The 72,089-nt window shown below is 40.4% G+C and overlaps 1 protein-coding gene across 1 annotated transcript; it reads left to right on the top strand.

Annotated features, from left to right (window-relative positions):
• Positions 1-34,722: 34,722 nt before the first annotated feature.
• On the top strand, positions 34,723-66,545 carry RAP1B (RAP1B, member of RAS oncogene family). The gene is made up of 8 exons (XM_075080852.1): positions 34,723-34,952; positions 53,785-53,869; positions 55,273-55,341; positions 58,162-58,218; positions 59,649-59,789; positions 61,813-61,956; positions 63,740-63,855; positions 65,307-66,545. The coding sequence occupies exons 2-7, from the start codon at positions 53,813-53,815 to the stop codon at positions 63,824-63,826; spliced, it is 555 nt and encodes a 184-aa protein (XP_074936953.1). The 5' UTR covers positions 34,723-34,952; positions 53,785-53,812; the 3' UTR covers positions 63,827-63,855; positions 65,307-66,545.
• The last annotated feature ends 5,544 nt before the right edge of the window (positions 66,546-72,089 follow it).

Here is a 72,089-nt window from a genome sequence, read left to right as displayed (position 1 = left end):
GTCTAGGGAAGAACCTGGAAATCCCAGAGAAGGAATTAAGAATGGAGTAAGCTTTTATACTTTCACCCCAGGAATCTCACTGTGGGATCTTATAGTGAAACACCCAAAAGAAGAACTTAAGCAAAACCAGACCAGAGACTGCAAATGTTGAATGAGGAGAAAATAATGCTGAAGTTTTTCCTTGTCCACAAAGCATATTAAAAAGCCACAGAAGCACAGCAGAAATAAGGCATCTAAAGGCAACACTATAAAACTCTACCCTTCGTTTGACCCATGGCTCAGAGTTTAGACAGCCTAGGGCTAGAAGTGCATGGCATTCTTGTCCAAGTTTTAAGTAATCATCATGGTGCATTTGCCATTTTTCCTATGGCTGACCAACAAGATCCAGTTGAAACTGCCCGCATCTTTTTAAAATTGTTTTTCATTCTTTATTCAGTGAAGCCAAGATTTACTCATAGTCCCTTAGCTCAAAACAGGGAAGCAATAGAGGAAGAGCAAAGAAGTATAAGTTTATGATTTATGTAGATGGCTGGTCCTCTATGTATTTCTGAAATCTTCTTTACTTGCCTATTATGCATAGACTGGTTTCTTACTGGCTTCCTAAAAGACATGTTTCAATGAGGAATTTGAGCAAAGGGAACAGTGGCCTTAGTGACTCCTTAAGGCAACAGCTGCAATAATCTTCTCAGAAAAGAAAATATACATACATATAACTTGATTAATATTCTGCAGCATAATGTATTGCTTTTAGAATGACTTCTTACATGAATAACTAAGCATCCTCTAACACTCAAAGTGGTTTTGTGCTAAAAGCAGTGTGCAAGGCACATAGCATGACCTTGTAGAGCACAATGCAGTTACAGGGCATACTGCTGTGAAACACATGCAGCATCAACAGTCACATGAGGAAACCTGTCCCATATGGGTAAAGTTGTATGCCTAAGGCATTTGCTGGGTATAGCCCCATAGCTGCAGCCACTGTGGAAGTTGTTTTATAGCCTGTCTTTCCAACAGAATTATTAAACTTTTCCAGTAATAAAATACTACAAACACTGTGTCTTTGCTATCAGATTTGGGCTAACAAAATAATGCTTCTCTGAGGCATAATGTGAGGATAATTGTGTGCTGGGAGTGCTTTCCTCAAGCACAAAGTCATTATTTCTCCTGATTAGGGGCCCATTCAGAAATGACTCGTTTTCAGTGACTCCAAGAACCAGATAAATGCACCCCTCATACCAGAACATACTCTTCAGGTGTATTTCTTTTTTCCTATGTTCCTCTTCAGGCAAAATGATTTTACAATGGGTAAGCACATCCAGACTAGTGTTAAGCTACTTAGCAAGCATAAAAAAAAGTGGTGGCATAGGCAAGTGACTACTGTATGTGCCCAGGCTGCTTGTGTTCCAGTTGCTAGCCTGTGCTGTCATATCTTTACTGGTGCTGTTACCAGCATGAAGTATATAAAAAATAACACGGGTAGCTCATAGGTATGTCAAATCTGCCTTGAGCAAATATTTATAGTCTGTGTAGACATATCCAGTTCAAAAGCCTAAAAAAGTGGAACAAATGTCTATAAAGACGCACTTTTCCTACTCTTTTTTCTTTTTGTGCATATTAGCAAAATAAGCTTCCTTTGTGGAAGTTCTTATTATAGTCTTACTTAGAATAGACTGGCAAGCGACGGGCTGAGTCATATTTGGTTTGATCTCCCTTATATGGCAGCAAACCAGGAGTCACTCTGCTGAAGTTCATTGGAATAAAACTAGGCTAAGTGGGATCAGGATCCGGCTCACAAACTTGTGCAAGGTTGTTACAGGTGCTGCTGCTGATACTTGTATTTTGGAGTTAACCCTCACCTAATTCATCACCATCACAGTGACAATAACAGTTCTCGGAACTGAACAGGAGTCCAAATCCACACGGAATAGCATACAGCAAAATGATCTACAGCCTGGAAAACAGGTTTTGCTTTAGTATATGATGTATGAGAGTCTCTCAAACACACACTTGATACTTGCATCCCATAATGGTAATGGGACTAAAAGCATAAGTAAGAGTTACAAGATAATCCCTGACATAATTTCACTAATGCCTTACACTCATTTTTTTCCAACCCTCTAGGCTGTCATATAACTAAGTATTAAAAACTACCGGGGGATTCCTTGTGATTTAGCTCTAAAAGCTGGTTCATGAATCTTGTGATCCGACTAGCTGAAAAGGCCAGTCGTTCCCTGACATGTAAGCAACATTGTAACAACAGCAAACAGCAAATCATCTCATCTTCAGACAATTCCTGAGCATTTATTATTGCTCAATTGCTGTAAGTTTCGTTAGTGAAAACTCTACCAACTACTTTCCATGGTGTATTCCTTTCCAACCATTTTTATTGAGGTCCCTGCTGTTCTTCATTATTTTTATCCTCTATGGGCCATGCACCACTTTGCTGAATCCAGTGTCTCTTTCTAAAAAGCCAGTTTTCCTTGCTAGATTGTTAATTTTTTTTCTATTGGCTTTGATGTCTTTCTTCAGTTTCCCAGTGCATCTTCAGGACTCCAGTTCATTTCAGGCTTTTATTTCTGTTGCTGCCTGCTCTTTAATTTACTACTACATATACCAGCAATTTACAAGTGTCTGATTCCTTTAATTTGAATTTTTCACAGAATAATAAGTAAGACACTAAGTTGATGTAGCGCTATCAACCCAAGGTGAAAAAAAGAAAATAAAAGGAAACGTACCAAACAACATCTTCAGTTGCTTTATGATTCTAAGTCTTCATGACATTTTTGGTCTTCTACTCTAAAGGTAAGGACAAAGATATGTAAATTGCAAACAACAAAAGTAACTCTGAAGGTCCAGTGTATTTGAAAACATAATTGAGTTTAGCAATGAAGCTAATATACGGATATTGTTTTTTTCAAAAGCTATTCTAAACTTCAAGCCAAAATGCCCAAGGCCATTTGAAACTCGCTTTCAAGAATTGTTTGAAGGTGAACTGCTCTATCAGGGTAAAAACCCCAGCCCAACCATGCAGCGCTTGCACAGAGCCAGTGTTACACCCTTCCTGGGGGTTACAGAATGGGGATAAAGCACAGGGGCGAAGGAGGAGAAAAAAGTAGAAGATGGAGGAAGGAAGAAACAAAGGCTTACAGAATTGTCCTGTGGTTTCTTAGGTGCCCCCAGAATACACTCTACATCCCACCGTGCTGCCTTTAGCTCATTACAGGGCACAAAAGTATAATTTCCGTGTGCTCTGTAGTTCACCTTTAAGCCCTTGCTCTCCTGAAGTTAAACTGTTTGTAAAGCTCTGACATACAGAATCATTCTGCTTGGATCACAAGGAACAGGCTTATATTTTATGTCACTGTAAACTATAAAGGCAGCGTTTTCTGTATGTGGTTAAAACAAAGAATGGAGAATTTAGCATGCCTAAATTCACAAGGAGAAAACCTGAGCATACTTCTAACGGAAAAAAAATGTCGGACACCATTCTTCTTGTCATGTTCACAAAACCAACATTTCTGTGTGATTCCTTTTAAGTTCAAAGCACTGTTTTTTAGTAAATGAGACAAGGGGAAATGGTGAAAACAGTTTCCCTGAAGAAAACTATTCCCCGGTTCTTAAAAATTTTGAGCATATTGAAACCTTAGGGAGACTAAAGCATTTTCCATTACATTTGTGCTTTTCTTGGGTTTTTAAAAATATTTTCACAGAACGTAGCACAATGAGAAAGAAAGAAACAGATCATTCAGATGCATAAACCAGCTCTTGCTTTGGCTGACACCAGTCTCTTCCTTCTCCCAGCATTTTGAAAGGTTTTCCACAATTTTCAGTGCTGTGGCATGGTGCCTCTTGCTCTCCTCACATTGGGCCCTCATTCAGCTGTTTCAGGGCTTTGTAGGTGTTTTGTGCCTGGTGTATTGACTATGGAAGAAACTTCAGCACAAAAAGAAGAGCTAAGAAGAGTAGTTTCAGTTTTGTTCCATGTTTTTTTAAATATAATTCCATCTGAAATACCCTGAAAATCTTTATGTACAGCAATAGACTCACAAACAGCAGGCAGGAAGGGGCCTCGTGAGGTCCTCTGGTCCATCCTGTTACCCACAGTAGGATGGACCATATCTGTGCCTCTTAGAATCATAGAATCATTTAGGTTGGAAAAGACTCCTCAGATCATCACTTGTCACAGATCCTTCTCCAGCTTCCTCTTAAAGATCTCTAGAACTTAAAGATCTGCTTCCTAGGACATATACTCTAGTCCTTCACTCTCCTTACCATTAAAAATCCTCACTAATACTCAAACTGCATGTTGCCCTTGCATTATCCCCCTTAGCACATTTTTTCTGGTCTTATCTGACATGAACACAGAGGTCAGACGATTTCCTGTCCTCTCCCTGGCAGGCCTCAATGTGTCTGAAAAAACATGTTTGAAGGCTGACATCGTGTCACTCCTCTCTCTTCATTTCTCCACAGAAAATAAACTTGGTTCCTCCTGCCTTTCCTCAGACTCTGTGCCCTCACGATTATTTCTTGAGCTCTGATCATTCTTGTTGCTTTTCTCACAAAATTCTGCCACTAGTCACACACACACACACACACACACACCCACCCCCACCCACACACACACACACCCCCTTCTGAAGTGGGATATCCAAAGATGGATTCTGTATGGATGAGAAAAAGATCCCACCCTTGTCAGACCCTGCCTCTGCAACTCAGTATGGAATATCAATATGGAAAACCACCATCAGCCACAGTAGAAACAAACAGTATTTAAGGGTCTGTTAAGCCCAGCTCTCAGGACATTGCCGTTTGGCTTCGTTGTGTCATCTGCAAGCATTAATAGGCATTAAGGCTAGTACCACATACACCAGTATAAGTGAATATGCATCCGGGGGAAGGAAAGTTATAGGTACTGTTGGGTCCAGATGTGGAGTTCCCCTAATTGCAATATAAGGGCCTCCACCACAGCATCCCACTACTAAAGGTCATTTGCCTTCCTCATACATGTAAAAAAGAGGTGCAGCAAATCTGTGATGAGAAGGAGAAAGTGCTGACCTTTGATCAGTGTTGGTACAAATTGATACTTGGATAGCAGGATCATATCTTCATTCTTTCCTTCTTTTACAAAACTCAATCCAGTTCACAATTAGTATGAAGTTTGCTGGAGACTAACTTCCAGAGTTAATCTCCCAAGAGACTGGTCAGTAGTTTTAATAAGAAGAAACCTTCTGCTGTGTAACTGCCCAGGGCTTCTCTCGTGTAGTATTTAGGATTCCATTCAGGAGCAGTTCCCCTTTGTCTGCTGCCTTCATAAATAATGGATACACCTTGCATTAGAGATTAGCAAAGATTGTTAAGCTTCCTTTTTTGCATGTGTAAGATTTGGTAGCTTTTGAAATATTGATATAGTTGTGCAATTTGGTGCACCTATTATATTTTTAAGCAAGAATTTAAAAAAAAAAGCAGAGAAGACGAAAATTATGGCAGATGTAAAAAAGCAGATCTTTGACACAAAAAACATCAGAAAACATAATCCTTCCATTTTTAAGTCTATGGAAAAATAGTTGCATTACTAACTTTTGTAATATTTTTTTAGGAAAACTCTACAGAGATTGCTGTAGGTTTCAAAGCAATTACGGTAGGAGGTCATGAAAAGCCTTCAGGAAATGCTGCCAAGATACTGCACCATCTAAAAGGAAGAACACAGTGCTGGAAACTTTTCAAATCTGACTGAGAATAGACAAAGGAAGACAAATTTTCAAAGTCCTCTTTACTCGTTTCACTGATTTTATTTTTAATGTAATATATTATTTTATCTGAAAACACTTTCATGTTTAGTCTCGGTATTCCTTTCTGGAAAAAACTACAGATAATTCACTGCGTGTTTTGGTAGGAACCAGCTTTATCAAGTCTGGTGACTTCTGTTTTTCCTTTTGTGTGCATGCTACCGAGTTTAACTGTCTAAGCAGTGACATTGTACTTGCTATTGTGGTTCTTTGTATGCAGTGAAGTCCTATTTCCAGCTCTCTGGCCCATCCCTTCCGCATATCCCACAGACAGGACTTAAGTGCAGCTTATTACAGGACGAGTTAACCAGTAATTTCATTGTGCTCCATGGCTAGGATCCTGAAATGCAGGCTGCCTAGCCAAAAAAGAGCAGACAAAAACTGAAAGACTGCATTAAATAACCATAAAAGTTACAGGGTCTGACAATACATACAGTTATGGCAAAATCATTGCTTTTATGCTGTGGCCAACTTGCCATTATCCAGAGCTATGGCAGAGAAGAAGAGGAATAAAGCCCTGAAATAACATAGATAATGGAAAATTGCAGGCAATATGGCACTGAGCAGCTTGGTGCCAAGGCATTTGAATGGTTTGCTGTAAAGTCAGCCAGGATGGCTGGTGCCACATTAGTGCTAATATGCCCTTCTGGAGCATGTCGATTCCTTCAGGACCACACAAGTGTGGCCTTCCGTCCATGCTCCATGTTGCAAGAATGCTCAGAGCTGGCTCAGCAGCACAGTGCAGTTGTAGTCAGGGCGCTGCAGGATTTAGCTCAGGTCCAGCTGGACTTAATACCTAATCTCAGTGCCAGACTTGCTAAACCGAGGCTGGCTTCGTGCAAAGCCACCTTGAACCACGGGGTGCTTGGAAACCCAAGCTACCTCTGTACAGAGCAAGCTTCAGTCTGGTGGGATTAAATAGTTCAGTCTTCAATGTACAAAATTGGCTGAGCTTCCTCAGAGACAACCTTACTGTAGATATGGTATGGCTGTCTATGCAACACTGTTGAAACTACCAAGACAGACTAGATCCAAACTACCTCTGTAATGATAATATAATTCAGCCTGAGACTACAGATCACTGAGAATGGGCTGCTTTAAAGGCAGATCATCTGAGACACATGAAAGATGGGAGATTTACTCAAAGTTTCATTGCATGCCAGTAAGAAGCCCACAGCTGCTGACCATCTCAACCATTTCCTAAACTTTAGGTCTTATTCCGGTCTACTTTGTGAAAACAAGGGGCTGGAGTCCCTATCCTTACCTTCCCCAACCGCAGAGACCAGCAGGTAAGGAACTCCTAACTTGTGATATGGAAAGTGTAAAACTGATAGTTCAGTGGAGAGCAGAAATAACAGGATTGAGTTAACAGGGACTGAAAAATTCAGCTTTCTTGGCCACACAGGGATATCACAAAACAATCAGCAAAAATTATTTTTCTTGACAAAGCTATTTGGAAGCTGGAAAGCAGGGGACAGGTACTCTATACCCAAATGGATTAGCTAAGGCATGACTGACTAGAGTTACATGTGCTTTTTTAAATTACACATTTAGCAGCGCTAGGGATGTGAAGAGAGCAAGAGAGACTGACCACATTGTTTTCTTTTGACTCCGGGGCAGACTGTTTGGACTGGAAGCAGATCAGAACTTGCAACAAGCTCTTCACTATTCTAAGATTCATCAGGTTACACACAATGCATCCAAACGTGGCTTCCAAACATAAATATGTTATGGAAGGAGAGTGAGGAAAATGCATAGAGAATTTACAATATTTGGAGACCTCTATTCACATTCCTGTATGAGTTATCATTTGATTCCTCTCTTCCTCTAACTTCTCCTATGAAGAAATGTGAAATAACTCACAGAAATCTTTAAAAACATAGAAACAGGGGGACCAAGTCAGGGGACATGAGGACAGCCAGTATCCCATCTCTAACAGTGGGCAGCAGTAAATGCCTATAAAAGAATTTAGGGACAGAACAAGTGCATGAAGTTGTTCCTAAAATATCTATTGAGCACACAGCAATTTGTGGTTCAGAGGATTCCTGAACCAGACATGGCGATTTTGCATTTAATAGCCCCAATGGATTCATCTTTCATTAAGTTGTCTAGTCACTCTGGAACCCATGCTAATTTTACTCATCTATAGCATTTTGTGGTGAGGGGAGAAGAGGAGGCTCCAGGGAGACCTTATTGTGGCCTTTCAATATTTAAAGGGGGCTTATAAGAAAGATGGGGACAAACTTTTTTTGGGGGCCTGTTGCGATAGGACAAGGGGTGATGGTTTTAAACTAAAAGATGGTAGATTTAGACTAGATATAAGGAAGAAATTTTTTTATGATGAGGGTGTTGAAACACTGGAACAGATTGCCCAGAGAGGTGATAGATGCCCCATCCCTGGAAACATTCAAGGTCAGGCTGGACAGGGCTCTGAGCAACCTGATCTAGTTGAAGATGTCCCTGCTCACTGCAGGGGGGTTGGGCTAAATGACCTTTAATGGTTCCTTCCAAACCAAACTATTCTATGATTCTATGGTCTTTAGCATTCTGTCCTCCTCCATGTTGTTGCTTAAGGTTCTTGGGTTTGGTATTGAAGGAGATATTTCAGGAAATATCTCAAGAATTTACAAACTAGAGTTGATCTTTGACCTTCAGATTAAGAGAGGAGAGATGTGATTCTACTTCAGAAGATCAGACAAATATACCTCTACCTTTAAACAAACCAAAAACCTATAACTGAGCACAACAGTAGCATATGTCTTTTTCGTATGTGAAAGTACTTGAGTCTGGTTTCAGGTGCAAGCCTGTCGTCATGCACAGCTGAATGTATTAGAAAAGTTCTCAGAAAGTAATCTAAACATGCCTGTAAAGTGGAACTGTGCAGATGTATTGTTTTTTGGTAAGTATTGAACTGAATTTATGCTGCAGTGTGGCTAGACAGACTGACTCCCATGGAGTTTCATAAGCAGTATCTTCTGTTTTCCACCATTCCTTCTTGCCAAAGGAGACAGTTCCCTGTGCAACTCCTCTTAGCGTTCAAAGGAATTCACAACAGAAGCATGAAGTCTATTGTATACTGAGAAAAACCAGATCCTTTGTGCCATAAGGTAGTGGAGCATATCTAAAATAATACAGCACAAGCATTAAACTCAGGAAGAAAAGTTCTGTTCTGTTACCAGCAGCTTATTGACAGAAAATGAAGCTGAAAAATTTGGCCAAGCATATTTCTGTATTTTCTTCACGCCTGGTTGTTGTGTTCAAACAAAGGCCTTCTCTTTTCCACACAATATAAATGCTCCTTGTTCAAATCTAGAGTTCATAACTTAAGAATTCATTCCTAGGGAAATTGTTTTATTGTTGTTACTACTGAGAAGAAGAAGGAAAAAAAATAGCGTTACTAATGCGTTTAGGATTCTGTATTATATTAATACAGACAGAAAGAGGAGAAACACTAAAGCAGTGAGATGGCTTTGGACAGCCTGGTTGGCAATAGCCTCTACACCCTGCTGGTGTGCCCACTTTGACCTGACATCTGCCTTTGCAGTTCAGGGAGGGCAAGAACTGCTTTCTGCTTCCCTCTGCACCAAGGGCCCAGAAACAGTGGGACAGTGAACAGCAGTGGTGTAAGCAGGCTATTGTCCCACAAGCAGGATTTTGCAAAGGAAGGCTAGGCAACTAGACCAACGGGCTGCCATTCAGCTTCTCAGCAAGGCAAGGCATGGTGGGTGCTGCAAGCAGCCATCCGGAGGGCTGTGAAGTCCACGCTGAAAGGAAGAGAGAAAATGCCTTCAATTGCTGCACCCCCAAGCATCCCACCTGGGCTCCTGCACCCTCAGATTGAGTGGATAAAGATTTTGCTCTGAGGAACAGACATGGGTTGTTCTTCAGCCACTACTGTGTTGTGCTGTGCTGTTTGCTGTAAACTTACATTCAAAACAGAGCTGGACTTTTGAACTGGAGGCCCCCAGGGAGGCAGAGCTATGTACCATTACTAAATTTAGACACTTCTAAAGTGGAAAATGGTAAAATGTTTTGGTAAGAGCAAACTTTTCAGGATGCGGTGCACAAGACTTGTTCCACACAGCTTGGCTGCTATGAACAGATGATTGGAAAACGAGCAATCATTAATCTCCTCCTGGAAAGACAAATAGATTCCTGAACTGTTCACAGATGACTTCAGATACATCCAGAATGAAAGGCCTGATTTTTCTTCCTGGCTCCAGTCGTACAGAGTGTTTCACACTGGCACTTCTGCCTAGGAATCACTGTTCCCCAGGGAGGGATTTGAATCCTCTGCAGAAACAGATGAGTCTATGTAAAAGCTGCTGCATTTCCTGACAATATTTGGGAAGGGTGTTTTTACCCTATAGTTGGTTGTTTGGTGTTTTTTTAGAGGCTTTATATGTATCATCAAAATTGATAATCCGCTATATAATTGTGGTATTTATGGCCTTTATCACCTTCAGCTCAGTTCAGAGTATTTAATTATATTTCAGATATAACTCACTTTTCTGTATGATCTTGAAAGTCATTGTTCCAACAGTATCCTAGAGCCACCTCCTTGACTAAGTTATTATTTCTTAATATTGGGATACATAGTGTTAATTAGGATATAGGACACCTTACTACTCTGTGTCTTGCTGTGGCATATTTACAAAGATCTTTAAGAAATCCAGCGTTGGATTTCTTGACCGTTCTGAGAAAGCTCATCCACTGCATTGCATCACAACATCTGCCTCATGTAAGCTCCTTGAAGTTCACCAGGACACAGCATAACAAGTAGCAACTGGATATTAGCTTGACTGGTGGAGGCAAGCAAAGGTTCATCTTCCTCACAAGGGGAGGAGGAGGGGCAGGCGCTGATCTCTCCTCTCTGGTGACCAGTGACAGGACCCGTGGGAATAGCAGGAAGATGGGCCAGGGGAGGTTTAGGTTGGATATTAGGAAAAGGTTCTTCCCCCAGAGGGTGGTGGAGCACTGGAACAGGCTCCCCGGAGAGGCAGTCACGGTGCCAAGCCTGACGATATTCAAGAAGCACCTGGACAACACCCTCAGAGATATGGTGTGAATTTGGGGTTGTCCTGTGCAGGGACAAGAGTTGGACTCGATGATCCTTGTGGTTCCCTTCCAACTCAGGACAATCTATGATTCTATGACGATCTGCAGAAGCTTTCTGATAAGCACCGCAGTCACTACAAGTGATCTATGTATTTCCATGGATATTCAGAACCGTAAGTCCCAAGTGGCTCTCAGGGTCTACAAACTGGAATAGATAAAAAGGAACAGAAAAAGCCTAGAGCTATGCTTCCTCCTTTAGTTTTTATTCATTAACAATAGAGAAGCCAGATGCAGTGAAATAAAATGTGTGTACTTAGGCAAGAATGCTTTACTATTTAGATAACAGAATTACTTAATAACAAGAGGTAAAATCCTATAAAAGCTAGTATTTTGCTTCTCTGATGTGGGAGACATGATGCAGACTGGTGGTTCAGAGTAAAACTAGAATAATGCAGTTGCATGAATTAGGAGACAATATAATTTCAGAGAAAACGTAATTCTGTTGCAACACCATCTCTTGGTTTAAGTTGCACAGCAGGACAAGCGTTTTCCTAAGCCAAATTTGATAACCACCATGGAGGTGCTGGGTTTTTTTTAAGTTGCCTAGTTACAGAATTTGTAAGCATATATTACAAGGTTAGCCCATTTGTGAGGTATCCTACATATGTTAGGCCTGAAAGTATAGCCTTGGCAATGTACCAGAGACCCAAAGGTTTCTTACAGGAGACTCTGATATGCATCAGTTTCTAACAAAACCTACAGATTAAAATGATTTTTGGCATACAGAAAGGTCCAGGCTAGACCCAGATGGACAATAACCCAGTGTTTCTCCATGGGTTAGTCATTAGGCTTCTTTGTGATTCAACCCACTTGATATCTGTAATGTGCAAAACAGAAGTATATTTCCTTCATTTCCATAAAGAATTGTAAGTTATACAAATAAAAGAGTTGTAGAACTGAGCTAAGTACTATTACCCTAATTAACTCCATTGCTTTGTCTTAAACTGATATATCTATATTCTGAGTCATAGATTTGTTCTCTATTTAGTAGTAGTTTATATAGTTTTTGTGTTTTTTAAATTATTGTCAATATTTTCTGCCTTCATGCTTTTGAGTTTGCAAGGATTCACTTTTCTCAGGACTCTGGTCTAGAACCTAAATTGCCATGGTATCTGCTCCTCTCTTGTGTGGTCACAAAGGTAACCTTGAAACTGTGATGGCATCATCAACCAGTGCAGTAATGTCTTCCTGAGGCTGCAAACAGTCTGAGTTTAGCACAATAAATTGCCTGTTCATATTCCAGGTGACCATACATACGCTGTGATTCTGTGGCTAGGGTATAAAATTTGTCTAAGAAAAAACAGGCAGTGCTTTTTTTACAGAAAATATTTCACCTTCTCCAAACTCTTCTCCCCAACATTTTGTTTCCTCTCTTTCTGCCCTACCATAGCCTCTCTGAACCTGCCGTTTTTCAACCCTCTAGGAGCAAATTAATTGGATTAAGCGACTCCTTCAACCATCAGGAAAGGAAGTAGGGTGTTGGAGATCCCTTCTGCAGCTCTTTGGGCAGAAAGCCATGCATGCAAGAGCCAGAACCAGGCAGCTCAAGGATCAGCTGGGAAGGTGGGACCAGCAGAGCCCCAGCACAGAGCTGCTGCAGCCACCTAAAAGTGACCTCTTTCCTTTGTACAAATGGAAGGGAAAGAAGGTGCTGAATAAACAGCTGAGCCAAGACACAAGGAGCAGAGCCTAGCCAAATGGGAGGTGTAATGTAATAAACTCTTCCTCTGATATAACCTTTGTTGAAAAAAACCACCAGTTAGTTTCACTGTCAACTTCAGCAACAGTCAGCTGTCAATTAGCCATCAGTGATTATCCATCCTGCTTTTGGTAACTCCTAAAACAGCTCTGTACAAGCCCAGGTCGGGTCTGGAAACAGTATGGGCCCTTCATGGGGAACTGTACCTGCCTGCTAGGCATAATGCTAGCTCACTGGTTTTTTCTTATTGTATGTCTTTTTAGCTTAATTTAGATGTGGTTTGTATTGCTCATTTTTTTTCTTCAAGCCAAGTGTTCACCTCTCTCTTCCCTGCCTGCATTTTGCTAGATAATTAGCAACTGTGTGAACCATACTTATGGGATGAAGGTGGGCATGGAGAGCTGGGAGCAAAGATTAAGGCCCCATTCTTTCACCTTAGAAACAGCATTTTGTTTCAGAAGAGCCCATGAGTGTTGCCATGGCACTTGGGGATTGTTTCTGTGTGTTGGGTTCCACTGTGTGGTGACTTACATAGAGCTTCTTTTAATTTCCTGACATTTTCAGTGATGGGGCTAAACTATAAATTCTCAGATCCCTGAACTTTGCTCCTATTTTGTGGTTTGAGCTCATTTTATTGGCTGATAATGATTTTATAATAAGAGAATTGTTTCACTCATTAGCAGTGCAGTGACTGCTCGAGGTCTGTGCCCAGTGTAGATTACTTAATCCAAGCTGGCCAGATACTTAAATCAACCATGCATTTTAGCTGTTCCGAATGAAGACTGTTTTCATTGAGCTGGTTTCTATTAATTTTCACTGCCCTCTGACAGCTGCTGCATCGGAATTTCCTTTCTGCAATTAGTTATGGCAAATTTGTATATATGAACAGTTTTTAAATATGAAAGGTAGCTGACACTGGTGCTGTTTGCACTGCCATTTGCCCAGTGGGAAAAATGAGTGTAGCAGGGAGAATATGGCGATCTTACAGAAGTGAACTCCTGCCATATGAAATGTCGTTTGGCGTAGTGAAAGGCCTCAGAGACGCACAGTGATCACACAGTGTGCAACACCCCCTCCAGCCGCATAAAGCCATGGCCCACCACAACCAACCAACACCCCTTGACAGCAGCTCCCTTGCGCTCTTCTGGACCCCTCTGTCACAAAGTTAACTCTGCCACCATGTATTTAGCAGCCCAGATATACCATAGGTTGCAACGAGTAGTTGACATGAAATGCTAGATGGCCATGAGTAAGTGGAGTAGAACAGGGCCATGGAGAAGTGAGGCTGCCAGGCCAGGCTAGCCATCAGACCTCTCTCTATCAAGACACCTTGATAGGACAAGTCATTCACCATCCTCTAGCACAGCAAATGGGCAGTGTTTCCACCCACAGGGATGGTTTAACCAGGTCTCAACACTTCTTTTAGCCACTCATTTCTGCCCCCACAAGACTCTCTCAGTAGGTCAGCAAAACTCTGTGTGGCTGCTCTGTGACCACCACATCAAATGACCAATGTGGACTAACAAGAGATCTCCTGCATTTCCCAACACAATTCACTGTGCCCCTCCAACAACAGCTTCACCAGCACCATAGAACAGTGCAGAGGAGCAAGAAGGCAAGGAGACGAAAAGAGCTGCAATTCAATTAAAGCCATCGTTGACAGCAAAGGAAACATCTGTGTAGCCACTGCATCCACACTGACTGCAGAGTGGCTGAGCCTCCCCTAGTACTTGTCTCCCTGCTAACTACAGAGCCAAGGAGACCTCCTCAGGCTGAACACCTAACTTTGAGATGGTTATAGTCAGGTTAAAAAACCCCAACCAAAACATCTCTGGGTCTTTGGTGTGAAAGCACCACATCCTGATATCTCATTTGCTAACTATTTTTCAGGCTATCAGACACTTAATTTCTGATCATGCATCTATCTTGCTGCCCCCTCACTACCTAATCTTTTTTCCTCCCCGTCCTTCCAAATTGTATTTTGACCTTTTCATTTTCTCTTGCTTCTGTTGTACTTCTTTTCCCCTTTCTTTCATGGTTTTTTTTTGTCTTTTTTTTTTCTCCTCTGTTTCAGCTTTATGTTTCTGTACTTTGTTTTCGGTGTAATGCTGCCTTGTGGGTTGTCACAGTAACACCTTGTACGTAATTAGCTCCTGTGCTCTTTGTGGTACTGTTGGGTAGACATCTAATTGGCCTCTCAGTTCCCCTGCTACAACTCTATGGCCAGGCCAAAGACAGCCGTGGTTGTCCCTTCCCCTTCATGCTGATGTAGCTCCAGAGACAGCCAGCTCCTTGATTTGGTAGCTCATCAAAAATCTGCATTCCTCAAAACCTAATTTGGAGCTGGCAAGTCCGAAGCCGAGCATCAGCAGCCGGGTAAGCATGTGATTTCAGGCTGGTGTCACTGGCTTTGGGGAGTTGCACACGCCAGAACCTCCCTTGGGCCCTTGGCACCAAAACCTCTGAAAGATGGAAATAGAAATAATTCTGAGAACTGAAGCAAAGGGTGGCTGGGAAGGAGGAGGGAGGAGGAACAGACATGCTCCTTGCTGTTTGCCAAGAGACAGCTTGCTGTTCAATCTGGTTTATAACCATTAGCTTATAAAGAGGTACTTCTCAGCTCTGCTGTGCAATAACACCAAAGAGCCAATGCTCTTTAAGTTGTGAAGGGCCCATGCACAGCCTGTTGTAACCAAACAGTGCATTTGATACATTTCCTCCAGGTATTTCCACGCATAAAAAATATCCTGGATTGTTTAGTTCCATTAAAGAAAGCAATTACACTGTCTTCATTCAGCTGGACTGGCAGGCCAGCACCACTGTAAAGGAAATTCATCTCCAGGATCTGCAAATGACAGAGCTGGCTCCCCTGTACAATAAAGCTTACTGCAGCAGCATTAGCTGCAGTACCTTTTGTTACAATCTGCTTACACTGTACAATATTGGGTAACTTGATATTTATCCAAGTGACATTTAAATTTAAGTCCAGAAGAAAGCTGATTGTCATCTTTTGTGAAAACATTACGTGAGAATTTTAGACCCCTGTGTCACTTGATGTAAATCAGCTCTGTATATAAAAAGCTACTAAACTGCCCTCAGACCCTGTAAGGGCTATAATTTTCACATAATTTTGGTGTGATTATTGTTCATCCATTTATGTGTGACTATGATAAACATACGCCCTTAGAATTAGTCCATTTAAAAACACATTTCCATGATCAGTCTGCCCTTCTTAGCCCTTCTTGACCCCCACTTGGTAATTTCTTCTAAGTCGTTTCAATCATGTTTTATCATTAGAAGGTTTCTTAATAGGACAGTCTAGCCTTTCCTTCTCACTGCATGAAATGCTGCTGCTGGAGCTTGATTTGCATGACCTAAATGATTCCTGCAATCACTGCTCTCCAGTTGTTTGTCCTGGAGGGACAGTGAAGGATTATACTGTTTTAAAAGCATTTCTATTTAGCAAATACCTCATTTGCAGTAAGACATCAGCATTTACCACATTCATAATGCAGCTGGTCTTGCTAATAAATTTCATTTCTGCTTCAATTTTCTTGCTTCACAGAAGACCAGAGACAAAGATTGCATAACTGAGATCCACGAGCAGGTAATATTTCCTTACCCATTAGCCCTCCAACTGCAGAGCTGCAAGCTCTTTCAAAACAGTTAATCAGCAGCTTGCACCACCCATCCTATCACAACGACCCCACATGAGGACCTCCACATCCCTCTGCATAAAACGGGAAGAAGACCACTCTGCTGAAGCCTTGAAGTTCTGTTCCTCATGCTGCCATTCCTTTTTGCCTCAGTTTCCCTTCATTTAAAAATAAAAAATAAAATAAAAAAGAGGCTTTTAGCACCAGAGGTACTTGAAAACTAAAGATGACATTTCTCCTATTCGAGGGACTGATCCAATCAATATGAATCTCATTCCAGAGTTAAATGCCCATTTTTGGGGATGGAGAACAGAAAAACTGTGAGGTGAAGTGAAGGGATGGTGTTCAAGCCTTCTCAGCTGCTCTCCCAGATGGGCTATTCTCAGTACCAACAGCTAATGGAGGTAATACTCGCTAGGCCAGGAGCTATTAAGGTCATTTCCTTTGCTGCCACTACACAGGTGCACTGAGGATGAGTTAGGTGAGAGGAGGAAGGGTCTAAAGTGTTCCCATCACACTGCAGCTATGCAATACAAGAGGCACGATTTTCTTCATAACAGTAAGCTAAATGAAAGTTTGAGTTGATTAACGACCACGACAGAAAAAGAACCAATAGCGAAAGCATTTATAAGTCACTGTATGCCTTCCAGTCCAGCAACGGATTCTTAAACGAACTACTTCATGCAGTGGTTGCTGTTAAAGGGAGGCATTCGTCTTGTGTTATTGATTTTGTTTATTCATACAGGTCTTCACTATAACCACCAATGTCATGTCAAAAGCAGCAATAATGGATTTCCACATCTTCTTGAAATAGCCTACGTCTTTCTTAAAGCAGGGTATATCTCTTTGCCACGTTTCTGTAATGCTTAGGACATTGATATTGGACCTGTTAAGACCTCGTCACGGTAGAAGTAGTAATTATTTTATGACCCTTGTGAGAGCAATATAACTTAATAAAATATTTCCTTTTCTCAGCTTCTATATCTACATGATGCAACAGCATCCAGCTCCACAGTTCTTTTCATGAAACAGGTCCGTTTCTGGCAAAGGGAAAGAGCTTCTTTGGGGAAACATCTTTTTTTCCCATCTGTCGTTGAATCCAAAACAGTGTTTCCCTCAAGACCACCAGCAACCCAGAATATTGATGCTTGGAGCAGAGCACACTGTCCTCCACACTGCAGGCCTGCCTTTGTAGTGGATAAAAAAGCGGCTGAGCCAGTGGACACTTGTTGAATTTTGAGCATTCTCCATCACCCACCACGAGCAGTGAGGGCAGCTCGCTGCTGGCTGCAGCAGGAGCCGTACAGAAGACATATTAACAGAATAGACCATAAGGCATTTCATCGGGTTACACAAACGCCCCCACACAAGTACACACACGCACACACAGGGAAACAATAATGGCCCGAGAGAGAGAAGGTATTTCTAAGGTTTCCACCTTGCAGTGGCGCAGCAAGTTAAGAGACGGACAGTTCCCCAAAACGTGGCAAATGGCCATAACTGGAAGTCTCACTATTCGCAGTCTGTTTCTCTGCTAAATTTGGATTAATGGAGGAATCACAAAATCTGTTGCTGAAAAGAGCAGAATCCCCTATAGAGCCAACAGCACTCTCAGAGCAGGTGAGGTTCGCCGTGAATTGTTACAGTCCATGCAACATTAGGCAATATGAGGTGTCATTTACAAAAAACGAATATTTGGCACATAACTTTGGGTCTGTTGGCTGAAGCAGAAAAAGCAATCAATACATGTTGGCAATATTTACCCACTTACAGTACTGCCAAATGTGAATTTGTAGGAACGTAGTGACTGTTTTGAACCAATCTTTGACTTTGTCTCTTCACAGATGAATGTGGACTGAAGCTAGAATAATCCACAATATGGAGAAAGAGATATGGCAGGAACGCACAGGGTCACCCCTATTATTTGCTCTTGCCATAAAAGTTACTGCTGAAAAAATTAGGTCAGATACAATTTCCAAAGGGATTAAGTGAGGTAAATCAGATTGATAACTGAATATGAGTCTGAAAAAAATCGCTATGTCAGACTTGATCACCGTTCTACCTGGAATAAAACCTAGATGTTTTTAAAAATTGGAACAGAAATTTTGGATTTTAAAAGAATGAGCCCACATCTGGTACATTATCTGTTTCCAGCTCTCTCACTCTCCCTTCCTCTCTCCCTTCAGGCAGTGGTGTTCAGACGCACCCCCCTCAGAAAGGCTGAGACACCAATATATGACATGCTGCAAGTGGGCAGTAAAGAAGAACACCTGCAAGATAGAAACACATCCCATGGCAATAAAAACTAGCACAAACATGACTTCTGCTTATTTAATTGGAATTATGTTTGCTATTACAATCCAAGTGCTATGAAAATTTCACTAAAAAAACAATAATCATTTCAATTATCAGGTCCTAATTAAGAGCAGCAGAAATGTCCCACAAAGTCAAACTAATGATCCATCTCATCCAGTATTCTGTTTTCAGTGCAGGCAGTGGAAGATGTTGTTCATGGAGAACATGAGTCTAGACACTTTCTGCGGTCCATTCTTCTCCATCCCCCAACAAGCAGAATTGCTGTTTGAGGGATGTTAGATGATGCGTTGCTGTGTAGTGCTGTTAGCACATTCACAGACTTTTTATCTACAAATTTGCCTCATCTCTTTTTGTCCTGCTGATACCATCTGCCTCCCCAACCTCCCTTATCACTAGTGTAACACAACAAAGCCTTTCCACTCTCCAACCACGTCTTTGCAAGGAAGGCCCAGCTGACTCAGAGAGACAGACCTTGGGCCATGAACACCAACATGTGGGTCCCTTCCCGGAACAACATCTTCCTTCTCATTCTGCAGAGGCCAAGAAATAGTTTGAAACTGAAGCGAGCTGGTTTCTGTGGGAGGGCAAAGGCAGGAGAGGAAAGTTAGCCATTTGCAAGTCACCAGCAGAAACAGGGCTCTCCTATGGTCATACAGAACTTCAAAAAAATTAACCAACAAGCCTGAGACATGGAATAAATCAAAGGAAAAACTAACTATTGTTCTAGGGCTTTTGCTAGCATTTCTAATTGTGGAAAGAAATGAGAAACTGTCAAGTGGAATCTCTTTGATATGACTGCATTAAAGGATAATTTCTATTCCCCGGATGCACGAACTAACTCCTAATGAAAGGTGTGTCCTGAAGGACAGAATTTGGCCTTATATGAATCTCATGAACCCAACATCTTTAGCAGGCTTCTCAAATACTCCTTTGTTCTGCAAAGTGCTCTACTGTACTGTTTACCTGAAAGAAGCTGTACAAAAAAATGAGTCAGATTAAATGCTCTAGGGCCAGATTTCATCTGACCTTCCCATGATACCCTAGTAAAAAATTAAAGGAAGGTCTTGTACAGGGAGTATTTCTTTTTACTGCATGAAGCAGTGGCTCTGCTCCCTCACTGGGAAGGAAACAAGGACTCAGGTCTAACTTGCCTCTGCACTGGAGGTGATACTGAAAAGTTGAGGCCATCTGCATATTTCCCCCACGTAGCAAAGCTAGGGAAGAATAGTGCCCAAGGTGTAGCCATACCTTTCAATAATATCTAGTTTATAAAAGGATGTGGCTTTCCCTAATACCCTGTCTGCAGGGTGGGGCTGCTTGCAGAGTGTGGGGTTGAAAGGCCTATAGGGAAGGTTGATATTAACTGTTCAAAGCTGGAAAAAAAATCAAAATAGAATGAAGTTTTAATTAATCACAAAGCTATACTGTCCCAAGCAGGTGATGAATTCTGAACACTTAAGAGCTTCATTTCTTTAATCTGCAGATGTATTTATTTTTAAAATTTCCTTCAGTTGTACTGATATCACCTTATACTCCAGCTACTTAATGACAAATCTGCTTAGGACCCTGGAGAACTGAGTTCAAGACAAGCAGAACAACAGGCACCAGACCTTGGAGGACCTATAGTTGACATTTGGCACTCTGGAAGAACTGCTGCTGCGTATGAGCTCTGTTCAACAGCAGTGCAAAAGAGGTTGGAAGAATGACAGTAAGACAGAGTTTGGACATGCTGTATGATCCCTGGAGAATGAAAACTATTTTGAAGGTGGTTTTTAATTCATTGGCAGAACTCTCTAAATGTGCATGGTAGAGAAGGAGGTATGTTTTCTGAAGCTCAGTTAACAAATTAAGGTTCTGATTTACGTGAACATTCATTACGAAAAACTGTTAACCTATAGATATGGCCAGACTCTACTTAGTGGCAAACATGATGGGGACTGAAGTTAGAGCTCTGTGCCCCCCACTCATCACAGTCACTAACAGCCAGCTTTAAAGCAGCTTTAAAGCTACTGACTATATCTCAGCAGCAGAGCAGCACAACCGTAGTGCCAGGCAGAAGGACATGCTGTTGCACAGCACACTGTAGCTCCTGGCTCTGATCTGGTTGGGCTACCCAGCTGCCTCATGCCCTTGTGCCTGGCTTTGGGAGCTCAGCCTGGGAAACCTCCTCACTGTGCCTTGCGCTTTCCTGGGCAATGAGGAAGGCAACCAGATGGACCTCCACGGCCTCATGGCCCTCACAGCAATGCCTCTGGACACACACCCTGCACATTGCCCTGGTCCTCCCTGAAGAGGTCCTGGTATGACCTGGCTCTAGCAGGAGGCTCTCACCAGCCTGATCTTGCAGTGAGCACAACTTGTCTACAAGTGAGGGATGGATGTGTGGCACTAAATCCTGAGACCACTTCAGGCACCTGTCTGGGTGCCTTCTCACTTGGCCACTGAGACTTAATAACATTTAAAGGTCAAAAAAAGACTGTAGTGACAGATAGGGATCAGATTACCTCCGAATTTTGGCTTTGCCCCTCCCCATAACTCTGTATCTTGCATAGTGTTTCTATTGACAACCATAACAGAAATGCAGGCACCTATCTCGACTGTCCCATGTATTAGAAGCCACCACTATTTGTTTGAGAACGCTTTCCCACGCCTTTCAGTTGAGAAAACCACGTGAGAAGCCACATATGATACCCAGTTTAAACACGAAGGGTCACAGATTATTTTTTTCTGAGAACTATTTTGAAAAAACTTCGTGAAATAATTGCAGTACAGTGCAAGTAATTAAGATAAAGCTGTTTGTTTACAAGATGGATGTGTGGTATGAAATGAAACATGAGTACAAGATCCAGAAAAGAATAGAAAAGAAATAGTGAAAATCTAATATGCAAAAGACATTCAGGAATCAGAAAGAAAGTGTACAAAGAGGTAGACTGGGAATCTTGCAGGACTCAGACAGCAACAGTAATATGATGAAATGCTACAAATAAGACATGGAACCAAGGAATTTAAAGGGAAAAGATACAGACCAAGAAGCAAGAGAAACTGATTTCTCTGTCTTTTCCTACGACTTGTCTTCATGCTGATAAAACTGCAACTATTTAGTGCATAAGTGACAAACCTTTCAAGTATTTTCAGACATGTAGTCAGATTTCAGCTGAACAACAGTTGAACAACTTCCAACACATGCACAGGCAAGAGGTCCATAAATGAGTATGAAAAGCACCAGGTACCCTCCAACACCCCCAGTAAAACAGCTCTGGATGCTGGGGCTATATGCGAGGAATGCACCACAGAGAGCACCAAACCTGTACAATATCTCCCATCTGTGTCAAAGGCAGAATACAGGACCAGACAGAACGTTGGTCTGACCTCACAGGGCATTTCATATGTGCTTGTGCTCTTAAATCCTGTCAGAAATGTATTAGATGACCGAGTAAACTTCTATTTAAGCTCACAACCCCGCTCTCACTGTTGTAGTGTCCTATGCTATAAATGTACTGAGGGCATTCAGGAAGGCTTCTGGCACACTTGGGCTAAAGATATGCAGGAGGGCCACAACAGGCCACATTGCCAACTTGTCTTCTGGTCCAGAAGAATCCTTTCAGCAGATTGACATCTCAGACTGATCGTAGGGAAAACCTTGTGGGCACAATACAGCACACGTGGACTGGAGAAACCCAGAAGAAATATTACATTACTGTGGCAGGACAGGAGAAAGGGATACAGTTTTCATTACTAGAAATCCAACAGCGAGTTTCTTGCACCCCTTTTGGCCATCCATAGAAATCTGAAAATTCCTGCTCTGTTCAAAAGACCTGCTGGTTAATATATATATGCTGTTTTCATCTAGGGCTTTTCCCTTAGCAGTGCCGACTATCTTTGATACTCACGTTAATACTTTATCAGCCAGTAGGAAAGGAGCGGGCACCATTTTACACTTGGCCCACAGGTTCCAGTGTGAGTAAAAAGTACTCATCGTCTCCTGCTATTGCACCCAGTAATTATCTTCGGGATAATTAGCATATGTATCCTGGAGATCTCCATCAAGACTCTTCTTTCTATTGTGGACTATAACTATTAGGTTGGATCTCTGGCTGGTATGAACTGGCATAGCACCCTTAATTAATATCTTTTCCTCTCCCTCCAAGCTGGGAGGAAGCCTCAGGAATAGATGTTGTTAAGGGATATTCAAGGCAGCTGTGAGCTGAAGATATGAGTCTCTTAAAATCTGATTATGCATTCCTTGTGCACTCAGAGCTCTGAAAGTTTTAGCTTGGTTGTAAATATGAGATCAGACCCTCGATTTGTTTAAATGGAGGAATATGTGTTGCATAGAATGCAAGTATCATTAAACTGCTAAACTTTGCACTGATAGAAACATTTTTTAAAGACCAAACAAATTATTTTCAGACCTTAAAACATCACAGCCAAAATCTATGATGCAAAAGTGTTTGGTTCGCCATCCATCTCATTTTAATCAGTATAATTATAATGGATTACTTTGTATCATTTAAACAAGTTGACATATCGTCATCTTGCAACTAAAATACCAGTGGCACTTCATGGACCTATCTCAGCTTGAGAACAGCTGAGGTCATCATTATTATTCCTCTTTCTCTGTTTGTTGTAGCTATGGCCTGTTTTGCTTTTGCTGCTGAAACATGACTACAGCCTATTGTGGCAGCGGAATCTATGTGCAACCTGGGGAGCCGGCAGTGGGAACAGGGAAGTCGTGTCCCCACATCCTTTCAGTGATAAAAGCCTCAGGATAAAATGTCTGTAAAGCTGAGTGCTTCTGAATGAGCCGTTCAGAGGAGTGGAAGCCAGCTAGGACTGAAGTCTAGCTATTTATCTGTTCCTACAGCAGATTTGTGAGTGTTCGCTCTGGGAAGAGGAGAGGCTTCAGAAGCCATCAATGTTCACAAACCACAACGTTAGAGCAGAAGCATTAACGCCTTTCTGTGGCAACGTGCTGTCTTTGTAAAAAGTACAGTAACTTCTGCCTACAGAAAAATGCTCACAACATGCATCTCTCAACTTGTGGGGAATCTATAAGTAATAACAATGGGGTTTCTGTACCTCGTAACATTTCTCTGGATTAAAGTAAGGTATGAATTTGAATTATAATGACAATTCCAGGGCAGCTACTCTCAGGCACATGTAATCCACTACAGTTATTTTGGTTAATTTTCTCTCTGCAAATAAGTACCACTAGTAACAACTAGCGTGTTGTTACAATCCTCTTACAAACTTTCTCATCACATACATTTATACACAACTGTAATTATTATTACATAGCCCTATAGAATAATTATATATGCTATAGGTATGTGTAAGTGTATGTATTATGTCATTAAAATAATGTGTGTGGTATAAGTAAATGGCAAATATTAGTATACGTGTATGTGCTTTGATACATATATGCACAAGGGAGTGATGGATACTGTGACATAGGGTATGATATTTTGAGACACATATGCATAACGATTTGAGAAATATAAAAAAGGAGCTATGTTAGTTCAAATGACATTCCCTGGAGACAAAACAAGACCAAAGATCTAAATAAAAACAGTGTATAAAACATAGCCTAGACATAGATTCTGATGGCGAGTCAGTGCTATGGATACTCTATCAATATCCAGATTGTTAGTGATTAAGTATTTTTGATGACATCTTAACTTAAAACTACCCAAAAAGAAAAAGAAAGTAAAAATCAAACTATATTTTCTTCTTTTTCCCTCATAGAATGACTTTGATTTTGACTGTGTTCAAATAGATCCCAACATCCAGGAACTGCCATCAGGCCATTTGTTATTCATGGGGAAATATAACAGAATTTGTCTTTCATTAAATGAAACAGGGACATCTGATATTGCCAGTATAATATCAGCACCTTCTATTTCATTTGGATGCAATTAATCTGGAAATACAGTAAGGTCCCAGGAAACCAATCTTTCCCTAGTTTTACGTAGGAGAAATAGATATCATTTACTTCAATAGTGGCCTCCCTTATGTGGGATAGACCTTCCAGTTGGAGTTTCCAAGCACCCCAACACATCTACTTTGCCAAGCTTCCTGTAGGGGTTATATATACATTTTCTGTGCTAACAGTTACGTGAGCTATGAACTCCAGGCACAGAGACACTGGGTGCACAGCCTCTGAACTTGAGCAAGGGGAAAATTACAGGATGTTTATATGAAGATTTGGGTGACACAGGCAGGAGGACAAAATGGTGGATGTGTAAAAAGTAGCAAACACACACTGAAAATGTGAAGCTGAGAGACAAAAAGGGTCATGTTCAAAACATGCCTTGTCAACAACACACAGAGAGGACAACCGCGAGGTCTCCTGCTCCAGTGGATTTATTGGCCACTTTTGAATCCATGTCGTGCCCCTGTGAGGCTTAGAAGCTCCTCACTCGCTAGATCTGCTCTCTGTCACGACTGCATGCACAATGATGGTGGCTTGTTTCAAAATGCTGCTTAATCAGGGAGTGAAGATACCTACTAGGATGCCTCTGTTGAGCGCTGCATCTTCCCAGTGCCACTCTCAGCTGCTGGCAGCTATTGCTGGCACTGGCCAACACCCAGGCATAACTAAATGTCCTTTACTGTTTGGGGATGAGGTATTCAAACACACACAAAAAAAGGCAGGTAACCCCTAGCCTATAAAACCACTATGAATATATTGACATTTAACTATTGTGACTTAATCAAGATTTGTAAATACGTTAGAATGAGTAAGTGATACACTCAGTGTCTATTAAAACAAGAGGGTGACGCAGCACTGAGTTGGTACTAGCCAAGGATACTTCCTGATGATCTGAAAACTGCACCTAGCTACTGCTGATGCTTGGGGCAAATTATTTCTGTAGGCTCAAACAATTAGAGATACCCTTCTGAATGATGTTTATCTAATGCTGCTTTCTTCACCGTAAAAGACTGTTAATGCAGCAGTTGAGCAACTCCAGGAAGGCACAGTTATCCTGAGATAATCAGGAGCCTGAGGGCTCAGAGGCAGTCATCTGTGTTCTCTGCCCCAATTTCATCGGTATATTAAATTAAAATTAAAAATCTGTATGTTAATACATCATGAAGGTCAAACATTTCATTGCAAAGAAGTGTGGAAATTCAAAAATAGGATTCCCAGAGCAATCTTAACTGTATGTTTACATGTATATAGGTACGGTGCATTTTCCCAAATAATATTAGTGCTGTCACTCAAAAACTATTAGAAATGTGGACAAATTATTAGGAAACTGATGTCTCAGAAATCGCTTATTTGTTTATTTGCCTCCGTGTATAAGGAGGACAAACACACTGTTTATGAAGTGGGTGGGTAAGCAAGTAATAATAATTAGTTCAATTTCACTTTGTACATGTATTTAACAATATCCTTTGATTAATTTTTAAATTTGTTTATATATTATGTGATTGCATATATAGGAGGGCGGAACTGAGGTTGATCTGTCCATCTTACAAATTCCATGTAACTACCTGGAATCTATTTTATGTGATACTGGTGCCAAACCACAGGACACTGGGTATATGATGTGTTTTCAACTGGCCTTTAGGGAAGTGACAGTTTCCGTATAGGTTCAGCTGGCAAGCTTTTCACCCCTGATATACTCTGAAAGAAAATGAGGCTGAGATTTATTAGTGGTGTTTAGGTTTCCTAATTATGGGCCAAGCCACCTTGGAGGTATACTAACAAACCTGAAATGAGCTGTAACGAGCTGACAAGCATCTATATGACAGAATCGTTCATGACTCTGTTGTGAATAGGTAGCTTATTACAGAGCACTTAAAAAATACATCTCCAGAGTGTAACTTGGACAAGTACACACACAGCTTTTCAACACAGGTGTCACAAATGTATGTATTTGGCAAGGAGTCATGACTGACTGTCCTCCCTATGCTGCAATCTGAGAGAGCCGTCTAATCAAACCCTGGCTAGATGAGCAGAAATCCTGAGTATGGAAAATGCTGAGAATTACTCGCCCAGTGAATTGATGACACTCGGTGTTCTGTGTACATTAAATAATGTGCGCAGCTCTGTTCACTTTCTAGAGTCCATGTGCCCATATACTGCAATCCTTCACGAACAGCCTAAACCATGCACAGAATGTTCCTGGGAACTAAAATATGATGTTATGCCTGGAGCAGGGCAGATACAGGGAGAGCAGGACATGGGCCAACCTGGGAAAGCCTGAAGTGGCTCAGAACTTATTCTATAAAAGGAAGGATTCCCTCCTGGGGGCTTTTCCTCCATTACAGAATGCCCAAAGACAGACAAAAAATTCACTTAAACGATAAAAAGCTACTCGCAAGAACTGGTTATAAAATGACTGTTATGTCCAAGGCACTTTTTCTCTGAATCCACTGTTACGTACCAAAATTGTTAAATAACATGGTGCTAATCTGAGAGTGTTTTCAGGAAAAAAAGCTACAGTCCTGTCTTTTTAGATCATTGGAGGAGTATAAGGTAAGTGTAAATGCTGACCTCTGAGCACAAATTTCAGTATTGTAGTGGATGAAAGGAAATGTAAAGACTGTCCTGATTATATCACACAACCCCACCCCAGAACTAACTTGCAGTCTTTAAACTGCTGTGCTAAAGCAAAAAGGGAGACAAGATAAAAGATAAAGAGAAGAAGAAGGGGGGAGGGGGAAAGTTGCTGTTTTATAAAATAATGGAATGATATATAATAAAGCTTAGATGAAATTATATGAGTTAGAAAAAGACAGCATGAAATCCATTACTGCAATTCATTGTGTCCTCACTGGAATCCGAAACTCCCCTAATTTGTTCATTTTTTTTTAAGGAAAAGGAAGAATGGAAGGAAAAGGAAGAATGTAGAAAACAAGAATTATGAAAAGCGGGGAGCAAAACTAAATACTTAAGTGGCAATACCATTAAAGAAAAAACAAACTAGAAGTTTTCTTTTATTTTGTGTCATTAAAATCCTGGCCCTCTGTCTTCTTTCCCTTGAACTGTATTTGGAAATGCCACACAGCTGCACAACTAGTGCAGCCAGTGGAGTATGACCTTAGCACGTGAAACTCAGCACCAGGGCAACAGGAGTATCGCCTTCACACAAGGAAATGCAACACTGGGCCAAAGCTTCCACTCCTTCCCTATCTTTGGTAATGATTCACAGGGCTCCTCTTTAACCAGCCTCCTCTGAATGTTAAAATACTGTCTAGAGCTCAAATCAGAATAAATTTTATGCTGCTCGAGGTTGTAATAGAAGATTCTGTGTAGTGCAGAGGTAGTTAAAAGGCTTGGGACCTTGGAGCAGTTCTGAATTTGTAAGAAGGGTTTGGGGAAGACAGCATTTGCATTTCAAATGCGTATTGTTATTGATAAAAATTGAATGTAGCAACACAGACATCTCATGGGAATAGGATATTATGAAATCTTCAATTTGAAGTTCAGCAGAACTGCATAGTATAACAGTAGTAAAAAGAAAGGATTCATAAAATAAATCTATTACACAAATAACCTGTTCAGAACCTCAGGGCAGTTATGGAACAAGAAAGAATTTGACCCCAGAGTCCTTCTGAAAGTGACAGCAGAAAGGGGCAAATAGGTTGTAGGCCTACTAGCTGATAAACCACTGCGAAAGGTAGGCTAAAATGAACCAAGCAAGCTGCAAAGAGTATGGCAAGAGGGAACGAGAGGAGGCAGAGCGGGGCACCAACACGTCTCTGCACAGCTCTGACACCATTGATCATCATAACGCCCATATGACACGAAAAAACACCAGAACTTTTTCAGATCAGACTATGAGCCATGGCCAATGGCAGATGTAGCAACTTATTTGGAGATGATTTGAATACATGCACTCATCCAAAATCAGCACGCTTGTCAACATTTTCCTGTTTTTACATTGGTTATTTGGGGAATACAAAGTTTCACTAAAATATTACCCTCCAACTAAAATATACAGTTGGATTAGTGGTAAACACTTTACTGAAATGGCTGTTTGAGGGGTTTGCCGTTTATGGACTTGTTAAGAAAGAAGTAAAACAAATAAATATTTACCAGCTAAAAAACCCACAATGCATTCTTGCTGAAAAAAAGATTAATGTCAAAAAACTTACCCTGCTTTTTGGCTAGCTTTAAAAGGTGAGGAATATGTGTATTCCTTGGTGTAGACTTTAACAATACTCATTAAGACCTCTCTCCCGATTGTAGTTGCAGCACCAGCTTCCATGGCCAGAGGAAAGATATGGCAGAACACGGCCATATCTACAGAGCAAGCTTAGGAGAAAATGATCTAATGAAGTTATTAAATAAATTCTCCTTTCTGTGCTGTACATTTTGTTCTTCTAACCAAACCGACTACCAAAACTAATGAACTGCTAACATAACTAATGATTTCAAGAGATCCCTGTGAATGCTTTTGGCCCATTGTGTTAATTAAGCCTTGATTCTGAAGTGGACAGAAATGAAAGGAAGCAGAGAAAAATCATATCTATATTTCAGTGTAAATTGCTACATTAATTGGGAAATAATTCAGCTGCTGGGGGAAGCAGGACAAAAAATAACGAGTATTTTTAGACCTGTCATCATTAAATATACTTGCTCCTGTCTTAATATTGACGTAAACCAGAAGTGAATATATATTTTAAACATACCTATTGCTAGACGTTGCACATCCCTCAAGGACTGAATTTAAATCCTGGTATAAAGCTCATTAAAATCAACAGTAACTTTTCCTCTGTCTCCAGTAGTCTGAATCTGGATATAAATGAGTTATTCTAAAAGATGGACTAACAACGAAAAAGAAAATAACAAAGAACAAAAGAAAGGTACAATAGTTAAAATGTTGGTACTGACATTCAGTTATCATTATAAACACACTTTTTGCAAGTCAAAATTCTGTACTTTCACGTTCTGGTAAAGCACAGTCAAAAGTACCCACTTCCCATATACACGATTGGCACTACCATTATGGTCCCTGTGCTGTCTTTGCTCAGGCTGTTCTACTCTGCTCAGCGCATTATTCTAAAATATCTGGTAACAGGGTGAAGAATGACATTCTCCAGTGGAGTGCAGAGCTATGAATGGGCAAAACTAAGCGTTAGTTTAGAACTTTATACTGCCATGTTATCTAAATTGTGAACATATCAGTCATCATCAGTTAACTACTGTTGCACCCAGGCCTTTTGGGGATAACTTCAAAGAACTCTCCAGGTATCACAGGAGCTGGTGATTCAGAAGGTAGCAATCCTCTTTCTGCATCATGTGCTGCTAAAAGTGTTCTCCTGGAAAAGGAGGGGAGTAAAACCTCTGAAGCTTTTAAATAGTTAAAACGTGTGACTTTTTTTTTTTTTAAGAGAAGTGTTTGCCCATATCCTGGACAGATTCTGCTCCAGGTAATTACATTCCCTCTCTAGTTCCAATTGGATACATTATTCTTCATTTACTCTTTTAAAACACTTATGTTGCTGTGACAATCCTGTTCCTTATCTGATCAGCTGGTTGTCCAACACAATTTGAAAGTTCTTTTCAACACAGGATAAAATAAAGTAGGCTTTTCCTTTTACCAAATTAATCCTTGGTTTTAAGAGTTTAAATTCCAGAGCTCAAGGCATTTTCTTGAATCTCTCTGCAATTCAGAGTACCGTGCTTTCACAACAGCCATGTTGTGAAACAGGTATTCCATGCTTTATCTGAAGTAATTGCAGGGATATAAAGAGTAGCGTCTCAAAGACAGGAGAAAATAGATTAAAAAATGAGACCCCTGTAAGTAAATGTTGACATTTACAATTCAGATTGCAGTAGCGTCCATTGCCTGTTCTTCCCTAGCTTAGAAAAACAAAGGCAAATTTTGCTCCTCAAAGCAGTTATCATGGGGTGGGGCAGGAGGCAAATCACAAGATAAAGGGAAGGCTATACTATGCGAACAAATAGTAGGATTTGGGCCAACAGCAGGGAAAAGGGTTAGCCCAGTAAGAGATATTGGCAGATAAATCAAAAGAGTCATGGAACATCCCTAGGAGACAGGAAAAAGCATTAACTGAAGATAGTTTGCAGGAGGAAGAGCAGAGAATTGACCGAGGATTTTCCTCAAAAATGAGGTAAACATATGGAAAGTAAAAAAAGACTTGGGGGAAAAAAATCTTGGAGCTACCTTTCAGTCAAGCTTGTGATTAAACCCCTGTTTAAACAACTTTGATTAGTAAATGGCAACGTATCAAAAAGATGCAATGAGGAGAGGTTAAGGTGCAGAACTACACAATGAAAGCTACATCAGAAGTGAAAATTATGAACTGGTAGAACTGATAATTACCAGTGTAAAAATCTCAGGCTGAAGCTGTATCAACAGATATGAAGACACAGCGAAATTGCATCGAGTTTGCAGGGGAAGACACATCTCTGAAACATCTCAAGGAGCTATTCAGGCAGGCAGGCAGGCAGGCAGGTATTCTCACTCTACATGGCTAAATCTTCTGAGCGTGGAGAAATACCAAACGAAAATCATGCTGAAGGATAAAGACTGATAAAGATATCTCACGCATCTATGTCTCAAAAATAACAGACATTTTTCTTCAGTGTTGGAGATGCTGTCTCCTTATTGCTCTCAGAATCCAAAGCACATTCTGATCCAGTAAACACTCTCTTGCTGGAACAACCAAGTCACTGAGCTAAGAATCGACCCCTTTCAGTCCATTCACCAGAAAAGACGAGAACTGTGCTTCCTCTTTGAAAGCAGGGCATCCTCCTAGATTAACCAAATGACATTTCTTTTCCCTTCAGGACAAATTTCTAGAGGAGTTCACAGCTAGTTGGCATGCAGCCAGCACAACATTCCCTGGCACCACATGCCCATTAAACTTCAGAGTTTGCTGGCACAGGCCAGCTCTGCATTCTGTCCCGGAGATGGCTGTATTTCAGGAGTGATGAAACTGCAGCACACATAGAGCCACATTCTTTGCTCCAACACCCATGCAGCCCCAGTGAAAACAATGCAGGCAAAGTTAGAAAAATTATATGGAGGTGACCAAAGGCCACCCTGTCAAGCTTTTATTCAAGCATTGTTTAAAAAAAATATTCCTTTGTTTTCCCCAAATAATCTATCAACTCCCCCTTGCCCCCCACTAATTCCACAGAACTTTTTAACAAGATCTGTCAGTATTTTCTTCCTCTTCTTCCATCAGAGGGGATCTTCTATGTTTCCTGGTAGCTGTTCCTCACAATAGCCATGACATTATCAGCCAGCTCACTGTGTTAGTGATGAGTAGGCTGAATCAGCTCCAGCTGAGCACTGGTCATTGAAATAAGAGGTTTTTGAACTACAGGCACGCAACTGGTACATTGGGAAGTCGCAGCCCAAAGGACAAGTGGTACAGTGCTTTGGAAGGGTCTATTTCTCATTAAGGTTCATGGGCATAAGCAGGTCTCTGCTGTTCTTTCCTTTGGCAAGCAGGCAGCTGGGTATTTGACCTCCTTCTTTTAAAAACTCCAGAACGATGCTTGGCACAGGCAGGCCCACTAAGCAGGAAAGCTGATACAGCTGTATTGTTCCTATTCGATACAACAGCACCTTGGCCCTACCTACCCTATTTCTTCCCTATTCACGGTTCTTTGGGGAGCTGCTCTGTCACAGGGCACCTCCGCACTGGCACAGTTGCTTGAGTGACCATCAGTAAGCAGCTGAAATGCTCATGTGAAATGCTCAACAAGCTGAGCAGAACAAGCCCTGTGGAGTACTGGGTAAGGATGCTTAAGAAGCACACCAATTTCTATTCGCCAGTCACACTGATATGAGTAAAGCCGGTTTAAGAATTGCGCTGAGGATTAGCCAGCTGATTCATAGGAAAATCCAAATGTAAGGGCCCAATTTACGCCCCAAGTATGTGGCTGAGAGAGCTGGGAAAAGGGAACGCTCCATCTCTTGCTCCAAATGGATCCTAATTGCCTATTTCTTCTAGTTACAGTGATCAACCTCCAAGCATGTCTATATTAAGTAAACCATGTGTGTATATATGGGTATATACACTTCTTTTAAAATATTGAGTTTCAGATTTTCCTGTATGAAACTCAAAACACCAAGACCTACTAGTGGAACATTTACTTAGGCTCCCAAAGGCCCCTTCCTGTTTTCTTGTTGTATAGCAAAGAGCAGTATTTGCCCCGCTGCCTATAAAACACAGGGAAACTAAAGGCACACTGTAGAATATTATTACGGTCATGACACACATCTGTTCCGGGAACACTGCTTGTTATTTGTGATTAATCTAGTTCACTGAAGAAAGTTGTGAGGGCAGAGGATATATCTTTCTGTTTGTTCTTTTCCGCTGTACAATGAATATTTCTGGAAGCTGATAATAATAACTACTGACAGAAAGACTGAAGAAACAGAAACACTTTTCTGTCTGGTGAGTAAACATACTGCATAGCTAATAATTGCAATAGATGCTTTCATGATTTTTACTTGAGAGACGGTATTTTATGTGTTTTGACATCTCTCATTCATGTTTTTTGCCCGCACAGGACGCCCCACTGAGAAACAACTGGTTTCTATGTGCTTGATTTCTCACAACCTGAGCTGTGTTGCATTATCCGTCATTTACAGGGATTGATTATCAAAGTACTGCACAAGGCTTTAAGCTGTAAAACGCCAAGAGATTTGCCTGGACTTTGGAGGAGATTTTTATGACGCTTGGGATTTAGGAGCAACACTCTAAAGAGAAGTATTTTTTAAACGCGTCGCTTTCTGGATGCCTTGAATCTAGATGAAGCTGCTCTTACCAAGGGCAGTTAATTTCTCCCGTCGTTCTTTGACTCTGTTTGCTCTAAGCTCTAATGTCTCCCACACATTCATTTGAAGTTGTATGGACTCCAAACATTTATAGCAAGGGACTCTCCATCATCCAACTTCGGGAAATGTAATCTTTCTCTTTTTTTTTTTTTTTTTATTTTTATATCCCTCTTCTATCTCTGTGCTACAAACAGAAAGCCTGTGCTTCCTCCACACCCACTCTCCCTGCCAGAAGCCTCACTGCAACTTCCTGTCAGTTTTACACACGCTGCTGTGGACTTCCTCTGAGCAAAAGTTTTATCTGAACGTGCCATGTTAACTATTTGCTTACTAAGTATTTCCTAAACACATAAATGCTTATTTAGATTTAACCTTTATCAGCTAAACCCTTTGTAACTGGAAAATACTAGTGATGCTCAGAAAAAGAATGGCTTACGTTATTTAGGACTAACGTACAAGAAAGGCTAAGAAATACTGTAATTATTTGCAGGCAATGGGCATCCTGCTTTGTATCAGTGGGGCTAATGATAGGCTGTTCACATCTGAAGGCATAATAATCCACATAAAAACAGTAGTATGTTGCGTTTCTCAAACACCCTCACCAATAGATTGAAATACAATACTGCCCTGGTACTTGTTTCCAGCTCTCAATGTCCTGTGTTAACTTAGAGCAACCTTAATGTGCTTTTGACCTACCTTTGAGCTGTAACTAACCTATGGCTCCTGCTTGGGGCTTACAAGAACTAGCGGGGAGACGGACCTCATCATCCCGTTGAGCAGCTGGGAGATGAGGGCTGCGCTATCCCGACAGACGTTCGTTCCCCTGTGGTGTCTTTGGGAACGTGACAGGGCTGGCGATCAGAGTCCAGATCAGAGGCCTGGCACCGCAAGGCCACCCAGGACTCTGATCTCCAGCTTTAACCCGCTCTCCCAGCCCCTGGCCGCTGCGACCGCGCGTTTTGCTGGCGCTCCATCCCCCAGTAAAAATGCCCCCGAGCCCAAAGCAGGGGCCTGTGCACGAGGACGGCGGCGGCGGCTCACACGTCCCGCCTGCCTGCCTGCCCGCCCGCCCCGGGGCTGGGCCCCCTCCCTCCCTGCCCGGCTGTCACCGCGGGCGGTGGCGGCAGGCCGGGGGAGGCCGCAGCGCCGCTCGGCGGGAGGGGAGGACCGCTCCGCCCCGCCCCCCTTCCCAGCGGGGTTTCCAGTCAGGGCAGCGCCGCCGGAGCAGCGGCCATCCCTCCCGCCATCTCTCCCTCCCTCCGGGCCTGGGGGTGTCTGTCTGTCTATCTGTCAGTGCCCTACGGAGGCCAGGCCGCCCCGCACTAACGCGGGGTGGGGAAGGGGGGGGGGGAGGGGTGGCGCCGCGGGGCCGCGCCGCGCGCCTGCGCAGGGGGAGCGGAGCGGCGAGGTCACCCCTCCCCTCCGCGCCGCCCCCGCCGCGCCAGAGCGAGGCTGGGCGTGCGGCGTCACGGCGACGGCCCCAAGCCGCGCCCCGGCACAGGCGGCCAGAGGGAGCCGAGGGGAGCGGGCGGAGCGGCGCGGTGCGGAGCTGTGCGGCGGGCTCGGCCGGCGAGGCGGCGACGGGGAGCGGAGGCGCTGTCCGGTAGGTCGCGGCGGGGTGGGAGGGCGGGCCGGGCCGCTGTGGCGGCGGGGTGGGGAGCGGCGTGTCTGGTACAGGTGGCGCGGCGGGGCGGGGACGGGCCGGTGGGGGCGGCGGCGGCGGCGGCGGCGGGGGTGGGGGGGGGGAGCGGGGAGCAGCGGCAGCGGCGGGGAGCGGCGCGCTCTGAGGGAAGGGGCGCGAGCCTGGAACATGGCGGAGGAGGAACTGGGAGCCGCCGCCTCGTCCGGCCTCAGGCACGGGGGGACACGGCGGGGGGTGGGGGGTGGGGGGAGAGCGGGGCGCTGAGGGGTAGCCGCCGCCAACCTGGCCGAGGACCGGGCCCTGCCCTTCGCCGCCACCCCCCTCCCGCCGGTCCCCGGAGCAGAAGTTAGAGCGGAAGCGGAAAGTTGTAACCCCGGCGGCTCGGGGCCGCGACGTGGGGCCCGGCCGGCCGCGGGGAGGGGCGGGTGACGCCCGGCTCGGCCCCGCCGCGGGCGGGGAAGGGGACGGTCCCCAGCTGCCGCCGCCGTCGTTGTCAGCGGGAAGTCCGAGCCCCACCTAGTCCGGTCGTCGGGGAGAAACTGCTCGCTCTTTCCGGCCGGTGTGTGGGGGCGAGGCAGGGGGGCGGGGGGGGGACGGGACACAGGCTGGGCGACCCGGCGGTGCTTGTGCCTGGAGTGGCCGCGGAGCGGGACGAGCGGCCAGCGTCGTGCTCAGCGGGTTCCCCTCCGGCTTGTCACAGAATAAAAAGAAGGGGATGACGGGGATGTTCGTCGTGTCTAAACAAACCCCGCACCCGTGTCAAAGGAAATGGAAGAATTTGACTGATGCTTCCTGCGCCAAACCCGTGTCATAACCTCGAGGCACCTCGTACCCTCCTGCGTGTGCGGGTGAAGCAGTGGTGAAAGGAAAGCGAAGTTTGCAAGGGGTCGAATAAAACCAAATCCGAGTGTTTTTGCCTTGGCCTCAGATTACAAAGAGGATAATAAACCAAGGTTTCCTGCAAAAAAGATCAGTGTGGTTTTACTCCCTTTTCCATCTTAAAGGGATTGGTTGTCCTTTTCACGGATTATAAAAAAAAAAACCCATAGCTTTTTCTGTACTGCTTTGGGGAATGATAGTGAGGTATTACAGTTCCAAGGGAGAGAGTATTTCAGAGATGCCCAGCTTGAAAATTGCACAGGTCCTGTGTGTGTGTCCTTGCATTTAGATGTTTTTATTAGTGTAATTTGTTATTTCCAGCATATAACAGCTACATCCTGCCCTAGTGTGAAATGTGTAGACAGTGTATGACAAAGACTTTCCAGTACTCTCTCACGGTAAAATATACATTGAAATTACTCGTATAAAAAAGAAGACACAAAGCACTCTCCCTTTTCATAAATTAAAAGGCAAATAAGCAATCACATTGTCTTGTATAGTAACCATTCAAAACCAAGTGTGCTTTTCTTTGGAAAGGGATTCTTTTATCCTCTATGGAAAACTTGCAAAATGAATCAAATGATCATTTTTTGATGACTTGGCCTCTGTGTTAAAATCGCAAGCTTGTGGAGGAGGGAGAAAAAAAAAAAACCCCAAACCCAACTTGCTACATTCAAGTGTTTTCACTTTCTGTATTCATCGCATCTTTTTTTTACTCCAGCTCAAAGTCTATCCTGTGGACTTTATTCTAGCTAAAAATGAGCTGAGTGCCTAGCAGAGGTTACCTTGGCTGTTCACATCAAAGGCTTTGCAAAGATACTTTCTAACTAATTAGATGCAGTGTTTCATTCCTTGGTACCTGCTTGTTTTCAGGGATGCTTCTTGTAGTGGTATGAACTACTTCAAGTTCAACTTGCAACTGTAGTGTAAAGCATTATGATTATCTGTAGCTAAATAACTGAGTTTTGAGTTGCACTGTACAATGTAAATGTCGTGTATCTTTTTTTGTAGCAAAGCTGATCATACTTGGAGCACCCGTCTGCCTGGGGGTGAAATAATCTGCAAAACAGAGTTGAAAGACTCTAAGTGTAAAACCAGAACTTGTGTATTGGGGGGGGGGAACCCCAGTAGTCTTTTTACTGTCTCCTACTGTGCATCTTGCTTCTCTTACTACATACATGCACCAGATAAGTTTTCTGAGTGGAATTAAAATTGTGCTCTTTTGTTCTGAAGCTCTGCTGTAGGACAGTTTATATATATATAAAAAAAATAATCTGAAGTGAGCCATGACATTTCTTTGTGCTGTGCCAGTTTTGCAGAGTAAAACTGCCTGTCTTTAATTGAGAGCCTTTCTGGAGCAGAGGCAAACAGACAGGAATCTAGGTGAGGGCCTACAAAAGGAGAAAGAAACTACTTGTATGGCTGAGGAAGGAAGTGTGCTGAAGACTACACTGTAGCTTGTGATCTAGCAGTTAGTAATGTGACTGGGAACTAAAATACACAATTGTCCACCTATCGTCTGGGATGTGGGACGTCACAGAAATACTTGAGTACTCCATGCTTGCTGCTGTAGCGCCAATCCTGTCATCTGCAGAGCTCTGCTAGCTGCTCGAAGTTAGGTATGGAGAGGTGTTCTTCAGGATAAGGGTATCTTGCAGATAAAAATAGGCACTCTGTTGTCCTTGGGTGTCTGGTAAGAGGGTAGGTGGGTCCTGAACTGACCTGTCTAAATAACGCTTAGGTGACTTTAAGATACATAACTGATGTTTGAGAGCGTTCTTCAGGGTAAGCTCAAGTTGTGAGTTTTAATCAGTATTGCTCTCAGTATCAGAATGCTAAGCATACCCTACACAACAGAAGTTCGTGTTTAGCTTGTGGTTGCAAGCACTGACACTCTTTTGCCTCAGAACAAATACAAAAGCACACTGAAGTGTGCTGTGTAATGTCAGTGCATTGAATCCCTGCTGAGTTGGGGCAGGCTTCTGCTGTGTTCTGTTGCATCTAGGTCAGGTGGAGGGATATTTTAGACAGCCTCCTTTTTCAGAGAGGTTGAAGGAGTATCCACAGTAACTACACCTTCATATTCGAAGGCAAACTTTGTTGTCCTGCTCAGACGTGGTTAAGATGGTCTGTTTCTATTCTTCTTGCATGAAGTAGGGAAAAAGGAAGGGGTTTTTTTGTTACTTGAATACCCTTAATAGGGGACCTGTTTCCAAGTTGATGGAGTTTTCAGAGTTGTTCAGGAGTGGTTGCAGTGGAGTGTTAGTATTTCTCTTAAAGCATCTAATGTATCACTTTCTCCTTAGGGCCTGTCAACCCTAAGAAAACTGAGTGGGATGGGCATAGTAGAAGCAATATTCTGATGGTGCTTGTAGTAGGCAAGTACTATTTGGAGAAGGTCAAAGACCTCGTCTACTGGCACAAACCATTTCTTCATGAAACAGTTGACTGAGGCTACCTTCAAAAGCAGCAGTAGGTTCTGGCTTGACGCTCTTGTCTCAAGCTTTAGAATGCCTAAAGACACACTGGACAACTAAAAGTGAAAAATGTGGTTTGTTTTTTTTTTTTTTTTAATTTTGTGTGCCTGTTTATGTATGCTGTTGTGAGCTCCTGACATACTATGTGTTCCTCTCCTCTAGCAGCAAGGAAAGGGAGGAAGGCTGTAAACGCCAGGTTGGAAATCTGCCTATTAGGCAACTTTTGGAATATAAAATGATTTGGGGGGCCCTCTAGCTAATCAGGATGCTCTTTTTTCAAGAGCTGTGTTTTAATAGGAATTTTTTGTTACTGAAACAGTAGAGTGAAAGTTACTATAAGACCCTACAGGAGTGTGTCTAGCAGAGTTAAAGGAACTTCTTTTCAGAGTTGAACTAGGAGGAAGAGGAGGCATTCGACAGTATCTTGTATGCTGTCCCACTCGGCTTTCTAGTTATTAATCTAAGGGCTTGATGTTATTTGAAGTAAATCCCTGCTATGCAACTATGAAAAGAGACTGCCAATTACAGTACACATGGTTATTTCATTCTTGGCCAAGGGAGGAAGGCCAGACCATAGTGCAGGCGTGGGAGAGCCTAGCCCTTCTAATGGACTGGTGTTTGCATCCTGTGGCAGAGAAGCAGCATCTCATGTTTCTCTCCAGCCTGAGATTCTCTTCAGGGAACCCCTAGTTTCTCAGATCACTTCATATCATTCCTGCAGCTGTTGCAACACAGGACAGTGTCCTAAATCTGAATGACTTGACCAGGTCTTCTGCAAAAAGGATATTGTGTGCCACTGTTACTTATTCGTGAAATATTTTTCAATATAACTCTAATCATAGAGCTGTGAGAAACCGTATATCGTTAGATTTCTGGACAGTGTTGAAGAATTGTAACAGGAGTACAGTTTATTTTAATAACTGAAGATAAAGCAAGGATCTGTAGTTATAATTCTTTTTGCATAGCAACTTTGAGGAGAATGTGGTCTTTGCATCAAAATGTGTTGATATTGAGGTGAATGTTAGTTGCCTTAATAAGTTAACTCTTGATTTCAGTAGGTACTCTGGATTGAAGGAAAAGATGAAGTTTCACAATATCTCCTTTAGTATGACTTCGTAACTTTATGTGAAATTAGATGGTAAAAGTTCTTTCTTCAGTTAATTTGCTATCTATATGCAAAATAATGTATGTTGGCTAGCCCCCTCTACAGTTAATGTAAAACAACTTGTGAGCACAGATAGTCCCTGCAACCCTCTCTTTTTGTTTCTCTGCATTAGTGGTCTTTGCTTTTGAAGTCTTGTCCTATTTTTTCCACTCATAGTCTCCTGTTTCTGCAACATAACCACTTGTGCCTTCATTTGTTTTTTTGTGTCTGCAATGAAGGGAAATTTCTAAAAAGGATTCTTCGTATATCAGGAAGAAGCAAAAAGGGCACCACCACACCTGTGTTAAAGATGAACTGCAGATATATGTGAGTTACCTGTGTGGAGTTCAAGAGGGGAGGTACAGGGGACAGAAGGAGGACCTGTACGTTGCTAGGTGTGCCACTTAGCACCACTGAAATCAAAGTGTTTTCGGTAGTTGCAGGGCCAGACCAGCTACTTCAGTTTTTTCTAAAGGTTTCATGTACGGTCAATATTTCTTATTTAAGATGAAGCTAGTATGCCAAACGGTGCTTGGACTGCATCGGAACCCAGACAATACTGATAGTTAAGTTGTGCAGTTGTACAATCCTTGCAGTTAATCAAACTTCTATAGCATCTGGTCTGATACTTCCCCCAAAAAAGTGATTCATTAGAAGACTAGTGGAAAGTTGCAACATGTTTTGTTTTTTTTCCTGAATGTGGAGAAGGGTAAACTGGGACATGGAATGGAAGTAATCTATTAAGTAGAAGTTATGTAAGAATCAATCTTATTCTCTGCAATACAATATTTAGGATTAGATTATTTGTTTATAATGTGACATTACAGTTGAGACCAAGCTGTGCATGGCTGCACATCCAGGCTTATGTGGTTAGTTAAGTGTGGGGGCAGCCCAGCAACATACAGTGCAGGAATCTCTCTTGCAAATGTGAAGTGGTTAAGGTGAATTGTTGGACGTTGTAAGATGCAGTCAGTAACCCTCCTCTGATCTTTGCTTGTGAAGCTATTTCCAAGATAACATTCTGAAAGCTTGATGTACAAGATGACCCATAAGTAGACCCTTCTTGGCTTCATGTGATTGCTTTTTGCATACAATATTGTTGAAGGATTTTCTTGGGGTTGGGAAAGTGTATAAATTAATACTGCATGCAAAATCTTGACTCATGTTTCTGGAGTTACATTTATATAGTTAGTATGTATAAGGATATATCATACCGCCTTTCTGTGACCCTTCTGACATGTTTAAAATGGAGAATTGATGGGCAGTAGGCATTCTGTGAATATGGTGGTTTTATTCCCATTCAGGGGATGGTCCTTTTGTTATTCACTGCCTGTTGTTTATATTGGTGCAAGTGTACAGCAAATGCTATGTGTTTGCATGGATTTTATGATGAGCAGCATCAGAAATTAGTTCTTGGCAAGGGTGACTACACCTTCAGAGTTCTTGCACGTATTATACTGGTCCATAGATTAATTTCCAATATAGTTTTATACCAACAGTATTCACTGAATACAAGCATACAATGTGAGATGCCTTGGACTTGGTGTTCTTAGTTGTTCTTAGTGTGGTGTGAAATGTCGTGTTCAAAATCCAACTACTTCTGACGTCAGTTATTTGAGAATATGCCATGATTCTAGAAACTGATGTCAAATTATCATCTTAGCACTTCGTGGAACATAAGAGAGTATGTAGTAGTCCTGTGGCATCAAGGAGGAGTATTGGAAGAGGCAACAATAGCTGACTGTCATGCTGGAGAATCACTGTTCCGTTTTTCTGATATCTTTTTTTTACTTAAGTAGCAGATTAGGTGGGGTCTTGCCAAAGAAGAGACACCCTGTTACTTGATATAGATCATCCTGGGCATCGAGTAAGTTTGGAGGCCAATAGTGAGAAGTCTGTTATAGTATAATAAACAGGCATTCATAATTCTCCTTTTTTAACTGGATGTTCGGTCTTCTTATTTCTGGTGTAAAATTTTCTGCTTGATTTTTGTATCTGAATACTAGAAAGAAATAAGCATTTCTGAATGATACCTATTTGTGCTCATTGTGTGTCCTTAGAGTTTAATTGTTACCTTTTTACCTTTCTTCATATTTGAGCAAGTCCATTGCTTTTTTTAAATGATCCTCTGTTTTTTTTTTTTTCTGGTTTCCCTAAACCTTTTATTTCAGGAAACGCCCTAAGGTTTTCTACGTGAGATCTCTGCCTGAACCTCAACCTAGCTAAGTGTGATAGCTGAAGTTCTGTGAAAAGCTGAGTAGCTGAAAACAAGGTTTCACAATTAAGGGCTTTAGGCCACTGTATGTGCTGGTGTTTGGCATCCTTCTGATCTATGTGCTGCTCTTCATCAAACTCCTAAGAATAATCTCGAAAGAAAAGTGCTCTATCTATGTGAGTAAGAATTAGAGTGAGGAAAATAAGAATATTTCATGTGAAGCCTAGAATGAAAAGATCAAGTAGGTTGTACAGCTTTATTCTTGATGAACAAAAGAAGTCCTGATGCTACCTTTTCCTTCTCTGCCAGAAATCTGGGTCCTGTCTAGCCAGAAAACTGATGAAGAAGCAACATTACGTGCATGTTAGTTTGGACTTAATTTAACTACAGTAACTAATATTTTGAACAATGTGTAGTCTTGCTAAATGAAAGTACATCCTGCACCTAGCCAGAGGCAAGATCTTAAGATGCAGTTTGCAAATACTTTTTTCAAAGACAAATATATCAGCCTGAAAATATTACCTGAAAATAATGTAATTCTTCCATTACTTAATCTTATTGTGGACTACTTTTTAAATGAAATTTGATGCTGTAAGTTTCACAGAGGAAAGCTGAAACCTCTTTTCCAAGCTGAATGCTGAATCTGCTGCGATAGTAGAAGTGAAAATAAGGAACTATTCACAGCCTTATCTACAGAAGGTTGAAGTCATAGATCCCAAGAACCTAAACAGAGGGTGCATTGGGTAAATAGGGAGCACCCTAAGCAATGTGGAAATACACGACTGTAGTTTCATGAAGGATAAACTTGCTTCACTGGAACAGTCAAGGTGGGCTGAAAAGTCATTCTTCCACTCCAGCTTTGCCCAAAGTATAGTTTGTTTTGAGATGCATGTATTTAACTTGCTGGAAGTAAAACTCTTCTTCAGTAAAAGATTTAGGATGCAGTAGTAATACTCATTCAAATGCTGTGGTAATTGTCATAGTCTAAATAATAGATGACTCTTAGGACACCAGACATTTGTATCTGATTTGTATTTAGAAAGGTCTTCCCAACCAAACCTCTGGAGCCAATTGTTAAATTTCAGTATGCTTTGGACATCTGCTACTTCACCAAAGCACATGTTTGATTTGACTTAACAGCAGAGTGAGTCTTAAGGTACAACAGGTTTCTCCAGAAAATGGCAAGCTTTGAAGTTGCAGAAGAACGAAAAAGTATGGCCTAAACAAGAGCAAGAGTGATCTTAAGATGATTAAAATAGACTCTTGTGGAGACTTGATTAAACAAGTTTATCCCTCGTTAATTTGGTAACTTTCTACTAAAGACCTAGTCCATGTAGTAGAAAGCGGAGTGGGGGGATGAGTGTGATTGAAATTCATTTGGTTAAAATTATTCAGCTTTTTCTGTAGGTGTCGTTGTGTCTATGAGCTCAGGCTTGCAAGTGTGAATTGCTTACCTTCAGGTTCCAGCTCATAACTGTCAGATTTTTCCCTCTCTTGGAAATTCCTGACCCATTAAATGAGACTTTTTTGGGGGCTGTCTAAGATACATCAACTGCTCACAGAGCAGATGCAGGACTACAACAGTTCACAGCTTGGCATGGTAAGGTAAGCTAGCATTTGTTTTAGTGATTTTTTAATTCATTTATTTATTTATTTATTTTAATACCCTCATCTGAAGCTTATGACAACTTAGCAGTTGCCTCAGAAACAACCAAGTTGTACGTGCATCTGCATACGGGCAGAGGTGTGGAGGTCAACTTCTACAGTGGTCATCTGCTAGTCAAGGTATGTTTGTGAGTTGGATGTTACCTGAGGAGCTGCTATCCCTAGGTTCAAGATGCTACTGCCTCATTGCCAGAAACAGCACAGGATGTTCTGGACAAGTTTTGGCAATTTCAGTTATGCATTTTAGACCTTTTACAAACCCACCCTCATCAGTGGATTCAGCTAATGAAGTTGACTGTGAAAAGAAACAGTTAAGGTTGCACCTCCATTATTGCAGAGGTAGCAAAACCACTTGGCAAAAGATGGTAGTTAATGCTGGGCGTTGGTGTATGCTTTTTTCAACTAACCTCAGGACAGATGTCTCAAGCTTTAACAAAAGAACTCTTTGTGAAATTACATATAATTTGGGTGACTTTGACGTTTGCTCACGTTCAAATACCATGTTTCTATTAGGGAAGTATTGATTGAGAGGCCAAAACAGAATTGAGCTACAATTACTTGGGACTTGGCTAGTGTGGTTCATTTATCATGGAAGAACTAATTTTATTCCTGTTAATGAATGCTAGTAGCTAGTATTCTCAATTTGCAAAGAATCAGTGTCCTTTCAACAGATAAAACTTCTAATCTTAATTAAAATGACGTATGGGAATTTGTAGGACTGCTCTCAGGCTACCAGCCTGATTCGTAATAGAATTACTGTAAATCATACTATGGAAGGATACTTGGTATGTAATGGTCCTACACCAGCCAGACTTAAAATGGCCAGTAACAGATGATACAATGAAGGAAATATATATATAGCTGTGCCTTGATGGTGTATCAGTAATCTAAACAAACCTGAATTGAAACCAAACTTTTAATAATGAGGAGAGTACAAGTATTGATACCTTGGTATGCAAGCTCTGGCATTGCCAGGGTTGTATGAGAGATGTGGGTTATAGGGAAAAATATACAAGAGGGACAGAAATTCATGTGGTATTGGAATTGCAGTTGAACTGAGCATTGCCTTATGTCGGTAGAAGGAAACCTGATACAAGGCTTTGCTGGTTCAGCAGCCAGTGTCAGAATCAGAGTAGAGCTAGGATTGCCAGATGTTAAGCAGATAACGCATGGAATTTGAGGCTAGGAATTGTTTCTGCAACAGAAGTTAGGCTGCCTTTTTCCAAAGAAGAGTATTTTAAGCCAACTGGCAAGTTTATTCTTCAAGTAACTTCCAAGCTGCACAAGTTGCATTTTTACAGAAGTACCTTGACTCTGAAAATTTCCATGCCTTACTTCTAGTCCTGCTGTTTTTAACTGTTTTTGTAGCTTGAAAGACAAAATTTACTGCAACAATTATACAGAGAAACAAATGTTTATACCTGCTTTTAATCGGAAGGATGCATATCAGGTAAACCACGTTGGGTATACCATGATGTGGCAATCCATTAACTGATAATGTTTCAGAGCTAAATATGGATCCTCCTCTGCAATGACAGTAGAGCCAAATTCACAGCAGTAAATTGCTGCCTCAGTTTTCAAAACTTGCTGTATGATTGAATACTTAGCTTAGGCCTAGTAAGATATATTAACGTGGTAATTGTTCATTCTCTGAATTTAATATACTTGTAGTATTTTTAAAAATCTTGAGTGTTGTTCTTTTCTGTTTATTGTCTGCCTGGATTTTCTTTGCAAGCATAAAAAACATTTGCAATGCACTTTCTTCAGAAATTCTGAGATCATCATTTTAGCTGGAAGTCTGGTAGAACATGCACGAACAACTTTCATGGGGGATGGTGACTATTTTACAGAAATAGGGAGAAAATGCAAAACCATGGCAAACTGTCAGCAAAAATAACAATAAATCTGATAAATGTTACAAACTCCAGTTGAGGCTTAAAGAGACTCTATGGCTTACGTTTTTATAAGGGACTGCAAATTTGAATTGACAGATTTGAATTTTTGCACAAAGTTAAAACTTTAACTCAGTAGGTGTTGAAGCATAGCATATTTTTAGTAGCTTAAGAACGTTCGTTACATTGCTTGCTTTTAAGTGACTTTTACACTTTGTATGAAACTACTGCAAGTTGCATGTGCTTGTTAGTCTCTCACATTAGGAAGCTTTCATCTTGAGATATCAGTGGCTTCAAGCAGACCAGTTTTTATCCTTAGAACATGCATTAAGTTTGTGTTCATGTTTAAGATCTAGCTGGGAGTTAACTTTGACTTAAGGTTAAAAAACCAGATTTTATTCAGCTATACTAATCACAGACAGTGGAACCAGTTTCACAAGGTAAGCTGCTGTTAACTGCTTTATAGAAATTGTCCCTGTGTGCTGTATTAATCAAGGTGGCTCCCTTAATGAAACGAGGAGAACTTGGTTAAGGTCTCTCTGTAGGTAAGTGTCCCCATAGGCAGTTCAAGGAGCAACTTCAACCTCAGTGCCCTGTTTGTGCTGCAGTAACTTGTTTTCAGGTCTCAGCCTTTTTCTCAGGTGATTAGTATGATTTCGTGTCACTGGATAAGCTTAATCACCCAGACAGCTTTTGGAAAATCCTCTGAAGATTCTCTGGCATCAGGTAAAATATTTGAAGATAGAAGAAATATTTTTGTCCAAGAAAAATTACTGTATTAGTGCCCAGAAGAACTAGCTGTTCAACTGGCAAATACTTTTGTCAAGACAAGAAGCTATCAAAATCAGGTAAAAACTAGAAATAAAAATTGCTTCTGGCTTTGTTTACTGAATAGTTGACTTGCTTCCAAAAAGTCTGCATTAATAACGAAATAGCTTTACTTCCAGAAGTCTTGAGTATAAAAGTCTTTAATTAGACCTGATGAGCTTTTCAGTGTATCTTGTCTTCAGAATTGATTTCTGAATAATGTTTTCTGTATATAAGTGTGAAAGTCAGCTCTGGCATATTTTAATTTCTTTTATAAGAGATACCACTTACCATGTTGAGTAAGGATTATCTGAGTTGCTTTATTCCTAAAGCATCTAAATGTTGGTGAAAATAAACAGGCTTCCACTTTGGGTTATGTCGTCAAGGTGCTGCTTAGGCACTGAAATTTTTCTGAAGAAAAAAAACCCAAAACCCAACTACTTGGAGTTGAGTCATAAGAATTTAGGACTTCACCTTACATTATTTGGCAAATATTAATAATGGCACACATCCTCTCCAATCAGTCGCTCCTTGAGGAAGGGGTTCTGAACCAAGAGATACGAAACTTATAGGAATCTGTATGGTACAATTAGACATAGGTGTGGCTGTCTGAGACTGCTCTAGTACCAGAAGTGGGAAACGTCTTGTCTGGGAATACTTAATCCTCTGACCTTAGCTGGTCCTGTGACTGACCTAGAGCTATTTTTCCGAATGTCTGACCATTGTTGTCTTGTTCCATCTCAGGGTTAGTATCCCCACTCTGAGAAGCACGAGTTTTTTTTTCGTGGCTTTTTCTCCCTCCACTGCTAATTGTAAGCAGGTAAACCAGTCAGTTAATTTGCTTCATCTGTCATTATAATGGTTGAAGCAATTTTTTTTCCTCATGCAAACAGCTGAGATTAATTTAGGAGTGCTATTCCCAAGGTGGTTCTAACAAAGTGCCTTGTCCAGAGAGGTAAATGTTCTGGGGCAGAAACATTATGAAAATTTCAGCGAATACACTGTAACTTCACAATACAACCAGAATGTCAGGGTCTGTACAAGTCATGGTGTCTGTAAAGAGCTGAATAATCATGATCCCTTCTGAAAATTATTATGTTTCTGGGAGGGACTATTTGTTTAATTCCAGACCAGAACAACTAGTTCACATAAGCAAGTCTCAGGGCTATCTTCAAGTAGTGGCTGTATTTAGTTCATGTATTTGGCCTGGGGCTGAGCTCCAGTAACAGGTTCATTTGGCTTAATGTCGCTTGGAAAGATTGGTTTATTAGCTTTCTCCTTCCTTAGGTAACAAAGTTGAATCAGAAACCAAAATTTGAAGCTGAAGAAGTTGAAACAAAACTAGGAAACTAAATTCTAAAAAAAAAAAAAACCACCAAACCTACTTTACTAAATATCATATCAAGCCCAATTACCAGTGGTATTTGAACCTTGATGAATTCTTTATTGCATGGTTGCTTTTTAGGAAAGCTTTAAAAGCAGCAAATGTGCAGTTTCTTCATTCACTGCTGAAGTAGGGTTTCTTATTGCTCAACTTTCTTAGCGTCATCACTTTGGTTTGCCTTTTTCTGGAGACATACTTCAAGACATCTTTCAAGAAAATGTCCAGGAGGCACTTTTTCGTCGCTTATCTGATAAGGGCAGAAGCTGTGAAAGCAAGTTCCATGTTCACAGTTCTTGACAGATGTGAAGCTTTTAAAATACGTTTCTAGTGTGGTGTCCTGGTTAACCTTTCTTCCTTCTGTTCACATGGTGTTTATTCAAAGATCTGCTCATCCTTCAAAGAGAATCTTTATTGGAAAAAGTGTCCCTGTGCATATAAAGCTCTTGCTTCTCTAGTTTATCAAGTACTTTAATTTTAAGTGTGGCATTCAGAAGTAGAATTAAGCAGTTACTTTAATACACTACACTATATGCATTAATACATGCATTAATTAGAAAAAGTAATATGAACAAACTAATGAGAGAGGCTGCACAGATGTGGTGGTTTTACGGACTGTTACATTTCAGGAAGTATGCAAGGCAGTTACTGAAGGCAATCTGAAAGTGAGCCCTGTACTTTCGAGAGATTTTATACTTGAGACAGCATTGGAGTCTGGTTTATGTGAAAACTCTATTCCTTGAAGAAGAGTAGCTTCCCTCATTTCTCTCTTTCCAGCTAAATCTTACATTACACGTCTCCAGAGTTGAGTTGTTTAAATATATGTGCATACAAATATTTGGCTCAGCTGTTCCAAGCCAGTGCCCACTCCAATTAAGGGGCGGGGAGGGGGGGAAATGCCTTACTTTTTGCATGCTTCCTATCTTCTTGTTCTTTAGTGCCTGCGTAGAGACCACAGTTGACAATATTTTCCTGCCTAAAGATGGAGGAGCAGAAAAATGAAAAAGCAAAGGAAGTTGGCATTGCTCCTTGTAGGTCTGTCCCCTTAAAAGTAGCCAGCTTTCAAAGCAGAATTTCTCTCTTTAAAATAGACTCCACTAAATGAAGAGGGATTCAAACAGGTGACTTGGTTTATTTGGTAGGAATAAGTTTAATCTTACTTATATCTAACTGTTGGGTGATTTGGTGGATACTTCTGAACTGTCCAATAAATCTGGGGGGGGGGGGGGGGGGGTTGCATATCTGTTACTCAGTTATAGTATCTTCATTTCTGTTGTGCCCCTTTGAGTATATCCATTTTACAGCCCTGAGATTGGGTGATCTGGGGAGTACAGATAAATATTGTTGTTGGACTTAACACTACCCTGTTCTAGAAATGCTGGCCATGTGATACAGGTGTAGCTTTAGAGTGCTAAGTTCTAGGCAAGGAAACACATAAACTTTACTGCCTCCTCATTTGAATGACTGAGATCATGTGATCTGATCCGTTTTCATCCTTTCCAGTTAATACAATTGCTTTCTGATAGCTTTAAAACTGAAGGGTATTGTTGAAATGACTGGTTAGTGCAGGCTGCTGAAAATTATTCTGAAAGTGCTACACTGAGCTCTGTCTTGACTGTACAAATGGCTTCTTAATTACATATTCTTCCAAAGTTCTTCCAGTAACTTCTTTTTTTGGGGGGTGGGAGGGGATGACAATATGTGAAATGCAAGGCGCAGACTTTATAAAGATATATTGCATGCATTAAGTACAGTGTCTGTTTCAGAATGGCTAGAGAAGGGCTTCCCCCCCCACCCCGCCCTGCCTGAAAAGGATATCCATGAGAAGGTTGAGCTTCCATCTCAGGTTTTATAGTTTCCATCTTGCTTGAGCTTAATGGCTTCTGTTTCAAATACTATCAGGTAACTGAAAGACAGGGTGCTTTATGGCTTGAACCTCCTCTTCTATACTTTGTCGTCTTCCTCCTCTGCCCCCACTTGTTTGTCATAAATGAGTCAAAAGGAAATCGTGTTAGCACTGGATAGAGCTGAATACAGTATTAGTTCCAGAGTCAAGCATTGTGTCAGTCTGGAAAGTAAAGTAAGAGCAAGATTGAGGTTTAGGATGTGAGCAGTCTCAACAACACGTGATATGGAAGAATAGGTTTTACCTAGAGCAGTCATGTCAGGCTAGTTGGGAATCACTGGAAAGTCAAGTTCAGGCAGGTTCAAAGCCCTGACTCGGTCTGGGGCACACTTGAAGCCAACAGGCATACTGGTCACTGGAAAAAGTGCATTGCTAGGCTTTTATTACACCAAATAGTGTGCCAGACCACAGCATCCTAAAGCAGCTCCTAGCTTTGTGGGTTGGTGGCTCCTTAGCTGAGAAGGAGGCAAAGACCTATAACCAGGAAAGTTTTCTTAGGGAAAGTTCTCTTTGGGAATTGAGTTTTTCTTTTCTGTTAAACAGTAAAAGAAAGGTGAAGTGACATCAGGACTGCTGCTCAAAGCCAGTGGGGTGGTAGATCTAAGTGGGACCGGATGATAGATGGTGCTTCTGCTGCTGCATGCTGTGGTAGAGATGTCCAGGTTACCTTTCTTAAAGCATTTTGGAGAATATGTTGGCTTGTGTTACATTCCAAGATGTCATTGCCAGGCTACCTGACTGTAAGAGCAGTGCAGAGATGCCAAGCTGCCTTTGTGCTGTATAGGTGTGTGTATATACAAAGGATTACTGTGTGCTCTTGGTGAATGAAGGATTAACTGTACAAATGACAAAACAGCTGTCATGGGGAAAGAGGAAGTTACATTACATTGCTCATTGCCTGGGTTTGGAGGGAGGGACAGAGAAACGTTTGAGTGTACTGCAGTCTGGCTTTGCCATGTCTTCAGAGATCTTAAAAAAGAAAAAAAAAGGGCGGCTTTTAAGTGCTCCAGAGATTAAAAAAAATTGGTCAATGAAGCTGCAATAGTGTACATATGTGCTTTAAGCCACCACCTAAAGTAATGAAATTGGCTCCAGAGTGTTTTACAGCAATGGGTATTTAGGTCTGAACTTCCAAATCTGGATGCTGAAAGAAGCCTTGGCTTGCATGTAACTCCTGAATCCCTGTTGGAGAGCCAAAATGGAATTGCCAGTCTCTCACTAAAACTTCTTGTTTCAGGCTTTGGGATTTTCCTCTAAGGAGTTGTAGATCAGTTAGTAAGAGAAAGCCACAAATGTCTCAAACCACTAGGCAAAACCGATATTTGGTAGCAGCTGCTTAAGTTCTGTTACTTCTAAATTACTGTCAGCCTTCGTTACTGACATCTCCGTACTTCGTTGTTAACTTCAGACTGAAAAATACAGCTTGAACTGTTCTTTTCAAGACTGTGAAATTGCTGCAGTTAACCCAGATTACCGTGCTGGGATTTCCTCTACGCCCACTATGTTTGTGTCATTCTAGTGACACCTTTCCAAGAATAAAGACATAACTGCATATTTGTTTTAAAGAAATGACAGGTAATGTAGTTATAGGCTTAACTTGTCATGACTTTTAAAGGTGCATTTTGGTACAGAGACAATCCTTTTTCCTATTGCTTGTAGATCCACAAACTGTAAGTTGTCCAGCCTTTCTAACTGAACATTTACAGTGGTGCCAAATAGGTTAAACTTGTGGTGTGAATGGTTCTGGTGGTCTATGTTTGCAAAACATCTGTGTAGGGAAGGAAACATAGTTTTAAAAGTCAGGAGTGAAAATACATTCTCTTAGGTGTGAAAATTACTGAGGAGTCTCAAAACTTATATTGGTAACAGAACCCTGTGGAGAGACTTGTTTTGCTGGACATCAGGTCAATTATTTCCTTACAGCTTTCTCCTTATGTTCCTTTTGCTTGCTCAAGGTGCAAGGAACTGTTTAGGTAAGTTGAAATACTGCTCATTACATGTTTGCTAGAAGAAAATTAAATAGGACCTGGCATGTTGATTTCTCAGGTCTTCTGACAATGTGGAGTTAATCAGTGATGGCAGAGATGGACACTAATATGGAGGTGCTCTAATTTCTATGTAAATCGTCAGCATTTTCTGCTGAACAGCTAACAGATGGTGTGATTCCCAGAGATGCTGTGAGATTACTGCTGATGAGAGGGGTCTTTCTTACCTTGCTTCCACTGCTTACCTTGTGCAAGTGCCTGTGTTGGATTCCCTGCACTTCCCCTCTTCCCCAACCCCCAAATTTTTCGTCCTTTGGGGAAGGTTTCCTCTTTCTGTGTGTGAGGAGAGGCGAGAAAACGGGTAACCCAATCTGGTAAGTGCTAGAGCCAGTACAGGAGAGGAACTGAGACCTTCCTCCCAGGGCAGCAGTAACAGTCTGATTAGCTCACTTGCTAACCAGACTGAGAGAGGTGTGTTTTCTTGAGCTGTATGACCCAAAGCCATGTCCCAAAATCTGTGGCCGTGTTTTGTTTTTCTGGGGTCAGTTTTCAACAAAGATGAGCAAGGAGGTCTGGGAGACTGCTGTAGGCAGCCACACTGGCTAGTGTGGAACAGGGGAACAGATCTAGCTTGTAGAAGAGGAATGGTCTCAAAAGGATATTTTAGTTGCTGACAGTTATTCATGAAACGACAGGCATTATAACTGTGGTTAGATATCTAGAAAAAAGTTCATCAACTCTCAGACTTAAGAATGGATTTTTCTGAAAACTTGATTCTGGGATCCTGCTGTCCTTTTTGAGAAATGTTTGTTTGCTGGGAAGAGGTTGGTTTAATTTTCTTAGACAAGTCTCTCTCTGTGATTCTTTGTTTAGCTTTTAAGTGTTCCAGAATGAGAAAATGCTTGTTATCTCCTCTTGGATAATTGTTTCTTATCAATAGTAACTGTTAGCTTTACTATAATAGAGTTTATTCAATATTTCTTTATGGGAGAGTAATGAGGTAGGGGAAATACTGTATCTGATGGTTTGCAGCATTTTATGTAGCTGCATTAAGTGTTGATTGAAAATGGCCACTGTATTAAAAAAAAATTAACTAAGCCCTTTTATCAAGCCCTGCTTAGTGAACTGGATTGTGGTGTCATGGTTGTACTTTCTGCATGTAGATCACACTTTTGGTCAGTAGATACAAACTTTGGATGTTATTTCAAGTAAATGACAAAATAAAGAGATGCTGTTGCCTAACGAAGCTTCCAATTCGGGTTTGGTTTTTTTGTCAGCATGCTGATGCTTTGAGATCTTCAGAGGAGATGGGAGACATTTCATGCATGTCAGCTCAAAGGAACAAAATCACTTACATGTGTATGTGTATATATGTGAAATTACAAAAACTTGTGTGATATGAAATAAGCTTGAGGGGGTGGATGAGGACGTAGTAGCTGTGAAATTTGAGACATGTTTCTAGAATTACTGTATCAGTACCATGGGTAACAAAAACTATCAGCTGTTTACCTGATAAACCTATTGAATACTCTGAATGTCGTGGCTGTAAAATTGCAAGCTCTTTAGGCATCACTGTGGCTCTTGGGAACATTGGTTTTGGTCTGTTGGTGTAAAACGTATCGTGCAAGCAACTTCTCAACATCTTTCATTCATTCACAAGAAACCAGTGAAATACCTTAAAGCTTGCTGTGACTATAGCTGAGAGGTGCCAGAGACTTAAGTGCACAACTAGAAGAGACTTTCTAGGTTTCTAGAAAATGTTAGGAGGTGAACACACCGCACTGGATGGTATGCTGTAATCCAAGTAATTGGCCTATTAACTGGAGTAAACTAATTTCTATGCCTAATTCCTCCTTGCTGTAAATAAAGGAGATGAATCCATCCAAAGGCCTCTGCAGAAGTGATACATGCACATGCGTGTGAGCAGTTCTTCCAGATACTTGTACGCTTTCTTTGAAACACCTATGATACTTTGGCAAGATCATGATACTGAGGTCTTTATTACAGAGAGTCTTAATCTCTTCTTGCCTTTTCTCTAAATTACTGCTTCATGGGATATCAAAATCTCAATTTAAAAGATTTTTCCAGGTCTGTACTATATTGATTGTGAAATTAGGCTAGATAACACACAAATAATGGTTCTTCAAGTGTTAAAATCCTGGTAACAAGAAAACCTTGGAGGTACTTTATTTGTGCTAGATGGAAAAGTGGCACCATTCAGCAGTTACTGTGTCTTGAATAAATGTTCATAGTTTCCATATTGTGTAATAAAGTGACATCCTGCTTAGGTTATGCCTGGTTATAATGGTAGATCTCCTGCATTTATCAGTGGATATCAATATTTATGTTCATGTCTTGTTATATATGCAACCTTACAGTGGCTGTAGTAACGCTAAAATAGTTGAACTGTTGATCAAAATGGTGAACAATTGTGTGTTTCAGGTATTGAGGGTGATACACCTCTTGCATCATGCGTGAATACAAGCTAGTGGTTCTTGGTTCTGGAGGTGTTGGAAAGTCTGCTCTGGTAAGTACTCAGTGAGGCAGTTTGAGTATGTTTTCTTAGGCTTCTTTTTTATTTTTGTTTTGTCTAATACACTCTACTAACTGATTATTTCTTTTACGTAAGTGTGCACGAATAAACATAAATGTAAGTAATGACTGCTGGGGGTTCCTTGCTAGAATAGGTACATCCTGAACTGGGCATATCCACATCTATTGGTGTGTTCTCACATGCTGATATTTTTCTGTGCGGTTGGTTGACAGTGCTTGGTCAGATCTTTGCCTGTCTTATACAGTGAAGTATGTAGCCACAGTGTTATGGAGGTCTCTGGCTTCACTGGGTAACCCAGCCAGAGGTCTGTGGGAAATTAAGCTGCTTCGTGAAGCTCTCACAATGAGTTGGTTTGCCTGTGTCTGGCCTTGGTGACTCTTCTCTCTAGGAAGGTCTTCAGGGCGCTGTTTGCTTAATGTTTGACAGCAATCTCTGAAGCACTAATACTTCCTTTATGCAAATACTAATATATCATTGCATGTTTACAGGAAGTTTTGCATGTTTTCTACATCTTTCCCTGCAAGTAGGTCTATAGCTGTGGTAGGTAGATGATCGTAAAGCTCATCCATTTTAGTTAAACAATTACAGAAGAATTTAGCCTGACCTAGATTAGCACTGAAAAAGTTCACAGAATAGGATGTTCTCAACCCACCTAGGAACTTTATGGCAAGGTGCACAATTAAACTGAAAGATGTGAAGTAAGGTCTAGAGGTCCACTTTCTCAGGTAAGAACTAGTCTCTCATAAAGCGGTTCCTAAGGGAGACCTTAAATGACAAATAATCTTAGATTGTGAAAGAACTTTTTCCTTCATCTGTGAATTCTTTATTACTGCAGCATTTCTGGATTTCAACCTGTCTGCTCTGACTTGGCCACTGAGTCTTAAAGTTCCGCTTGACTTGTGCTAAAAGCGTCCTACGTGCTAGGTACACAGGAATATCCTATTGAGTCTAGTTAAGTCTAGTAAATGCTGGCAGTGGTTTTTTGACTAATTCTTATGCTGGCAGATAAGTAGCAGAAGATGCAGTAGTTCTAAATGCAAATGTAAAAGCCATGCAGCTGTATACAGTATCCTGTTCAACTAAAAACTAATCATGATTCCAGCAGTTAGACAAACCTGAAATCAATGCATGCTTTAATTCTTATGCTCTAAGTGAGAGTGGATAAGGAAGGTGTAGCATTGCTTCATCTAACAGTACGTAGTCAAATAGGCATATGCATCTAACTTTGTGGTGTTTCTTGTAATTTATGTCAATCACTTAATCTGCCTTCAAAAATGAATTGGGTAACTGAGTATAGGCCTAGAACAGTATTTGTGTACAGTGTTTACAAAATGTCACCCTACAAGAAGATTCTTACAAGAACTTTTGTGTTACAGACTGTACAGTTTGTTCAAGGAATATTTGTTGAAAAATACGATCCAACGATAGAAGACTCCTACAGAAAGGTATATGCAAAAGTCCTCCCCAGTGTTACAGAAACTTAAATCTGCCGTACACATTGTCAAATATTTGAGTCATTGCTTGAAAAGGGGTATGCTTGGTAATGCCACGTAATACCTGATAACAAGTTTGAAATATAAAGGTGCTCTTAGTCTGTCTACAAGGAATAATTCAAGACTAGCTTTTTAATGTTGAAGCCTATCCTACTAGCTTGTCAGTAAAAAATAGTAATTGTCAGAATTGGGAACACTGAGTTGTGTGTTTTGTTTTTTGTTTTTTTTTTTTGGTGTAGGTTTTCAGTTTTTTGTTTTGTTTTTGTTAAAGTAAAATAAACTACTGCTCTTTATTTTTTACAGTATTTATTATTTTTTGTGTGTGTTAGTATCTCCAGGTAGATTTGGTCCTGCATGTCAGAGGTTCTAAGCTTCTTTCCTGCTAGGAAAATCTGCTAAAAACAACTTGAGGCTCACCTTCAGACCACTGGAGGCAACATACTGTCTTCCTAACAGTTTCACTGATAGCTTGATATACTTCCATTAGATGGGTTGTTGTTTTATTAATAAGTTAACACCAAGCTATCATAAATGAGCAAACATTTAACAGGGGCCTGTTAGTTTCTCTCTTCCCATCTTCAGCATGACAGGCTGAAAGGTCTGACTCTGCTTGCATCATCTGAATCTCCATATTGCTCACTCTTCAGTTTCAGCTGAGACCATGATTAATATTCCAGGCTAAGATAACTTAATCTGGACTGCTACCAAAGGAGTTAACTATTTGGTGAAGCAGATTAGTTTTCAGCTGTGTCAGTTTCTTAACTTTTTTCTTTTTCTAGCTGAATTACTTTCCAGATGCATTGATGCTCTGATGTAACTCACTATGTGGCCACAAAAATACCAGCGTATACGAGGGGGGCAAGATGCACAAATCCTAGCAGGCAATGGGCAAAAACTGAAGTACTTCCTCTTTCAGCACTGGGCTACATTTATATTGGAATAAAGAGGCTGTATTAACAGCTATTGCAGCTTATTGTTACTGGAATCTCTTCTGAACAGAAGAGGAATTGGAGCAAAATTATAATTTTACACCTGTTTTCTTTGACCTCATAGAAATCTATATGCTGGAAAAATTCTAGTCTGTCTTAAGCATGTGGGCTTCCAGCCAAAGCTAGAACTCTTATTAAGGAGACAACAGCAACAACAAAAAAATCCTATATAGCCACTTAGGAATTTTGGATACTACCCTGATGTTTGGTGCAGAACTTTGCTGGGTCAGCCCCAATAAATGACTCCAAAAACATTCACAAGCTGTACTAAAGTGAAATGTTTCCTTTGTTATATATTTACATTCTTCAGGTCATACTAGAATCATGATGTTTTCTGGGTGAATTTTTCCAGAGACTGTTTCCCTGGAGCCTGAAAAAGTAGAGCCATCTCAAGAAATTTTGCCTTTTGCAAAGTAATTTTTTTTAGCAAAGATCTTGTAATGTTCCCTTCAGGTTTGGTCCTGAAATGACTAGGAATATCTCTGTATAGTCTTCTTTTCAAATCAGTTAGATTGTTCAAGTCTTGCTTAAGTCTGGACAACACTTCATGCAGTTGTTTTCTTCCCCTCACTGCTAGTTACAGTTCTAACTTGCTGCTTGACTTGGGTGACTTTAAAATGTATTGGTTTGGCAGTTGCAATTCCATGCTATTAGTCTTAAATCTAATTTTATAATATTTGGAGTTGAGAAGATGTAGCTTGAAATATTTTAAGTTTGTCTGGAACTAAATAATTTGAGCATGAAGTCTTGAAACTTGACACTGTGGTTTACTCCCCAAATACTTCTCCATAGAGAGAATAGACACTTCTTAATTAGCTGAATAACTTTGTCAGCAATACATGCTAAAATAGTGGCTATTGAAGGAATCTCCATCCCTAGGGGACATGGAGGAGGTGTAAGAGAGGTGGAAATAGTCCGCTTGCCTGCCCTACCCCCCAAGCTCAAATCTAGTTACAAACTAAAAGCTCAAAGGTGAACTAGTGGTAATGCATATATGGGGAGTAAGGGACATGAAGCTCTTTCTGAGTGTTGATCTGCCAACTTGGAATTTTACATGCAAATGGAAACAAGGGAAGCGTACCAACAGCTTGAAAGAAAAACAAAATGTGGATAGCCTACTTGAAATAGCTTGAGGGTACTTCCATGTCCTTTGCACTCAAGGCCTTTTTTTCTTCCTTTTTGCTTTTCCCAGGAACTAGATAGAGGAACCCTGACATAGAAACAGAAACTGATCTGGCTTCTTAAACCTATTTTTTGCAAATTTTTCTAATCTGGATCAGGTTACTAATTAGTGTTACTAAAGGCTTGTTCTGGGGACACCACTCTTAGTGGTTCGCTTGGTTTATTGTTTACTGCGTACTACTTATTTCCTTGTTGATCTAAATTGCTATTAAATGAGCATTAGTATGCCAGTCCAACTTTCTGGCTTTCACCTGTACTTTTCTTTCAATCTGTGAATGATCCCTGAAACAAGTTGGAATTAGTTATGCTAGTTGCTGATAACCATCATTACAGATTTAGCAGCCTCCTTTTTAATAATCAAAAAAACCCTAATCACTTTGCAAAGTGGTACTTGGCTGCTGACGCTGCTTTTGAAAATGTCAGTAGAGCTCTTTGAAAGGCTTCTTCCTGCTGTTTTCAAAGTGTATATCCATATAAACTACTTAAGCCATTATGTTGCTTTATGCATTATGAATTTGCTTATAAAATCACACAATTCCTGGTGTCTTCAGAGGGGAGAGTTGCAAGAGGTAAACCTAACCACATCTTTCTCTCTTGACAGCAAGTTGAAGTAGATGCACAACAGTGTATGCTTGAAATCTTAGATACTGCAGGAACGGTACGTAAAACCAACTTTCCTAAATACTGATATACAGTGTTAAAACCATCGAAAGCTGTAGGGTTGTAAATGATGACATGTTTCCTTCCTCATTCTCTAAAGACTAACTGTGGTCAGTGCATTGGATTAAAGGATGTTCTTTAACATACTAGTATTTAAACAAAACTTGAGTATTGCAGCAGAAAATGAATTGCAAATTTCCTGTGAGCTCATGTTCTATAGTAAGGGAAAGTGAGCTTGAGAATTTTAAAAGAACTTGTGCTGCTGTTTTGAGTTTATAGTGCCCAGAGGAAAATTTAGACCCAATGGTTACTCGGGTTTGGTTTCTGTTGCTGTGGAGAATATGTGCTTTCTTCTCTCCTTTTTCTTTTGTGTGTAAGATGTACTCTGACATGGGGATAAAAATAGTATCACTTTAGTCAGCTTATGTGAACTCAAAGTGCAGGGTTTATGCTGACCCTTTGCATAGTGTCAAGTTTTTCTGACTTGTTCTGAGTGGAAGCAGTCATGTCCCTCATTGATTCCAGTGAGCACAAACTCAAGACCCTTGGAGAGTGTAGCATGTGTTCTCTGAACTACAGTAGTAATCTGGTCCAATAATTTATTTACATGGCCTTACTCTTATATGGAATTTAAAACTACAGAAAGATGGAGTGGCTGTCCTTTCAAAATATATCGGGCTTTTCATCTGACGTACAGTAAGGGACTTAGTGAGTGACTGGCCAGTCACAAGATAGCCAAGTCACCAATGTGAGAAAGGCAAATGCTGTTCCACAGCTATGCTGGTGAGAGTTTTCAAACAGGCAAAGACCTTCAAAAAGTCCTAATGCTACTGTGCAGTGCACCTTATGCAATATCATAGTTGTCACCAAAGTCTTGGAAGTGTGACAAGTCTATTGAGCGTCTCCATCCTCTAGTCAATCTCCTTGAAAAGGAAAGTAGAATTTAATATAGGGAAGTGCCTAGACTACAAAAGGGAGGCTGAAAAGGGATGCATTTACTTAGCGACGTGTTTTAAAGAATGGTCAGGAGATGATAAAATGTTGGCACATAAGGAAGGATTTGGGAGGAATGTAACTTTGTCATCTACAGATTACACTGTACTTTCTACTGTACCTCCCCTCTTTTGAAATTGCTTTAGTTCCTGTGATTTCTTCCCCCACCCTCCAGGGTGTAGCCCTTGGCAATATCTAGGTATTGTTCAGCAACCCCGGATGATGTTCCAAAACAGATATATTTAAAAGCAGATTTATTTATTTGGTTTACCGTAATGCTTATAGTCAAGCAGTAGCTTATTGGTCAGTTTAAAAAGGGGGGGAGGGCAGAAATGCATTGTGCTTGTGATCCATTTGTGACCTGAAGTATATGGCAGTTCACGTAAGGAAAGTGCAAACTAAATGCAATGTCTGTATCTCTTCTTTTAATTACAGGAACAGTTTACAGCAATGAGAGACCTATACATGAAAAATGGACAAGGTTTTGCATTAGTATATTCCATCACAGCACAGTCCACGTTTAATGATTTACAGGATCTAAGAGAACAAATTCTTCGAGTCAAAGACACTGATGATGTAAGCATCTTTAAAAATGCTTAATACTTATATTTACAGTTTTCATTACAGATGTTGTAACGTATACACTGTGACTGGATAGCTTCCAAGCTTTAAATTAAGAGACAAATGAACCAGTAGGTGCATAGTACAGAAATGCAACTCTTAAACTGGAGAAATCGTAAATTGTCATGTGGAGTATAAAGAGAATTGTCTTGTTTTAATCTCTTCCTTTAAAGTACAGTATTTCAAACAGTATATATCCTCATTTGCTAGTACTGTAGAAGACCTTTCTAAAGAAACTCTATTTTTACCTCAATTATTATCAATGAAGGTTTAAAAAAACCTACAGTTCAATTTTTCCTCTTTATGCTTACTGTTTATGGTATTTTAAAAGCACAAAATTCTAAGTACTTACAGAAGATGGTACTGTAAGCTTTAAACTTGCACATTATGTAGCTTTTATATTTTGTGTGTGTTCTTCCAAGTAAGTTTGGTCATACTATTTCCACACAATTTCAATATGCACCTCTTAGCATTAATAGTGCTATAATGCGAGGCTAAAACATTCTAGTTTATAACTGATGAAAAAAAGCTTAGTCCCTTAATAAAAGGAAGAAAGCTATTTCAAATGTGAAACAGCAGTAAAAGTGTGTTTTTAACTGAAACACCTTCTAGGTTATAGCCATCAGACAGAAAATCTTGCCTGGGGAAAAAAAAAAGTAAGCAATGAACAGTTTTTAGGTGTGCTCATCTCTTTTAAACTGCTAATGGAAACTTTGATCCCTTCTCTACTGCATGTATACACATATGCTTCTGCTGCCGGCAGACACAGAATATATTAAATGTTTCAATATCAGGGAAGTTCATTGTGACTCTTGTAATACAAACCACCTTGCACTTTAAGTGTAAGCATTTGGAGGTCTTGCCTGTGTTCAGCAGATTTCTTCTAGAAATGATTTATTACCCACTATCACAAATGTATTTCAGAAGGGTAGAAGTTAAGTTGCATTTGCCTTTCTCATCCAGAACCTACCAAGTTATAGTCTTGTTTAGCATCAATTAACTTTGGGCACTACAATCAAGATAAATGTGACAATATTTGAAACCTTAGTTTACATGGTGTATTTATGCTGATTTGCCTAAGCTTGCTTTGGTAGTATTTTGCTAGTATTTCCCTGGAATTCTATTTCTCTTTAGATCACTCCCCTCAGTCCTGAAAGCCATTCCATAGTATCAGAAGAAAGATAATGAGCTTCAAGTTGCAACTTTAGTTCTCACCAAAATTTACATAAAGTTTTTTCGTATGCCGAAGCTTAGGAAAAACTATGACTTGCTTTCTCAGTGGGGGGAAATTAAATGATCAAAACATTGTAAACCTTTTTTCAGTGCTTGAATTTGGGAGAAACTTAGTTATGTCCTTAGATTAGTAAAAGGAAGAAAAAAAAAATCCCCAAACCCCCTGCCTTTGTATGATTGCCTTTTCTTGCCACAAAGGTCAATTCAGTGTTTTCTGTAGTTAGTAGTTTTGGTAAGCTAGCATGTTTCTTTCCTCTGTGTGCATCATCTTACTAAGAGCTGTGTGAGCAAACTGCTCTTGAAAGGAGTGCAGATACGATGGAAGTAGAGGAATGGTGAAAGGAGCATTAGCGTCCTTCATCGTGCTACCCAGTACAGGATGCTTCTTCCAGGATTTCTGAATGTGTAACAATCTTGTAGCAGATTCTTCAGTAGACTTTAAACATCTAAAAATGAAATGTCATTAGGTGTTCTAGATGATGTGAAGTTTTCTCAATTGGCAGTGTGCCGAATCCTCAAGCTATTTCCCCCACTGCCCTGCCAAACAGCAGGCAAAAAATGCAGTCACTTTGATTTGAAGATTAAAGTCTCGCACAACTGTGAACTTAAGTTTCTGTTATACCAGAGCTTCATTATTCTGGAGGTCAGGATCCGCTGAGGATTCAGGTAGGGTTTTAGGTGCGCATTTACATTGTGCCTTCCCAAAATTTTAACGAATTCTTTGCTGGTATGAAATTGTTTTTAGGTGCCTATGATTCTGGTTGGCAATAAGTGCGACTTGGAAGATGAAAGAGTTGTGGGAAAGGAGCAAGGTCAGAACCTAGCAAGGCAATGGAATAACTGTGCATTCTTAGAGTCTTCTGCAAAATCAAAGATAAATGTTAACGAGGTAAGGCACACTACCTATGGTGGGGAGGGGTGGCAGGGAGAGAAGGATAGGACACTGTGTTCTGTTCACCAAACATTACCATTTTTCAAGAAAGACTAACAAAATTATGAGTAACATTCAATATAATGGAGAAAACTCTACAAAGCTATTGTGAGCATTTGAGAGATGTCTCTATTAAGGGATGTAGTTAGCTTCGACGTAGGACTTTTTAAAATTAATATAATTTTAGTGTAATTAGTTTTCAAATCATATTCATATGAATTTGGGATAAATACTTTTTTATGTTACATTCCTTAGTTGATATCATTTCTATCCTCTGAGAATCCTCTGCTAGACTACTTTTTTCTTTAAAAAAAAAAAAACCCTGCAAGAGAGTTAACTTAAATCAATCAGTTTTAAGGACTTATTTGGTGTTAAATTATTTGAGATGGTAAGGACAAAATCTCTTAAGGGTTTTGTCCAAATTAGCAGCTGATTAGAGACCTAAATAAGTGCTCTGTGTAAAGGAAAAAGAAATGGCAAAAACCTGTCTAGCAGCTTGCTTATTTAGCAGGAGCTAGGTTAGGTGACTGATCAAACACATGTGTTTTTGGGACTTGCCATAATGCATGCCTTCTTATCCAGTGGGGGTGTTGGCATAAAGAAAGGATTCAAAAACTTTTAGAAAAAGAAGCTGCGTTAGTGTCTACATTTCTGGAACAGCTTGAATACTACGATAAACCCTTCAATTCATTGCGTTTTCTGGAAAAATCGTTGGCAGCATCAATCAAGTTGAAAGGGCCTCTGTGCAAGACTTGCATGTAATCAAATGAGTATGGTGGTTTTAAAAAGGAATAATGTGTGTTTAATTAATTGGGAATTTCTGGAAACTATCAAGTTTTTCTTAAATACAAATTAATCAGCTTAACTATATAAAAATCATATGTTTAATAAACTAGAATGTACTTCCATCAAATATTAAAAGCCCTTGTTGGAATGTTTGCTGCTTTGCAGCCAGTGCTTAGGAAACTGCTAGGATAGCTTTAGTATGAGGACCTCCTTGATTTAGGAGATGCAGAAATAATTGGAACAATGTCTGTTATGAACAAAACAGATGCTATTTAATTGTAGTATGTAGACTTGTCTTAAATTAGCCTTTCAACAAAATCATGTTCTAATTAGAATTCTAGGAGATTCAAAGTGTGAGAGAGTCTCATACATGAGTTACTTTTCTAGGAAATGTTACGCTTATGTCATGCTGTAGTCCTAGAGAGGCTGCTGAATTAATTCTCTAGACTTCGGTATTTTTAAAGTATCTGGAAAAGTATGATCTCATTCGAATACAGGAGACTGTTATAGACTACATAGTGTACTTGAGTTACCATGAAAATGTGGAGTTAAAATTTATTAGAACTGTATTTAAAAGAATATCTTTACAGTGATGTGAGTTAGAAAGCTGTGGCCTGTTTCTTGACCTCAGTGCTAAATTGCAAAGTAATAGCATATAGTAGTTGATCATTGTGACATATATCATGCGTGTTCAGAAAAATTTCACCCAGAGATTAAACAGTTGCAGATTATAGATGCCTTTCCAGTCTGCTTCACTGAAAGTCAAAAAGCCTTGACAGACAATTATTTTAAACAGAAGATAAACAGGTGTTAAGTATACAACTTTCTGGCTTTGTGATAACTGAATATTTACAAGGGTTCTTGAGTATGTGAGTGCATTATATGAAGATTCAAGGTTTAAGGTTATGAGAGAAGCCTCTTTATTCCAATAACCAACTGATTTTTATATTTTCAGATCTTCTATGACCTTGTGCGACAAATTAACAGAAAAACTCCAGTGCCTGGAAAAGCACGCAAAAAGTCATCATGTCAGCTACTTTAATACATAGCTGTACTGTAGCTCTGAGCCAGGTAAACCTTTTAAAATTCTCTGTGTATTATGGCTATTAAAAATGAAAAAAACAACAAAAAGAGCCTAAACAGCTGTGGCAGCTGTTGATGCAGAACAGCACTGAAAATTCTTGACTGACATTATCATAGAAATTTTTAGTGTTTTGCCATTCCAAAGTCAGAACTACAAATACATGCAAGAAACACTGTTCATACTAGTATGATTTTTTTTTCCCCCCAAGCTGTAAGGTGTGGGTAGAGCTCAAACTAAGCACGTTTGTTCTGTTACTTCAAAACTTTAGCTTTTGGAAACAGTTTTCTTTTTTTAAAGGCTGATAGAATATACTGCAAGAGCTGAATTATCAGGAATGCACACTGTAAAATACTGCTGTTTGCATGTTAAAGCGTCACTTTCTGCTTTGAACTCCTGTATGTACTTGTATGTTGTCATAGGAATTTAGCTTACTTTCTTTGGACTATATGGGTATTTTATAGGCTGCATTGTAATTAGCATACTTGAAGAGAACAGTGAAGTGATCATTGTAACACTCCAAATATTTGACCTGGAGCTGTTGCTTCCTAGATCAATTTCTTACTCCTTGGCAGTTGGCTAATGTTCTACATGACTAAATCCATGCTTTAAGAATGCTGCTGAAGGCTCAAGCAGGCTCCAGCCTGCTCTTTAGGCAAGCCTTTTCAGAAGTTAGTCAGCAGGCACAAATTTTTTTCTGCAACTTGTTTTTGGGCAGGTTGTTTCCCCCTTTCCACCTCTGAGCCGTAGTATGGACAGAGGTATGTCTTGATTGACCTGGCATCATGCAAGTTGTCTGTTCATCTCGATTCCCTTAATTTTTACTAGATGTATGGTGGTTTGGTTGCTTCAGTGCTATAATCCGTTATTTTGTCATCTGATACGCCCATTTGATATACTGGAGGATCCAGTATATCAACTGGAGGTTGGACATTTCACTGTCATAAATTGTAGGCTTTTATTAATATTCAGATAGTGTCACATTTAACTCTTTTTGGTGTTGATGTGAAAACTTACTTAATTTGAACAACTTGAATCAGCTCAAAGTAGAACGGAGAAGATTCCCAAAGCATTAGCTAAGGATGGCAGAAATGGCTGCTGCATTTCCTTACCAGAGCTTTCAATTCAGGAGCTTTGATCCTCCAAATGTGTGTTTTTAAAGCCACTGGAACTGTTATACTCTAAGCAAAACTAGTCCCACCCCATCAAATACTACTTCCACAGTTCAGCTTGGATTACCATATGTATCCCAATTCAGTTTTACTAATTGAGATAACCTTATCACTTCTCCTCTACTAATACAGTTTCTGTACAAATAACAGGCTATCTTCTAAGTCTGCGTGCTAAGAACTTTGCTAGTTCCTGCTTTAGCTCTTGTAACTAAAGAGAAATGACAAATAGTTGTTAGTATTAGTACTAACCTCTGGTTTTGTTGTTACAGGTCTGAAGAACTGTTGCCCAATTCAACAGTGCCAGCATTCCAACTTTATTAAACCTACCAACATCTTAAATGGACTTTCCTGTGGTGGTACCCTTTAAGAAACGGATGAAAGCTACTACATCAGTTTGCACATTCTAATCACTTTCCAGTGTCACGAGAGATTTTTACTTATAAATATTCTAAGTGTATGCAACTGGTAAAACCAGAGCCTACATCCAGTATTACTGATAAGAGACATTGTTCATCCACCAATGTTGTACATGTATGAAAACTGTGTACTGTATACTTCAACAATCCCCACTTTCTATTGGAGAGTACAATAATGTAAATCCTAAAAGCACCACTATTTTAGCATAATAAAAGAAAGTCCAAAGAGCTCCTATATAGACTACTCCAGATAACTTTGCTTCATCGGTATTTGTAGCTTACTGTAACTTTTTTAAAGAAATACAGGATCATCATCATCGTATTGTACAAAAGCGCTTTGATTAACACAACAGCTATATAGTTTTTTAATTTTAGGAAAAACCTGTGGAGGCAGTGATCTAGTCTTTAAGAGTCCTTTCAGTATAACGTCTGACTAAAGACATGGCCTTTAATATCTGTTGGGAAGGAAATGTCCAGACTTTTCAACCTTTTATTGTATGTTTCCTTTTCCTTGTTTACATAGGGAACAATGTTTATAGTTGTGTGTACAGTGGGGGTCTACAACAGGAAGTGTATATTTTAAAATGATTTTTTAATGATTTAACAATTTTTTGTAAATCATTTTCGGGCTTCTGCAGCTGTAGATTCTCACTGTGAATTCCCTTGCTTGCTCATGCATAAGTGTATTTGCAATACCAAATATACAGGTTTAGTACTTTTGCCTGTTAGTGATTGTTTTACATGTGTAACGTTTTGGTTGAGATGTTAAATGGTGGAAGAGTACTGTGGATGTGAATGTGGGAAGTAATTTTAATCATGTGTAATTGGTCACAGGGCCTAAGTTGCAGTAATTAACTTTTGCTGATTTATTTAACGATGCCTTGTTGCTTTGTATGCATCAACGTTTGGGTGTAAAGATTGTGTGTATATCCAACAGGGAGCCACAGTATTTAAATTGACCAACCTAATGTTACAACTGCTTTGAGGTGGCCAAATGTAAACTAAAAGCCTTAATTAAAGTGGTGCAATTTTGTATGACTTAGCATCAGTAGTTCAATAAATTTGGATTGCCATGCAAGGGCTTGCATTACAGTTATATACTACTTGAATGTTTTGTGTTTTAGTAGTGCTAGTAAGTATTGATTTTTTTTATTATTATTATTTTTAAATCTCTTGCACAGTGCAGATTCATACATCTTAGGACAAAAAGGAACCATTATGACTTTGTCTTCTGACAAATACATGCCGTAGACATTTCTTCTAATAGCATCTCATGTGCTAGGGTGGATGAATTTCTGACTGAATGAAATTCCACTTATAGTTTTGGACTTGGAATATTCCAAGCTCTAATATAAGGGAATGTCTAACAGAAAAATAGCTGTCTTCAAAGGTTAGAATATCAGTGGCTGTTCTGGGAACTTAAAAATATGTTGCCTGCTATTTTCCTTCTTTCCAGGAAGAATTAATTGTTAAAATTGACTTTGTGGAGCTAAAAAGTTCTCTTGGGAGAAAAATACGATTTTTCTGCATGATTAAACCATATTAGTTTGGTGTCAAGGAACTCTGCAGAAGAGCATTCTTGCAGTATTGAGTGTAGAGTTTTGCAGACTGTAAATATCTGTAATGCTGTTGGACTGTGAAGTGGAATGCGTGGACTGTGGATGATTTCCTGATCTTGGCTGTGCTGCTGAAAGTTGATGTCACACCCAAATACTTGGTACCTCCTGCTTCTCTGGCACAGAATTATCAGAGCTTGTTTTAATCCGTTCCTGCAAATTCAATCAGATTAGGTTAGTTAATACCGGTAAGCTTTGAGATAGTTTACGTTGCCCAAAGTGAATTAAGGAGCCCAGCTGATCCTTCCTGCTGGTAATTTCATCAGTCATCACCATTGTTTACTGGAAGTAATACACTCTCTCACTGCAGAGTCAGAGTTGAGAGTGAAAATTCCTTTTCATTTATCATTAGAAACCAGAGCACGTGGTTGATGATCCCCATAAATATCTCTTTTGGTACTCTCTGCATCCTGATTGGTCCCCAGAGTAGGTGAGACTGGAGCACTGGATGCTCTAGTTCCTTTTTCACTAGGTACCTTCCTCCCTGATGCGCTAATCAGTATTTTTCCTCCCTTCACTTTCAACCTCTGCTTATTCAGGTTTTATAACACTTTTATGTCCCAATTGTCCTTCTATCTGTGTTTTTTAATGTATTTCTTTTCCAGGCAGCTGTAGAGATGGAATTAGGTGGGAGGGAGAGAAAGTTCTTTGGTAACAGAGAGGGCACCCTGGACTGGTCTCAATGTCCAGTCAAAGAGTACTGATTATGGGGAACATCAGGCTTTGTCCTGAAAGCTCTGTACTGAAGCATTCTTGGTTGCTCTGTGGAACAGTAAATGCGCAGTTCCTCAGGTAGTCAGTTTGATCAAACCTCAGGAAAGTAAAATTTTCAGAAACTCCAGGCTTCACCATCTAAAGGTTATGCTAAAAAAGTGAAATACAATTCCTCCTCTATTTAGAACTTAGGCCAGATTTGTAAGATCAACACACCATACCCCAGGTAATACCTGAAAACCAGTATTTGTCTCCTTGAAAACTTAGCCAGGCTTCAGGGGAGCAGTGTCCTGGTTGTTAAAGGGAAGATGCATGACAAAATGATGCTGAGGAAGTAATGGACATGAAGCGTAAGGAAAAACGCATGAAAGAATTTTCTTCATATCTAAGTAATGATGGCATAAGAAGCTGTTCCCGCTGAGGAAGTGAACATCCAGTTCCCCACAGGAATTGGAACTATGTAAGCCATTACCAATTCTAGAAAAGAATCCTGTCTGCTGAAATTTTTGAACAAACCTTTATATATCTTAAGGATAACTGCTTTGTGTACCAGCACTTAAGAAGTTCACGCTTGAACTACTTGTACAGAAACCGAACACTTCTCATAAAGCTTTGGATGAAAACATTGCATAATATGTATCTTGAACTGCAGTAATTTTCCAAATTCAGTGTTAATACACATGTATTACTGCTTGTGAAGTTAGCTTATGTTTACAGTGCACACAAAGGTTGTGACTGCTTTATTTCCACACTGATCTGAAACTGGTATGTGTCAGTGTTTAAATGTCTGAGCTTTCTATGGAAAAAAAATGTTTCTGTCCCGAACTTGAGAAGTATTATGTAATGGAATTGCACTCTTCCTATTAGGACTCTTTCCTGTCAGTATAAACTTATTTCTTGTACCTTACCTTGTTAATTAGAAAAATATTTTGAGACTTTGCAAGATGTTTTCAGATGTCCAAATGAATGCACTGTAAGCTCAAACCACCACTGCTCTTCTGCATAAGAGACGGTAACTTGTGGAAAAGTATTGTAGAGTTAGATATTGTTTCATAAAGTGTACTGATATTGCAATGCTAGAAATGGGAGGTAAGGGAGAATCCTGCTGGAATTTGGATTAAACTGTGCAGTATTCTCCTTTTCTGGTGTAATAAGATTTGCTGTTTCCTCGTGGGCGATCACTAAAGATAAGGATTTTCTTCTTTTAAAATGCTCAACAAACTATGGATGAATCAAACTTGATAGAGTTTTTTCTGAAGTTTTCTAATCTTTGCCAGTTTTGTGAATAACTTAGAGCAGGAGAAATTTTGCCACAATACCGCACTAGTTCTAGATGGACTTCAATTTAGACATATCAACAATAGAAAGTTATTTCTAGATGTGAATAGTCAAAAACAGTAGTCTGTATACAGCTCTGTGTAGCACTTTTTGAATCGTAATATGAAGGTACAGCCAAACATCAGCATAGACAGAAAGCTTTTTGTCCAATTTTAAACTGCTGTCCCAGCAGCATTAGGCTATACTTCAATTTATAGCTTGTCCTTCACCTGCATATGGGGAGGAGAACAAAAGCAAAGAAAGTTGCTCAAATACGTAACAAAATGCAGTTGCATGTAGCTCTCTAAGGTACCATTAGAGAAGCTGAGCTCTTAATCAAATTAGGGTCTTCTTTCTGAGTCTCAAGTACCTTATGCTTTTAATTGAAAGGTTTATGGATAACTTGCAAGATTCTTAAAACCTAATTTAACTTCTCTGTTCTATAAAGTAAAACTCTGGAATGATACTTATATTTGTTGCAAACTTTACATTCTTAGTGTGGAACTGTAAGCAAAGTTGTGTAGTCTTGGTTTTGTTATCAGTGTTGCAATATCTGGGCTTCAAACAACAGATAAATGTGGATTTTACTTCTCTTTCTGTGTTAGGCATTTGTTTGGGGTTGGATTTTTTTAATACCCTCCAAGAGCATATATCTTCAGCATTTTGAATCATCAAGCAGAGCATGGCTTCCTGTTTTCAGTGAGATGTTCTTTAGGGACAGATATGTGAATGGAGAAAGGAATGTCTTCGTAATTCCACTGTACTCACTTCAGCCTCCAGAAATATTAGTTTGGCTTGGCCAAATAACAAGCTGTACAGCTTCATTGCTTTAAGAAAGCTCACTGCCACCAGGATTTTTCAATTTTTATTTTTTTCTTTGAGGTTGTGGCTGGGGTGAACGACTTCATTTGCATTATGTTGTAATTTCTAATTAATTCATGTAATGTCTTTTGGCTGCCATAAACCTGGGAGAAGGGTGCATTTCTTCACTCTTGGATACTGAGTGAAATGACAGTAAAAGTTACAGTTCCTTCTTTGGTCAGTATACTTCACGTTTTCGTACTATGTAGCATTTTTACCTTCTAAATCTAGCAAGGAGCAGTCAGTAACTTCACTCCCATACTAAGTACAAAAATCTACATGTGAAATCACAGCTTTCGTAAACTGGGTCTACTGCTTGTAACGTGCCCAATACCACAAAGACCCCTGGCACTACTGTCATGATTTTCAGATACAAATAAAATGACAGTTACAAATTTGTCTCTTTTTCCTTTTTAATAAAAAAGGGGGGTTTAGCTGAGCTTCCTTAATAGGAGTAGGCATGGGAATCAATTTGTTTAGGGTAAGACCCCCCAGCAAACGTTAATTTGAGACTCGAGTATTTTAGTACTAAGCAAGCACATTAACACTTTCATTAAATTCTGGAGACTGACTTTAAAAAGTTTCCTTACATCTAAATTTTAAAAAGTTAAAAATCACACACTTCCAGGAACATGTTTCAACAAAGCAAAGGCGGGCTAAACCATGAGCCTCCTGCCTTCTCTCACAAAAAGGCAAGGTACAGAGTATACTCCATGGTTTTCTTTGTACTGAATGCAGTTGCGCTGCTGTCACACACTGCACGAGACTTTGTCGTGCTCTTGCTTTTGACAGTTCTGAATTAAGACTGCAATTTTGTATATGCAGGTGTTGGGTATGCAGCTTAGCAATGCATTAGGGCAGTTTACTTGATTTGTGAGCTGTCTGTATTAAAACATATTTTCTAAAGGCTAATTGGAGTTTTGAGTTTAGTTGTTTGATTTTAATCTAGTATATCCTGAACTTTAACCTAGTACAGCCTGGAAACCCTGCTAAGCTCACAGAAAGCCAGTAGGGTGCAGAGGAGTCTTAGGTGTTGGTGGTAAACATGCCATATTTCTGTGTTAGTCGTGCTAGCTGCTGAGTTGTCTTTGCTTCTCCTGCCTCTAAGTATGGAGCGTTGCTACCCCTCATGATACTCTGACAACATGACTGCAGTTAGGATCAGTGTTGATGCAAATATGTGAAACTTAAGATGGATATCTAATTTTTAATTATAAATTTAAATTGCAGTCCTTTATATCACTGAAAAATTCACATTCCCTTCTGCTTCTTGGAAGCGTAAGATGCTTGTGTGAGAGTTTCAGTTCTTTTTTTCCTATGTTTTCCCCTCTTTCATTCCCGTTGGGTAAATATGAAGTGGGACACTAGTGAAAAAGTACTGCCTAAAAACACACCTCCAGGTTTCTGCCCTGTTTCCACCCTGCCCTTGCCCCTCACTGGAGCCAACTTCAAGCCTCTAAGGTGCTTCCCCAGCCTGCACTTAAAGAGGCAGTACATACCTCAGACAAGTTCTCTCAAGGGCCCCAAATCTTTTATATTTTTTTACAGGTTGGTTAGGTTTCGTTTTTTTAAAAGCATGCATGCTGCCCTCTTAATTTGTCTTCAGCCTTATTTCTTTTGCTTTGTTCTCATCTGTTATTGCTTTGAATAAACTTGAGGTAGCAAGCAAACAAAGTGTGTTCTCCGACATTACATCTCTCATTGTTTACACTTTTCTGCCCTGAGAAGGGGCTAGCCTGAGAGCTTGAGCTCGTGGCAAAGAATTGAACCAGACATTAATTTGTGCATTACTCTGAATTTCCCACTGCACAACAGAGGAAAAAAATGTTACGCTGCTTTGTGAGGGAGGATGTGTTGAGAGGTAAATCCATTAAATATGTAGTACCAAGGTAGGCTATAATAGTTCCTTTAACATTCTTTTAGTTTTTCTGCCATAACGAAGATTGTTGCCTTTACTTGGGCTTTTGTAATAGTCTGCATGATGGAAGGGCAACTTTTTTTATAAATCCAAAACTGCATTTCCTAAGTGACTGATCTACTCTTTCTCAGGGTCTTCTGCTTGCTGGTGTTCTTGCATACCCAGGTTTCTCAGCATTCCCCTTCTGAAGCCTTCTGAGGTTAGGGGTTC

The sequence above is a fragment of the Phalacrocorax aristotelis genome, chromosome 1, assembly GCF_949628215.1.
Source record: "Phalacrocorax aristotelis chromosome 1, bGulAri2.1, whole genome shotgun sequence".
NCBI lineage: Eukaryota > Metazoa > Chordata > Aves > Suliformes > Phalacrocoracidae > Phalacrocorax > Phalacrocorax aristotelis.
The sequence above is the reverse complement of the archived record's forward strand: the minus strand, read 5'-3'. Positions and strand labels throughout refer to the sequence as shown.

Excerpts from the sequence above, each read along its gene's own strand:
- RAP1B (XM_075080852.1), top strand. The coding sequence starts at position 53,813 with ATGCGTGAATACAAGCTAGTGGTTCTTGGTTCTGGAGGTGTTGGAAAG. Across the intron at positions 58,219-59,648 it reads TCTTAGATACTGCAGGAACG|GAACAGTTTACAGCAATGAG; the intron begins GTACGTAAAACC and ends TTTTAATTACAG. Across the intron at positions 61,957-63,739 it reads CAAAGATAAATGTTAACGAG|ATCTTCTATGACCTTGTGCG; the intron begins GTAAGGCACACT and ends TTATATTTTCAG.